Source organism: Schistocerca cancellata, chromosome 5, assembly GCF_023864275.1.
Source record: "Schistocerca cancellata isolate TAMUIC-IGC-003103 chromosome 5, iqSchCanc2.1, whole genome shotgun sequence".
NCBI classification, from domain to species: domain Eukaryota; kingdom Metazoa; phylum Arthropoda; class Insecta; order Orthoptera; family Acrididae; genus Schistocerca; species Schistocerca cancellata.
In genome coordinates this window covers 190,072,172-190,144,260 of record NC_064630.1, presented here as the reverse complement: position 1 = coordinate 190,144,260, position 72,089 = coordinate 190,072,172, and the positions used below count along the sequence as shown (strand labels likewise).

Here is a 72,089-nt window from a genome sequence, read left to right as displayed (position 1 = left end):
CCTGTCCTTTTTTCCCCCTCCCAGGATTGGAATGACTCCTTACATCCTTTCGTCTTTCCCTCTCCTTCCCTCTTTCCTGATGAAGCAACCTTGGGTTGTGAAAGCTTGAAAATTGTGTGTGCATTTGTGTGTTTTTCATTGTGTCTATCAACATACCATACCATCGCTTTCTCGTTTGGTAAGTTAACAGCACCTTTGTAATTAAAATACAAACTGTTTTAACATAGTAATGTAGTGAAAACATACAATTTTATTTAAGATTATATAGCAATTTTGAATGTTCATTCTTTATGTAAAATGTTAAATTTCACAATTACAGATTCAATGTTTAACTTTCTTATCTAAAACTTGATATTTCAACATCTAGAACTTCAGTTTCTTCTTTTGCTTTTTCAGTAATCATTCTTTTCTTGTTTTTATGCTCTTTTATTTCTTGAGCTATTCTTCTTTTACGATTGGCCACTTCATTTTCATCAGATTTCTTCTTTTTTAAGACTTCTACTCCTTCTGATGCAGCATCCTTCACAGCTAGTATCACTGTTTTTGTGATGTGCACATTCAGTAATTTCTCACTGTTAAGTAAACCACCTAAGGATTGTATTGCACTGTAGACAATTCTTTCTGCAACAATTGTATCTTCCTCTAAGTTTAAAAAAAAACTATATCGTGAAAAGGAAAGTTGCTACTCACTAGACAGGCACAACAAAAAGACTGTCACAAATAAAGCTTTTGGCCAGTAAGGCCTTCCTCAAAAATAGATCACACACACACACACACACACACATATTCATGTAAAGGCAACTCACACACATGATCGCAGTCTCAGGCAACTGAAGCCAAACTGCTAGCAGCAGCAACAGTGCATGATGGGAGTGGTGACTGGGTGGGGTAAGGAAGAGGCTGTGGTGGGAAGGGGGAGACATAGTAGAGTAGGGATGGCGAACATTGAAGTGCTGCGGGTTAGAAGGAGGGCAGGCAAGAGCTGGGTAGCAGGTGGTGGTAGCAGAAAAGGAGAGAAGTAAAAAGACTGGGTGTGATGGTGGAATGAAGGCTGTGTAGTTCTGGAATGGGGACAGGAAGAGGGCTCGATGGGTGAGGACAATGACCAACGAAGGTTGAGGCCAGGAGGGTTGCGGGAACACAGGATATATTGCAGGGAAAGTTCCCACTTGCACAATTCAGAAACCCTGCTTTTTGTGAGAAGGATCCATTTGGCACAGGTTGTGAAGCAGTCATTGAAATGACAGATGTCATGTTTGGCAGTATGCTCAGCAACAAGGTGGTCCACTTGTTACTTGGCCACAGTTTGTCGTTGGCCTTTTATGCAGGCAGACAGCACAGTGGTTGCAGCTTAGCTCATAGATCACATGACATCCCACTAACCTGTCTGGCATCTGCTTTTCCTACAATTTGTTTTATGTAGTCATGTATCACAAAAGCTACAAATTTTCATGATAATCGAGCGTAAATACGAAAACCACTGAATACAGCATGGCTGCTTCGTTACGTCCTGTTCTCTTCTCTTTGCTCCCATGTAAATTCTTATTATTTTCGTTTAAAGTATCTCGCTGATATAGACGTTGGCTTTTATTCCTTTTAAGGTAACATCTGTAATTTGTTGTATGTGGGTGACTCTAAACTTGTAACAGTGAGAAGTTCGCCATTAAGAAGTAAGAAAATAAAGATTCTTTTACACCAGTATCGGTTAATTTTAATTGTGTGATCGACCAGGAATCGAAAACCGTTGTTGGTGAAGTACAGTCACAATCCAAAAAGTTTCGAGAATGTATTAACAAAAAATACAGAAACATTAATATAGTGGTTCTAATACTACAGGTATTTCAAATAGTCTCCTTTCCCACTCCCATCCCAGTCACCTTGAGTACAACGCACTTATCGTTCCTTCTTGGTTCTTATACGTTGTGTGCCCTTCTTTCCCTACAGCTTAGACCTACTTTTTTGGGATTTTCGAACATTTTGCCCTATTTTACATTGTCGAACGCGTTTTCTAGGTCGTAAAAACTTATGAGGGCATATTGATTTTTTCCTGTCTTGCTTCATTTATCAACCGCAACGACACAGCTGCCTCTATGGCGTTAACTTTCCTAAAGCCATAGTGATCGTCACCTAAGATATCTTTAGTTTTGTTTTCCACTCTTCTGTATGTTACGTTCTCTGCAACTTGGTTGGATTAGCTGTTAATCTGATTATGCAGTAATTTTCGCACTTACCGACACTTTTTATCTTCGGAATTGTGGGAATGACACTTTTTCAAAAGTTCGATGGTATGTCTTCAGTATCATAGATTGTACACACCACCTTGAGACATCATTCGATTGCGATTACCCAAGTAATTTTAGAAATTCCGAAAGAATGTTATCTATGCCTTCTCTTTTATTTGATCATAAATCTTTCAAAGCTCTCTTAAACTCTGAGTGAAATGTTGGATTCCCCATGTCTTCCAGTTCGATTTCCATTTTTCTCTAATCCTGTCAGCGGACAGTTTCTCTCCCTCATAGAAACTTCCGGTGTATTCTTCCAACGTACCTGCTCACTCCTCTGTGTTTAACAGCGGAATTCCTCCTTCAATATACACTACTGGACATTAAAATTGCTACACCAAGAAGAAATGCAAATGATAAACGGCTATGCATTGGACAAATATATTATACTAGAACTGACATGTGATTACATTTTTACGCAATTTGGATGCATAGATCCTGAGAAATCAATACCCAGAACAACCACCTCTGGCCGTAATAACGGCCTTGATGCACCTGGGCATTGAGTCAAACAGAGCTTGGATGGCGTGTACAGGTACAGCTGCCCATGCAGCTTCAACACGATACCACAGTTCATCAAGAGTAGTGACTGGCGTATTGTGACGAGCCAGTTGCTCGGCCACCATTGACCAGACGTTTTCAATTGGAGAGAGATCTGGAGAACGTGCTGGTCAGGGCGGCAGTCGAACATTTCCTGTATCCAGAAAGGCCCGTACAGGACCTGCAACATGCGGTCGTGCATTATCCTGCTGATATGCAGGGTTTCGAAGGGATCGAATGAAGGGTAGAGCCACGGGTCGTAACACATCTGAAATGTAACGTCCACTGTTCAATGTGTCTTCAATGCGAACAAGAGGTGACCGTGACGTGTAACCAATGGCACCCCATACCATCACGCCGGGTGATACGCCAGTATGGCGGTGACGAATACACGCCTCCAATGTGCGTTCACCGCGATGTCGCCAAACACGGATGCGACCATCATGATGCTGTAAACAGAACGTGGATTCATCCGAAAAAATGACGTTTTGCCATTCGTGCACCCAGGTTCGTCGTTGAGTACACCATCGCAGGCGCTCCTGTCTGTGATGCAGCGTCAAGGGTAACCGCAGTCATGGTATCCAAGCTGATAGTCCATACTGCTGCAAACGTCGTCGAACTGTTCGTGCAGATGGTTGTTGTCTTGCAAACGTCCCCATCTGTTGACTCAGGGATCGAGACGTGGCTGCACGATCCGTTACATCTATGCGGATAAGATTCCTGTCATCTCGACTGTAGTGATACGAGGCCGTTGGGATCCAGCACGTCGTTCCATATTACCCTTCTGAATCCACCGATTCCATATACTGCTAACAGTCATTGTATCTCGACCAACGCGAGCAGCAATCGCGTTAGGCTACAATCCGACCTTGATCAAAGTCGGAAACGTGATGGTACGCATTTCTCCTCCTTACACGATGCATCACAAGTACTTTTCACCAGGCAACGCCGGTCAACTGCTGTTTGTGAATGAGAAATCGGTTGGAAACTTTCCACATGTCAGCACGTTGTAGCTGTCGCCACCGGCGCCAGCCTTGTGTGAATGCTCTGCAAAGCTAATAATTTCCATATCACAGTATCTTCTTCCTGTAGGTTAAATTTCGCGTCAGTAGCACGTCATCTTCATGGTGTAGCAATTTTAATGGTCAGTAGTGTAATATTGACACCATAGCTTTTCATTTCATCGAAGATTGCTTTAACTTTTATATATGCTGAATTAGTTCTTCCGAAAATCATTTCTTTCCAGATTTCTTCACATTTTTCCTGTAGTCATTTCGTCTTAGCCTCCCTGCACGTCCTACGGCAGTAGGGACTCTCGCTGTGCCCCGTCAGGCATTATCTTGGTGAAACGTAAGCCCAGGAGGGTTTGCCGTCAAGGGCAACAAAACAGAGCGTACAATATCGTCGACGTACCGCTGTACTGTTAGGCTGCCATGGGTGACAATAAAGGAGTCCTGCTATGAAAAGATACGGCACCCCAAACCATCTCTCCTGGCTGTCGGGCGGTATGGTGAGCGACAGTCAGGTGTCTGTTCCACCGCTGTCTGGGGCGTCTCCAGACATGTCGTCGCTGGTCAGCGGAACATGACTCATCACTTAAGACAATTCTACTCCAGTCAATGAGATTCCAGCTCGAAGACCTGTCTGGAGATGCCCCGGAGAACGGGGGGATACCAATCTGACTCGCCCACCACAAATCCCGACAGTCGGGAGTGACGGTCTAGGGTGCCATTTCATTTCGTAGCAGGACTCTTGGGTTATCATCTGCGACACCCTTACATCACTGCGGCACGTCGACGATATTCTATGCCCTGTTTTGTTGCCCTTCTTGGCAACCGATTCTGGGCTTACATTTCAGCAAGATAATGTTCGCCCGCAGAGGACGATAGTTTCTACTGCTTGTCTTCGTGCTCGCCAAATCCTTCCTTGACCAGCAAGGTCGCCGGATCTCTCTCCAATTGAGAACGTTTGGAGCATTACGGGCAGGGACCTCCAACCAACTCATGGTTTTGCCAATATAACGAACCAATGGGACAGAATTTGTCATGGTATGTCTCAGGAGAATGTTTAACAACCATGTCAATCAATACCAAGCCGAATGAGTGCTTGCATAAGCATCAGAGATGGACCAACGTGTTATTGACTTCCTCAATTTGTGAAGCTGTTTCTCTTGAATAAACCATCCAATTTTTCCGAAATTGTAATCATATGTCTGTAAATGTGCGTCACATCTACTGATATCCGCCACATTCGGATAATTCCTTTGTGCCTCGTTTTTTTTCTTGTGCTAGGGTGTAGAGGGTTCTTCGCAGTTACCTTCCTTTTACCTACATTTGCCTGTGCAACTTCTGCGTCTGCCCTTTTGAGAGATGTCCAGTCCTGTTCAATTCAAATGCCTATTGTAGTATTCATTATCTCAGTATCTACAGCGTATGAGAAATTTCAAACGCTTATCATCATTCCTCAGTACTCCAATATCCCACTGCGTCCCAAGTTGTTTCATTCAGATGGTTGTCTTAAACTTCACCCTGTTCTTCAGCGTTACTAAACTGTGGTCTGAGTCTATATCCTCTCCCGTATCTGCCTTACAGTCCAATACCTTATTGCAGAATCTCTGACTTACCACGATGTAATATCTAGCTGACATCTTGCCGTGTCTCTAGGCGTTCTCCAAGTATCCTTCCTCCTCTTCTGATTTTTGAACAATATACTCGCTGTAGTAACTGAAATTTATTATAGAACTCAGTCTTTCTCGTCTCCCATTCCTGCAACAGAGCCCATGTTCTCCCATAACTCTTTCTTCTATTCCCTACTACAACGTCCTTTATGATTACTAGATTATCATCTCCCTTAAGATTACTAGATTATCATCTCCCTTTACATACTGAGTTGCCTTTTCAATGCTCTCATATACTCCCTTTATGCCTTTACCTTCTGCTTGTGACGTCGATATGTATACTAGAATTATTATTGTTGACGTTAGTTTTCTGTCGATTCTGATGAGTTTAATCTTGTCACTAAATCGTTGAAAGTAGCTCACTTTCTGACCTATCTTCTCACTCCTAACGAATCCTACTCCTGTTATACGATTTTATGATGCTATTGATATCTATATACATTATCAAAAGAATGTACATATATACTGGGTGATCAAAAAGTCAGTATAAATTTGAAAACGTAATAAACCATGAAATAATGTAGACAGAGAGGTAAAAATATACACACATGCTTGGAATGACATGAGGTTTTATTAGAACAAAAAAAAAAAAAAAACAAAGGTCACAAAATGTCCGACAGATGGCGCTGGACAGCAAAACTGCTACCGTGACGGGTGAGAGGTACGCCGATATGTTACAGAATCGCATCATCCCGAGCCTGGCTGACAAACACCTGCTGGAACGTACGATGTTTATGAAGGATGGTGCTCCACCCCACATTGCTAGACGCGTGAAAGATCTTTTGCGCGCGTCGTTTGGTGATGATCGTGTGCTCAGCCGCCACTTTCGTCACGCTTGGCCTCCCAGGTCCCCAGACCTCAGTTCGTGCGATTGTTGGCTTTGGGGTTACCTGAAGTCGCAAGTGTATCGTGATTGACCGAAATCTCTAGGGATGCTAAAAGACAACATCCGACGCCAATGCCTCACCATAACTCCGGACATGCTTTACAGTGCTGTTCACAACATTATTCCTCGACTACAGTTATTGTTGAGGAATGATGGTGGACATATTGAGCATTTCCTGTAAAGAACATCAACTTTGCTTTGTCTTACTTTGTTATGCTAATTATTGCTATTCTGATCAGATGAAGCGCCATCTGTCGGACATTTTTTGAACTTTTGTATTTTTTTGGTTCTAATAAAACCCCATGTCATTCCAAGGATGTGTGTCAATTTGTACCTCTCTATCTACATTATTCCGTGATTTATTCAGTTTTCAAATTTATACTGACTTTTTGATCACTCGGTATATCTATATATGTTCGTTCCGTATCTCCTCCTAAATCACGTTATCGATTTCACTCTAAATGGGGACATATATAACTTATTGTCACTAAAGAAGCACTGTAGGGGTAAGAGTCACCTGCCTCTCATTGTGGTGGGTATGAGGGTAAAAACGGGATAACACGGGGGATGGACAGATAGAGGGGGAAGGAGGGGATGGACAGATAAAGGGGGGAGAAGGAGAAGTAGAAGGACAGAGAAAGGGTGAGGAGAAGACGGACAGGGATGGGGGGGAGGAGATGGACGGCGAGATGTGAGAAGAAGTAGGGCATAGAGAGGGGAAGAAGAGACAAGTAGAGTAAGAGGGAAGAGAAAATGAAATGAAATGATTGTGTGGTATTTTTGGCTGGGAGGCCCCATACGGGGAAGTTCGGTTGCCGGAAGCAAGTCTTGTTTCAGGTCACGCCACACTGGACAAACTGTGCGTCGGTGATGACGAGATGATGATGAGGGCAACACAACACCCAGTTCACGAGTGGAGAAAATTCTGAACCCAGCTGGGAATCGAACCCGGGCCCACTGCAAGGTAGGCAAGTACGCCACCACTCAGCTAAACAGGCAGACGGGGAGGAACAGTTGGACAGAGAGAGAGGAGTTGGAGGAGAGGGACAGACAGAGAGGAGGAAGGAGGAGATGGACAGAGAGAAGGTGGAGGGGACGGAGGAGGTGTAGAAGGTGTAGAAGGTAGGTGGAAGATGTGTAGTGGGCAGATGAAAGGGAAGAGGGCGTGAGGAGGCAGGTGGAAGGCAGTCAGTGTGTGATGAAGCATCTGGAAGAAGCAAGAGAGAAATAGGAGGAGGAATGTAGGTTAAGAGCAAGATTTAAAATTTTCCTGAGTATCTCGATGAAACGATTTCAACAAAATTTGGGATATACGTAATTTGCGTAAAGATAGTGTGGGTACTTCTAGGGTCAGGAAAGGGTATGAGCACGGGGCAACATGTAAAAATATTCTAAAGCAGTTTGTTGGTATTTCTTTCCTATACTTAGCTGACTTGGGATACTCCAAAAGCACTAAGTGAAATTTCCCTCTTATCTGTTAGTTCCTACATGTTTTGATGATGCTGATTCCGCACCTGTTGTTCAGTTAATGACAAGCCGCTCCAGTTGCTTGATTAGGACTGTATTAAGTCCACATGAAGGGTTTCGGTCTTTATATTAGGCCACTGTCAAACGTATCTGAACGGCCAAATGTTAATACATAAAATAATGGGCTTACAGGTATAGATATTTTTTTATCATAGGAAATGAGCGACAGTGCTTATATATGTACAGTAAAAGTGCATAAAGAATATTCAACTTACATTATGCTGTAGAGAAGCAGCCTCAGATGATAAGAACAGTGGACGCTCCTACTCTGCAGCGTAAAGTAAGTTGTGAGTTCTCTCTGCACTTGTACTGTACATATAAAGCATTGACTCCCATCTCCTACGGCAAAAAATACCTGTATACCCATCATATTACGTTAGGCAGTTTCAGATAACTTGATAACGGCATAGTATAAAGGGCGAAACCGTTCGTGCGGATTTAAAGAGAATCTAATTAAGCATCTGGAGCGTCTTTTCATTAATTCTATCTGTATTGAACAGTGTGTCAACCATGTATAGAGAATGAGCACTATAGCGAGCCAATATTTTGTCAACATGTTTCGGAACGAAAGATCATGCCAGGAGGCGGAATACCACATACAAACGAATAACATTGCTATGGGCGGAACTTGTGTAGTACGCATTTCTACCGCTACGCGTGTATAGCGCAATTCATTGCCAGTTTAGTGCCGCCTGTGTTGTCGACCTGGCTTGTTCTGTTCAACTGCAGTAATAGTTTTTGACAGCGATGTTTTTTTCTTGTTTCGTTTCTTATGATGGCAAGTCTAAGTGAACAACTTGTAGCTGTGACATTTTGCTGCCGAAACTGTTTGTGTTGAAAACAGCTTACCAAGACGAAGCTGTGGGAAAAACTCAAGTGTTCTGGTGGTTTGCTCGATTTTGAAGTGGCGACATGTCGATTGATGACAAACCTCGGTCTGGACGTCCATCAACTTCCCGAATCGAGGAAATCATTGAAAAATTCGAGAGTTTGTGCTCACAGACAGTCAACAGACAATTGATCAACTGTCAGAGATCAGTGGATTACCTTGGAGCTCGATCAGCGAATTTGAACGGGAGCTTTGGGAGTGAAAAGGGCTGCTGCCAAGTTTGTTCACCGGCTTCTGACTGACAATCAAAAGGAATGTCGAGTTGAAACATGTTCTGCTTTGAAATAACAGCTTGAAACTGATTCGGATTTTCTATCAAAGGTCATGGTCCAATGGTTTCGACCTGGAAACAAAGCAACAGTCAAACCAATGGAATATGTCATCGTCACCACTGTCAAAAAAATTGTCCTCAAGTCAAATCAAACATCAAAACAATGCTAATTTACCTTTCTGATGCCAAAGGAGTGGTTCGTTCAGAGTTTGTTTCCCCAGGTCAGACCGTCAATCAGACCTTTTATTTGGAGGTTTTAAGAGGATTAAAAAAGATCTGAGGCAGACAGGAGACTGGTTCTTCCACCATGACAACGCACCTTCATACACATCGTCTCTGTTAGACAGTATTTGGCTAAAAATGGCACGGTTCCGGTTGCCCTCGAATGTTACTCGCCTGACCTCGGTCCGTGCGACTATTTTTTTTTTCCCACGAGTGAAACCGGGTATGACTGCACACCGATTTAGCAACACTGAAGAAGTCAAGAAAAAAGCCGGGGAGGAGCTGTCAGCCATTTCTAAAGATGACTACAAATGTGTTTCGAACAGTGGAAGCACCAGTGGGACAAGCGCATTATGGGGAGTATTTTGAAGGGGACTGTAAACAATCTGAAAATATATAGTTGTTAAAAAATAGTTCCTGTTATTTTTGGGTACCCCTCGTATATGTACAATATACACTGAAGCGCCAAAAAACTGGTGTAGGCATGCATATTCAAATACAGGTACATGTAAACAGGCAGAATACGGCGCTGCGGTCGGCAACGCCTATGTCAGACAAGAAGTGTCTGGCGCAGTTGTTAGATCGGTTATTGCTGCTAGAATGGTTGGTTCTCAAGATTTAAGTGAATTTGAACGTGCTATTACAGTCGGCGCTCGAGCGATGGGTCACAGCATCTCCGAGGTAGTGATGAAGTGGGGATGTTCCCGTACGACCATTTAACGAGGGTACTATGAATATCAGGAATCCGATAAAATACCAAGTCTCCGACATCTCTGCAGCCGAGAAAAGGTCCTGCAAGAACTGGACCAACGACGGCTGAAAAGAATCGTTCAATGTGACAGAAGTGCAACCCTTCGACAGATTTCAATGTTGGGCCATCAACAAGTGTCAGCGTGTGATCCATTGAATGAAACGTCATCGATATAGGCTTACAGAGCCGAAGTCCACTCGTGTACCCTTAATGACTGCACGACACATAGCTTTACGCCTCGCCCGGGCCTGTCAACAAAGACATTGGAATGTTGATGACTCGAAACATGTTGTCTGGTCTGACGAGTCTCGTTTCAAAATGTATCGAGCGGATGAATACGTATAGGTATGGAGACAACCTCAAGAAGAATCCATGGACCCTGCATGTCAGCAGGGGATTGTTCAAACTGGTGAAGGCTCTGTAATGGTGTGTGATGTGTGCAGTTGGAGTGATATGGGAATCCTGATACGTCAACATACAACTCTGACAGGTGACACGTACGTAAGCATTCTGTCTGATCACCTGCATTCATTTACGTTCATTGGGCATTCCGACGGACTTGGGCAATTCCAGCAGGACAATGCGACACGCCACACGTCCAGAATTGCTGCAGAATGGCTCCAGGAACACTCTTCTCAGTTTAAACACGTCCACTGGCCACCAAACTCTCCAGACATGAACATTATTGAGCATATCTGGTATGCCTTGCAACATGCTGTTCAGAAGAGATCTCCACCCCTTCGTATTCTTACGGATTTATGGACAGCCCTGCAAGATTCATCGTGTCAGTTCCCTCCAGCACTACTTCAGACATTAGTCGAGTCCATACTATGTAGTGTTGTGGCACTTCTCCGTGCTCGCATGGGCCCTACACGATATTAGACAGGTGTACCAGTTTCTTTGACTCTTTAGTGTTTATGGCTTATCTGCATGGAAGCGAATCTGAGGGTAAAAAGCTAGTTATCCTATATTCATCTGACCGGAAATTTTCATTTCACTTCATTGACCCGCTGGTCAAATGGCTCTGAGTACTATGGGACTTAACATCTGAGGTCATCAGTACCCTAGAACTTAGAACTACTTAAACCTAACTAACCTAAGGACATCACACACATCCATGCCCGAGACAGGATTCGAACCTGCGACCGTAGCGGGCACGCGGTTTCAGACTGGAGCGCCTAGAACCACTCGGCCACACCGGCCGGCATTGACCCGCTGTATGTAGACTATAACTTTGCATTTCAATTTTCAGATTTTCTAATTTCTCTGCCACATTCAGATTTCCTGCATTCCACACTTCAACTCTAGTGAGTTACCTTTTCATTGATCATTCAGTCTTTCTTTTGTGCTTATCTTCCCACTGGCATCCACCTCTCGGAGATCTGAATGGAGGCTAATATGGATTCTATTCCCGGAAAGGAGATCCTCATGACACTTTTTCAGTTACAGGCTACATGTCGTGTGTATACATATCTAGTGTTTTTAATAAATTGGTTTCCATTTCATTCCGCATCCTCATGCCGTTGATCAGTTCTGATCCCTCCGCCTGTATGGAACCTCTGTCAGTCCTCCACCCTCTTTGGCGGAAGTCTTCGGCTGCCGTTGCTAATGATTATAATTAAAAGTCTGAGCAATGACTGGGATCGAACAATGACGCAGAAAGTTTTGATGACTAATCTAAGAACTTACTCCTAGACTACGGTGACATGTTTAATATGCACCTGGAAATCCGCGAAAGAGAATAATTTCACTGAAATCGTTACAACTATGTAATCTGTGAATCTTCATGCCAAAGTTTAATATCAAAAGTCTTTTTTTAAGTCAACAGTCTTCTGACACGTCTGCTGCAGTTCTTCCTCTTATCCTACCTCGTGGTAATTTTTTCATCTCGACATAGTTCTTGAGCTAAACATTCTCCACAACTTTTTTGCACGTTTTAGTCTGTACTATTTTTCCCTTCACCTATTTCTTCCTTTGTTAGGTTAACTACTTCCCGATGCCGTAACAGATGTATCAGTGTCGTGTCCCTTGTTATTCATAGTGTCTTCTACATAACTCTATCGTCGCCTATTCTTTTTAGCATTTCATTTAAGTCCCTGACAGCTTAATTCTAACATTGTGAAATAACTATCCGTTTCAAACGCTTCCAGTTTCTTTTTCTTCAGATGTACGATGGTCCACGTTTCACTTACATGGATTGCTATGCTCCATATATACAGGCTAAGGAATTTATTCCTTAGCTCCACATCAATATCTGATATCAATGGAGCTCTTTCACTGAAGAAAACTTTCTTCGCCTGTGCCACTCTACATATGGTATCTTCCTTAGTTCGATCACATTTCTAATTTTATTTCTTAGACAGGAGAATTCTTTCACTCCTTCTGTTTAGAAGTTCTCTGTTAAATAATCGCTTTCAGTGTTTAATTTTGCGACTTCTTTATTTTTATTACTTCGCGAAATAGTTGTCACAGTGTTGCTGCCAAGATGATTCTTCAGTCAGCATCGGCTAGCAACACTAATATCTTTGGAGGTTTAGTCTACGAGAGTTGAAGGAAGCATTCTTTGAGGCATCTTCGGTGGTACGGACCAATCAGATGAGTTACAGTTCGTGGTCCACGCTTTTTCTTGGTCTCAGTTTTTTTTCGTTTTGGTACTGTGCTGTTGGCTGGTCTGGTGTGGACGGAAGCAAGGTAGGAGGTTTTGGTGTCGATTCTGGTTTGTTACAGGGTTGTTGTTTGGTGAAATGTTTTATGTTACGGGGTTATCCGTAGGGATTACCTATCTGAAAATTTATTTCGTTAATCATTTGCTATAAATTGTGAGCTGCTCGCATTCCACGGTTAATTTTTCACTGATTCGCGTTGGGAAATTGCTGTGAATCCTGGGAGTGGACTTACGTTCCATGTTCCGCTGTTAATCCATTGTATCTTGTGAAGTCAAAAGCCACGAAACTTCGTACAGAATCCGACTTTAGTCGCTTATTCGGAAGTGGTGGAGTCAATTCGGTCACTCTTCCTTTCAGTTTAGCTTATTAAATGCTTTGCATCCTATACGGAAACTTCGTTCAGATGATGGGAATGTACTTACATTTAAGTAACACGTGTTGTTTGTGGACTCGGAGGACCGTTATTATTCTGCTCATTTCATTTAACAATTCACTTGTATGCAGTCATACATAAAATTTATCTCTTTATTTTGCCTTACCTGGTCATTTATTTATTGCTTAACTGCGTTAATGAGACTGATTCTTTGCGGCCTTTACACGATCGCACAATGCAATATGTATCCTTTGATATACTGATTGATTCGTTCAACGGTTATCACATGGTACTTTCACATCAAAGAAAGCATTCTCTGTTCTGAACATTACGTATGCATTTACTGTAAATAAAGTGAATGTGATGCTGGAAAAAATCTGCAGACGCGCTGTGCGTGATTTTTCAAGTGCGTGTATTCAAAATTTCACATTTGACTGCTGTAATCACAGATCAGAATTACATCACTACTGGACAGTGACCAACTACAAGTCGATTGCTAAAGGACATTCAGTACTGCTGGAATTTTAGAGATAATTTTTCATGTTCGCTTGTGTTCAGTTATCTATTGCTATGTGTACTAACTCCTGATGCGCTATTAAAATAAGCGTGAACTGCTCACATAACTTTCATTTCTCATGCTGTAGTCAGATTACGTTCATTAATCCATATCGAAGAGTGTTAGGAGTTATTTTAATAGTAATCCAGCTCTAAACAGAGCAGTCATTATACACACTACTTCATCGTTCCTAAATCTGCTGTTGAGCAAGTTACTATTCTCCTTTCTACTACTCTTTATTTCTGCTTTGTTTGTTCTTAACCATATTCTGTGCTACTTACACTGTACTTTTCTTTCAAGAAGTATTCTGAGTCTTTAGATCCTGCGAGAAGGGCTGTGTTGCCAGTGAATCTTGGCACTAATATCTGTTCCTCTTGAAATTTCATTCACTTCTGAAATTTTCTATCACTTCCGTTATTACATAGTCGTCCTACAGGTCGAACAATAATGGCAATAATGGGCATTTCTGCCTTACAGCCTTCTCAACATTATTTTCTTTGTTGACCTTCCTCTTCTTATTATTCCCTCTTGTGGCTTTGAAGATGACGTAGATTATTCGTCTGTCTCTCTAGATCCAGTCTTCCACGGGTTGTGAACGCCTTAGCCCGCCTCAAGTTATCGAAGCCTAAGTTGGGTCCACAAATTCCAGGAAGATATCCTGATGTATCCTGATATTTTTTGAATTCACTTTCCTGTCGGAATTGCTTCTCTGGTAGCCTTCTCTGTTTAAAAATGAATAATATACTAGGAACTGAATAGATGTTGGGACAGCAATTGTGAGTTAAGCTGCACGTACCTTGTCGTACACAGCAAAGCTTGTTTTTGTGTAGTCTGTTTAATCTGAATAGGAAATGTCGTTTATCGACTAATAAAGTTATAAGAAGATCAAAACAAATTAGAAAACGATTTAGAAAAGATATCTGAATGGTGCTTAAATTCTTAGTTCACCCTAAATAACGAAAGACGTGAGGTCATCCACATGAGTGCTAAAAGGAATTCGTTAAAAATCGGTGACACGATAAATTAGTCTAGTCTAAAGGCCGTAAATTAATCTAAATACCTACAGTTACGAACAACTTAAATTGGAAGGAACACATCGAAAATGTTGTGTGGAAGACTAACCAAAGACTGCGTTTTATTGGCTGGACACTTAGAAAATGTAATAGATCTACTGAGGATACTGCCTACACTACGATTGTCCGTCCTCTTTTAGAATACTGCTGTGCGGTGTGGGATCCTTACCAGACAGGATTGACGGAGTACATCGAAAAAGTTCAAAGAAGGGCAGCACTTTTTGTATTATCGCGAAATATGGAAGAGAGTGTCACTGAAATGATACAGGTTTTGGGCTGGACATCATTAAAAGAAAGACGTTTTTCGTTGTGACGGAATCTTCTCACGAAATTGCAATCACCAACTTTCCCCTCCGAATGCGAAAATATTTTGTTGACACCGACCTACATAGGGAGAAACGATCACCACGATAAAATAAGGGAAATCAGAGCTCGTACGGAAAGTTATGGGTGTTCGTTCTTTCCGCGCGTTACACGACTTTGGAATAATAGAGAATTGCGAAGGTGGTTTTATGAGCCCTCTGTCAGGCACTTGAATGTGATTTGCAGAGTATCAGTGTAGATGTACGTAGATATTTTAATTACAATTCTGTCATTTAATAGGACCAACTATTTCTACTATAGACAAGGTATTTTTATGGCGTCTCATTGATGCGTTATCGCGTATAATGAGGGTGTCCGGATTACGCCATGCGATATGCAAAGGTTAACCACAAGCGTTTCTTCGCCCACACTGATGGAATAAAAAAAGATGCTTCAGCAGCATGCAGTACCTGTATATGACTGCCATTCTTACACAAAATTTCAGGAAATCGCAGGAACATTGAGTGATTACTGATTACTGACAAAAGATGCGTATATTGTTTGTTTATGACAATATACATAGAAATACAAATGTTATTGTAATTTCTCAACATAAATTTTTACAGAACAAATGTAGATCCTTGTAGATTATGCACTTTTTGCTTTGTTTTATTGACGATCGCTGTTGAATTTTTATAAATGAATAAAAGCGTGATTAAACTTACTTAACATATTCAGATGTATCACTTTCTACAACAGTCACATACAAAGCAGTGTTTTCCTGCAGCTAAAGTTTATGCACTAGTCTCTTATGTGAAAAGAAAAAAATGAGATTACGCTGGTCCTTCGAACCGAGTCGTTGAAGATTCAGATCACGTTTGAGATATGTCTGCATGAGAACAGGATGCATAAAAAGTATGTCTTTGACAAACGTTCGTACTCTGCGCTGACTCGTGCTCGACTTCTAACCTAAACTTTTATACATGTCGAGGTACTTGTTGATAGAGGAAAGAATACATGGAAAATACACTGGCTGCAAATAGAGGAGATGGGTCTGTAAATGATTTTCCGGATGCCTTTCTTAGCTTTCTGAAGTTTGAGGTGAATTTGAGCACGTTGTCTGCGACCATTATGTTGACGAAGCAGGCCACCTTATCTGATAACTTACTCTTATCACTATGCTCCTATTGTAACATGTTGTGGAACACGTATCTATAAGTTCATTTATAGCACCTGAAGTCGTGATGTCGTTTTGATGACCATGGAGTATATAAACCATTACTTGACACTGAACTTTTTAGTTGAGGCAGTCCTTGTCTCTAAAGTCGTACAGCCACCAGAATGAAGACAAGGGCAGCGAACAAGAGCGAGCCTGCAACACAAGAAAAGTGTTTCAGTTTCAAAAATATTATTGGCCTCAGTGTGTCAAGATGAGCTACAAACAAGATGAGAACCCTTGCGACAGATTGGAGAAGCACATCATGAGAAATGTGAGTCGTTTAGACATTCGCCCTGGTGTTATCTTTGTCCTAATGCTCAGGTTATTTGCTTTGTTTTATCTATTGATCTTTAGCTTACGCCAGACCGCTACCTAATTCGTACAGCTAATACAGAAATTTGACTATTTATAAAGTACTACTGTTATAGTGTGTTTTTTTTTTCACGTAGCTAATCCCAATATTATAGGGAAAGGACTTAACAGCGCTTTCCAATACTATATTGTGAAAGTGGAAGAAGGTCATATGTGCGGTCATTCAGTTTTAGTTGATTTTCATTTCAAGTTATACATCATCTTGTTCTATGTGCAGCTACCAGTTTCGACAAATATAAGAGCACAAAAATACTTATGACTTAACAAAAAAAAAGGGCTGTGTTAACCAGGGAAGTCTAACTTTCCATGTTTATTTGCACTTTCTACATACGCATTGCAAATTACAGGTTTCGATGAGTGTCCTAAACTATCTTCAGCTACTGTAAGAGACTGTAAAAAAGCAAAGAAGTTCTACTAATTACTAATGAAGGAATTAAAGCAACAAAAATGTAGTATTTCCTAAATGAAGAAGCGGAATGACCAGATAAGCCCTTAGTAATAAATGTAGTTTATTAAACAGTTATCATGCCAAAGAACCACAAAAGAAAATTGGTAAATACACTCCTGGAAATGGAAAAAAGAACACATTGACACCGGTGTGTCAGACCCACCATACTTGCTCCGGACACTGCGAGAGGGCTGTACAAGCAATGATCACACGCACGGCACAGCGGACACACCAGGAACCGCGGTGTTGGCCGTCGAATGGCGCTAGCTGCGCAGCATTTGTGCACCGCCGCCGTCAGTGTCAGCCAGTTTGCCGTGGCATACGGAGCTCCATCGCAGTCTTTAACACTGGTAGCATGCCGCGACAGCGTGGACGTGAACCGTATGTGCAGTTGACGGACTTTGAGCGAGGGCGTATAGTGGGCATGCGGGAGGCCGGGTGGACGTACCGCCGAATTGCTCAACACGTGGGGCGTGAGGTCTCCACAGTACATCGATGTTGTCGCCAGTGGTCGGCGGAAGGTGCACGTGCCCGTCGACCTGGGACCGGACCGCAGCGACGCACGGATGCACGCCAAGACCGTAGGATCCTACGCAGTGCCGTAGGGGACCGCACCGCCACTTCCCAGCAAATTAGGGACACCGTTGCTCCTGGGGTATCGGCGAGGACCATTCGCAACCGTCTCCATGAAGCTGGGCTACGGTCCCGCACACCGTTAGGCCGTCTTCCGCTCACGCCCCAACATCGTGCAGCCCGCCTCCAGTGGTGTCGCGACAGGCGTGAATGGAGGGACGAATGGAGACGTGTCGTCTTCAGCGATGAGAGTCGCTTCTGCCTTGGTGCCAATGATGGTCGTATGCGTGTTTGGCGCCGTACAGCTGAGCGCCACAATCGGGACTGCATACGACCGAGGCACACAGGGCCAACACCCGGCATCATGGTGTGGGGAGCGATCTCCTACACTGGCCGTACACCACTGGTAATCGTCGAGGGGACACTGAATAGTGCACGGTACATCCAAACCGTCATCGAACTCATCGTTCTACCATTCCTAGACCGGCAAGGGAACTTGCTGTTCCAACAGGACAATGCACGTCCGCATGTATCCCGTGCCACCCAACGTGCTCTAGAAGGTGTAAGTCAACTACCCTGGCCAGCAAGATCTCCGGATCTGTCCCCCATTGAGCATGTTTGGGACTGGATGAAGCGTCGTCTCACGCGGTCTGCACGTCCAGCACGAACGCTGGTCCAACTGAGGCGCCAGGTGGAAATGGCATGGCAAGCCGTTCCACAGGACTACATCCAGCATCTCTACGATCGTCTCCATGGGAGAATAGCAGCCTGCATTGCTGCGAAAGGTGGATATACACTGTACTAGTGCCGACATTGTGCATGCTCTGTTGCCTGTGTCTATGTGCCTGTGGTTCTGTCAGTGTGATCATGTGATGTATCTGACCCCAGGAATGTGTCAATAAAGTTTCCCCTTCCTGGGACAATGAATTCACGGTGTTCTTATTTCAATTTCCAGGAGTGTATTTTGAGATATGTACGAATGTTGTGAATCTTGAGAAGTTACAATGAGAGACTAATAATAACGTTTGACGCCACGGTAGTTATTCTGAACAGTAGTCAACCAAATCACACAAATAGTTGGAATTAAGTATGGCTTGGAATATGAAATGGAACGATAACATTGACTCAGTGAAGTCGTGGAATTCTTTTGAGGTTAGAGTAGGCCTACATGATAACGGACTGCGTTTTGCCTGCAGCAGCACACGGCAGCCTGGGGAGTAATCGTGCAGCGTACATTTTGCAAATCATCTAACCTATTTATCTCACATCGTACTTTTACAACTATAATAAGCACAAATACCTAAATCTTTCAGCGTGTGCTACGTTAGTGATTGCCTTCTTCTAGCTTGTTTCTTGCTTTATTATTTTCGGTTTTTCAGCCCAGAATGCTCAACTTCAGTAGTCTTCATTCTTTATGGGCTTACCTAATCATATTGATGTTGTGTGGGACTGTAGGGGGTATTTGATCGTTGTTGACAAAACAGCTGCAAGGTGCTTTGGCTGTTTCTGATAGGCTGCAAGCTATATCTCTGGGTCGCAGCCTTGGCGAGGCATCACGGCATGTGCGACGGCGTCACATGGGATCATTTGTGCCGTGGCATCTGCAACTGATGGCTCTCTTGCCCTGCTCCATGGACAGTCAACGGGCTGTTCATGTTATGTGTCCCTGGGCGGAAGGGATTGGCCATATTACACACCCTGTATGTCCCAATTTAAATAGGAGCCATAGCCTGTTGCCGAAAAGACAGTTGGAGCTGTCTTATCTGTTGACAATGGTTATGTTCTTAGAAGATTGGGCGGTCCACCACGAGACCAGTTATAAAGCCACTCAGAATGCTGTCACCTCCAAGGTTTGGTTTTCAGCAACCGCTGCTTGACTCGCTGCGGCTCACTTCTTTACTGTCGCTCGCGCACGCCAACGCCACTAGCCCAACGCCCTGGCTGGACGGAAAGGGAAGCAGATTGCAGCCGCACTGGAAATTTTCATCCATGCGATGGGGAACAACAGCGGCCGCCAACGGCAGCCAAAGCGCAAGCGCACTCAGCAGAACAGCAAGATTCTGCAGTGCTACAAGTGCCAGCAGCTGGGACATACTGCGCGTGATTGCAAGAACGTCGTCGCGTGCTTGAAGTGCGCGGTGGCACACGACACCCGGAGTTGCGCGAAGCCACGTGGGGCGGCCAGCAGCTGCGCGAACTGCGGCGGGCCAAACGCCGCCAACTCGCGTAGCTGCAGCTACCTCAGGGAGTCACGCCGTCAGCCCGCCGCACCACGCCCTGCGGCGGTGTCAAGGCCGCCCTGTCCCCCCGCTCCGGCGAGGGGTGCGAGCTGCGCCGACACGAAGCAGAAGCCGCCACTGACGACGCCACGGCCGGCCTCCAAGCCGCCTTTGCGGCAGAACGGGCCGAGCTCAAAGAAGAACTCGCCGCAGTTCATCGTCAGCTCCAGCAGCTGCGTTAGGAGCTGCGAGTTCTGAACAAGAAGATGGTGCCCGCCCCCGCGCCCGCCACCCCTGCGGTGCGCCCGATTGAGGTGGACGCCGTCACGCAGACGGACCTACCGTCGCAGAAGGACGTGGCCACTCAAACGGACGTCGCCCCGGAACCTGTAGCGATACAGGAGACCGGGGAGACGCCCGTGGACGTGGCACGGTCCTCCCCGTCCCCAACTCCAGGCGGGAAGGCAACACAGAAGGGGAAGCAAGAAGAGGGTGGCAAACTTTGCACGGACATCATACCCTTCCCGGACGGCACGAACATGCCAAACGCGCTGAAGAAGATTGCCACCATGTTATGGGATGGGCACTACAACGCCCAAACGAACCCGTACCTCTTCGCCCAGGTGGAAGGTGAACGGAAGCCGTCGCTCCCACACAGGCCGTTCGGGCTACGTGGCGGGCATCGGGCAATTCTGCTCGAGTTCGTTACCGAGAAAGACCTCAACACCATCAACGCGAACCCGGTCTTCACTTCACGCCGCGCGACTGGGAATACATCCTAGAGGACGCAGTCGTGCGGCTGAGGAACGAGGTTCGTGGCGGTGCGAGGAAGCTGTCCGCAGACCTGCAGACAGCACTGCAGAACGTCTCGCGCGATACAAAGAAGAACCAAAACACCAAAGTCCACTAGTATGCCTGCATGCTAGTAGCCAGGACAGACACCGGACAACGAGAGGACACACCATACAGTGAGGCCACGTCATCATCGCTTCGTCAGGAACAGGAGGAAAGACTGTAATAAGTCAAAACTCCTACACCTCGTGCCAAGGCCTCTGTAGAGCGTCAGCGTCAGCGAGCGTCAGAAAATAACTGGACGAGAAGGTTTTTGAGGTGCACTTTATCCAGCTCACCGATGTGAATTTGACTTGATTTATTGATATCCGGTATGTAATATCGATAGGAGAAGAAGACACATAGGAAAATTATTAACTTCAAAGTATATAGATTGCTAGAAATTTACTCTAAGTGAAAGACTCTCTGGGACACTGTTCTAAAGTCTCATATGAAGAAAGACCAAGTCTAGAGTCAGAGACAGTGGCAGTCTACAACTGTTCCATTCACTCAGATTATAACGTTTTCCGACCAAAAGAAATAGTACCAAAAACGGCCAAGCCTCAGAGACGCTGGCTCCTCGTCTGGAACACGACGAGAACTACCTTGTGTCTATTCTCTCCTCCAGTTTCAATGTCATACCCCCCTCCTCCCCTCCCCACCCCCTCCGGGGTGAAGGATTACTTCGACTGGCGTTTGATGACCTCTTGACACATCCCTATCCCAGCATCTTGTTTTCTATTACATCTTGTGATCTCGATTCCCTGAGTAGTGCTGGTTCACTATCTCGAGTGTCTGGTTTATACTCTGGATTCCAGGCAGTGTAAGCAATTACTCAACATTTACTTGGATAGTCCCCAAAACACTGTAAGAATTTCTTTATTTTACGGTTCCAGCAGCTGATCTCCAGGTATCAACTGTCAATACAGAGCATGTATGCCAATTATTGAATGTGTGTATTTTTCTTATGTTCGACTATTACCCCTCAACTAACAGAACGCAGCGTACACGCGTGCACTATTTCAGAGTTTGTGCCTTATGCCTGGACGCTTCGTTAAGGCACGCTGGAGCCTCTTCAAGTGTCCACGCTTCTGTATATTATTCAAAGTATTGGTTTCCTTTCGATAGTATGTTATTACTAACTGTGACTGGTGTTGGCTCTCGTCTGAGGAACTAGGCGGCAGCTGAAGCTGCTGTGTGCATGTGGCTACAAGTCATGACTTACTTCAACACCAATGTAAAGATGTGCTGTGTTTTCTGAAATATCTATATAACAACAAACAGACGATACGCTCGTTTGATTGAAATATCAGACAAGTCGAAATTGAAGGCTTCAATGCAGCCATACCCAATGAAAGTAGAACAGATGATAAAATAGATTTTTTTAAACATTAGATGGTCCATACGAAGACCTTTTCATTCAGTGACTATCCGTCTTAAAAAACCGTACATCGTTAATTGACTGCAATCGAAGCTACTCGATAAAAGACAGATCATAGGACTTGATGGATAAATTTTAGATGCAATATCGGTTGCACAAAAGCGTAGATCCCTTTTTCTCTTGTCGTAGATCTCTTCTGCGTGACTGGGTAATCAGCTAGCTATTCCAGGCTTTGAGGATGGATGTGGGCTAAATTCACGTTAGTACTGATTACATCACTGAAAGTCAGTGAATTACAAGTTTACGAAATACGTTTGGGTTCGCAGATGATTGGTTTTTTTAAATTATTTTTGGCGCTACCGAAGGAATTACACCAATAAATTAGACACTAAATTAGTAGATGAGATTTGTTATTTGAGCAGGAGAATAAGAGACGATAGTCAAAGCAGAGAGGGCACAAAATGTAGACCGCCAACAGCATTTCTCGAAAAAGAAATTTTTTAACATCCTGACTATCTCCCGCAATATGGCCAAGATCTGTTGTGCTATTTGTTTTTACAGCAGGACATCTTCGATTGTCACCCGCGGCACGCCGACAGCACAGAGGTACGTTGACGACGTTCTACGCCCCGTTTTGTTGGCCTTTATGGCAAGCCATCCTGGGCTTACATTTCCGCAAGATAAAGCCCGCTCGTACACTGCAAGAGTTTCTATTGCTTGTCTTCGTGCTTGCCAAACCGTACCTTGGCCAGCAAAGTCAAAAGATCACTACCCAACTGAGCACGTTTGAAGCGTTATGGACAGGGACCTCGCATCAGCTCATGATTTTGATGATCTAATGCGCCAGCTGGACAGAATAATTTCGCATGCTATCCCTCAGAAGTTCATCCAACAACTCTTTCAGTCAGTGCCAAGCAGAATAACTGCTTGCAAAAGTGCCTGAGGTGGAGCAACGAATTATTGATTTGCTCAATTTGTGAAACTCTTCCTCCTGAATAAATTATCCAATTTTTTTCAAATTGTAATCATTTGTTTATCTGTACATGTACATCACATCTACCGACATCCGTCCCATTCGGTTAATTCCTTTATGGGGCGTCGTTTTTCTTGTCTTAGAGTGTATGTTAATTCGTCCCTCCATGAAACTGCGTAAACGTATAATGAATAAAATAAATATATACACGTCTCCTCCGTTAGCTGAGTGCTCAGTGCGTCTGACTGCCGTATAGCAAGCCCGAGTTCAATTCCCGGCCGGATCGGAGGTTTTCTCCGGTTGGGGACTCAGTCCTCTATTGCCTCCCTCATTATTTCTTCATCACTGACGCGCAGGTCGCCCATCGTGCCGTCAACTGAAAAGACTTACAACTCGGTGGCCGAACTTCCTCAGATGGGGACTCCAGGGCATCAATACCAGACGGTCATTTCATTTTTTCCGGGAATATACAAGGAAAAACAAATTATTACTGTAATAACATATTAATTTCTGTTTTGTTATTCTTTGTGAATTAATACATGTAATTAAAATCAACGTAATGATGATTGGTCACAGACTTTTTCTAAAGGGGCAAGAAACTTTGTGTATCTTTCTCTCTAAAACAAACGAATTGTTGTACATCATTTATTCTCGCCATACTTAGATGTCTTTTATCGTCTGTCTGTTGTAACGTAAGCATCCATGTTTCTGAATACTGCAATTTTGTATTAAATAGAGCGTTCTGTTATGACTGTATGTGTGGCATTCATTTAAAATATTAGACCTGGTTATGTCGCATGTGATTAACCATAATTTTGCAAGAATTTTTGGATTTTCTCGGAGACCGTAGAGAAAAAATTGATGACGAGTTGTTCGAGGGTATAACGACCGAACCCATTACTTGTTTCTTCGTTATTTACAAGGTGGGGCGCTTAAATCCGGACAAATTTGAATTTCTCGCCATATCGTAGTTCCGCTGTAGGTCGCTTTTGGCGTTCTTGAAAGCCATTAGTATCTAGTAAACAGTCAGAAGCCCAAAATGGCCGAGATGTTACGGACAAGTGCGGAGCACAACCGAAGAGCCGCGATTATGAAAGGTCTTCGCACTGGGCGTTCGCCCACTGAAATAGTTCGATTCTTCGATTACCCGATGTTAACTGTTTACGATATTGTGACCAAGTACAATGCGTCGGAGAAGTCTGGGGAAGGTTCCAGTAACCCGGCGAGGAAACCTCTTTCAAGGAAACTCGTGTCACGAACTGCAGTAGTCATCGAAAACGCTCAGACGCTCATTTCGGAGAACCCGGGGCAATAGCAGAGGAAACTGGCATCAGTATTGAATGTCAGCAAGCGCACATTGCGTCGGACGGCAGAGGAGGACCTCATACGAGCCATTTAGTTCAAAACTGGCTCTCGAATAAAGGTTACATGTTCTGGTCAAAGGAATTCTGGCCCCCAAATAGCCCGGACCTGAAACCCCTTGACGATCGTAGTCGAAAGAGTTATCAACGAAACGAGGCAACCTAACGTCGCATCTCTACGCGCCGCTGTCTGAGCAACATTCACAAATATGGACAGCGATGTTGAGTGCGTGCGATCGCTTCAGGACAAGATCGGAGGCGGTCATTGCGGCTGAACGGGGTTACATTTAGTAATTTACTCTTGAAAGATACCACTACTTATATGTAAAACGATTTTCTTTTCATTTGTACTTTGTTTTAATAAATTTGCTTTATTGAAAAAAAGTTTCATTTGTCCGGATTTAAGCGCCGCACCCTGTACAGTGCATCACTAAAGAGAACTCCCCCGAGATTAATTTCCTGATCATTTCTTTGAGTTCTTTGCGCATATTTTACACGTAAGAATCTTTTTTAGGTTGATCGGTTAGTTGCAGTCTCTTCACTGGCTTGATGTGTCGTGCCTAAACAAAATCAACAGTTGACAACCTGAAATATTACGTGAATGCGTAAGTATCATTTTTAACAGCAGTCATGGATTCTATTTAACTAGAATTTGGATCAGCTTTGAAGTACTTGGACGTTTCTTTCGCTAGTCACGGTGTTACATTGTAAGCAATATTTTAATAATCATATTGTATAATTTCCGTGACATACTGGAAAAAAATTATCGTTTAAAATATCGCAGGCAGTTCTGTAGTAAATTCAAGAGTGGAACGCTTCAGGTGCTACAGGAGAATGTTGAAGAGTTGATGGGTAGATTAGGTAACTAACGAGGAGGTACTGAATGAAAGAGGGGAAAAAAGAAACTTATGGCACAACTAGACTAAAAGAAGGGACCGACTGACAGGACACATCCTGAGCCATCAAGTAGTCTCCGATTTGGTAATGAATAGAATTTTGGGGGTAAAAATTATTGAGGGAAATTAAGGGTTCATTACGTCAAGCCGTTTCAGTTGCATATAGGCTGCAGTAGTTACACGGAGATGAAGAGGCTTGCACTGGATAGAGTAACGTGGAGAGCTGTATCAACCCATTCTTCAGGTTGAAGACCGAAAAACAATAACGACTTATGACAATCACAGACTGTGTTTCAACTGATAAATGCTATCGGAAGCTTTCTCTGCAGTGTTTGATGCCACACCAATTGGAACAGGCTCCCGAATTCCGCCAGCCACTTCGAGGTTCTGCATTGTTACTTATTATACTGCCTGATCCATATGCATACCCAAAACCCTTTAGACATATGATAACGGGTCGCTTCGTCTCACCGACGTAAACAAGATTGCAGTATCGGCTAACCTCAACCTCGTGTGCTATGCAGCTTGTCGATCACAGGAGCAGTAGTTTGAAAGTTACGGCTTCCTTGCATTTCTCGGAAATGGAGGTGACTGCTCTACTAATTCAGCTACTGCTTCAAAAAGTGCCATCCATAAGCGTTGCAAAAGGTATCGGGTCAGATATCTGCTGTGCTAGTACCATTTACCCGCGTTTTTAGTACATTCATATTATCCCTAAAGAACGTTTGCCTTTATACTCACATATTTTATCTAATTTTGCCAACACGTTTCTTATGAAATATATACACTCCTGGAAATGGAAAAAAGAACACATTGACACCGGTGTGTCAGACCCACCATACTTGCTCCGGACACTGCGAGAGGGCTGTACAAGCAATGATCACACGCACGGCACAGCGGACACACCAGGAACCGCGGTGTTGGCCGTCGAATGGCGCTAGCTGCGCAGCATTTGTGCACCGCCGCCGTCAGTGTCAGCCAGTTTGCCGTGGCATACGGAGCTCCATCGCAGTCTTTAACACTGGTAGCATGCCGCGACAGCGTGGACGTGAACCGTATGTGCAGTTGACGGACTTTGAGCGAGGGCGTATAGTGGGCATGCGGGAGGCCGGGTGGACGTACCGCCGAATTGCTCAACACGTGGGGCGTGAGGTCTCCACAGTACATCGATGTTGTCGCCAGTGGTCGGCGGAAGGTGCACGTGCCCGTCGACCTGGGACCGGACCGCAGCGGCGCACGGATGCACGCCAAGACCGTAGGATCCTACGCAGTGCCGTAGGGGACCGCACCGCCACTTCCCAGCAAATTAGGGACACTGTTGCTCCTGGGGTATCGGCGAGGACCATTCGCAACCGTCTCCATGAAGCTGGGCTACGGTCCCGCACACCGTTAGGCCGTCTTCCGCTCACGCCCCAACATCGTGCAGCCCGCCTCCAGTGGTGTCGCGACAGGCGTGAATGGAGGGACGAATGGAGACGTGTCGTCTTCAGCGATGAGAGTCGCTTCTGCCTTGGTGGCAATGATGGTCGTATGCGTGTTTGGCGCCGTGCAGGCGAGTGCCACAATCAGGACTGCATACGACTGAGGCACACAGGGCCAACACCCGGCATCATGGTGTGGGGAGCGATCTCCTACACTGGCCGTACACCACTGGTGATCGTCGAGGGGACACTGAATAGTGCACGGTACATCCAAACCGTCATCGAACCCATCGTTCTACCATTCCTAGACCGGCAAGGGAACGTGCTGTTCCAACAGGACAATGCACGTCCGCATGTATCCCGTGCCACCCAACGTGCTCTAGAAGGTGTAAGTCAACTACCCTGGCCAGCAAGATCTCCGGATCTGTCCCCCATTGAGCATGTTTGGGACTGGATGAAGCGTCGTCTCACGCGGTCTGCACGTCCAGCACGAACGCTGGTCCAACTGAGGCGCCAGGTGGAAATGGCATGGCAAGCCGTTCCACAGGACTACATCCAGCATATCTACGATCGTCTCCATGGGAGAATAGCAGCCTGCAGTGCTGCGAAAGGTGGGTATACACTGTACTAGTGCCGACATTGTGCATGCTCTGTTGCCTGTGTCTATGTGCCTGTGGTTCTGTCAGTGTGATCATGTGATGTATCTGACCCCAGGAATGTGTCAATAAAGTTTCCCCTTCCTGGGACAATGAATTCACGGTGTTCTTATTTCAATTTCCAGGAGTGTATATGTAAGGAATACTAACACGGTCTTTGCCTCATTCCAGTGGCGGAGCGCACGGGTAGGATACCCAAAGCACTAGTTTCATAGGTGATATCTATCTTTGGCAGAAAAATTATTGTTTGGTAACTTCAAAGTTAAGACTGCAAACCTATTCTGAAGTCTCCATCGTATATTCGCGGGTGGGCGTTAAGGGGAACAAAAGAAAGATTAGTCAAAAAATGGAAGCGTAGTGTTTCCGCGATCCATTCGCGAACAGAAAAGGAAAACAGTTGCTCGTTCCTCTCTTTTAAAAGACAACCCTGTATCACTTCGTCAAATACGCCAGAGATGTCAGACCGGCTGTTTCGCGTACCTTGTTGATGTTTTAGTTTTTAGTTCGGAGACTGGTTTGATGCTGCTCTCTTCCCTCCACTACGAAACCGACGATTCCTTAATGTATCAGGATATGTGTTATGAACAATATGTTCTTTAAGACAAGCTGTGTCATAAATTTCTTTAGTAACCATTTCGGTTCACTGCTTCCACTTTCGATCAACCTGTCTGATTTTCAGTGTTATTCTGCAGCATCACATTTTAAAAGCTTCTTGTCTGGACTGCTAGTCGTTCAGGTTTCGCTGCATATAGACGGCCATAAGGGTCAGCGTAAGCCGTTAAACAAGTTTTTGTGTGGGGAAGGAAATCTTGGAGAGTCAATCGAAGGATATATCTCATTTTCTGGGATTGATGGCGGGCGGTGTATGACCCTTACCTTTAAATTGACCATTGTTAATGACACCAAGCGCCGACGAATTGTCGACGACTTCCGTTTCTTCGGGCCAGTCGTCCTTGATGAAATCTGCCGCCCTCTCGGCCAACATGACGATGGACGAGATGGGGTTGGAGTTGGGTATGTACGGGAAGACGGAAGCGTCGACGACGCGCAGCCCAGCCACGCCGTGCACCCGGAAGCGCGGGTCTACGACGGCGGAGTCGTCGGTGGCGGGCCCCATCTTGCAGGTGCCTCCCTGGTGGTTCTCGGCGCCGGTGCTGTAGCGCACCACGCACGCCCAGTACTCGTCTGACGCGAACTCGTAGTCCTCGCAGCCGGCCGTCACCGTCGTGTCCAGCTCGAAGCCCCAGCGTTGCATCGCCTCCGTCCGTGTCATGTTGATCACCAACTTGATGCCCTCGACCAGTATGTCCACATCGATCTGCTCAGAGAGGTAGTTGGGTCGGAAAATCGGGTAGTCGAGAGGGTCGGTGCTGCGTAGTTTCATATAACCTTTACTGCGTGGCATGATGTTAGTAGGTCGCGCATCGATGTAACGGCGACCGCAGTCGACGCCCACGTCACCGCTGGAGCATTCTTCTGGCAGACCCGATCGGGAGCAAGCTGCGTTGAAGCCGTCAAAGAAGATCTGCAAGTCGGGCACGCCGTCGGTGGCGTACTTTGAAAGCATGAAGCCTGTCGTCTGTGTCAGACCTGTACCTGTCATCGGACCAGTGCGGTTGCTAATGAAGTATTGCAGCACCTCTGTGGTCAGTGTTTGGTAGGATGTATCATTTATGAAAAAGGCCACGAAACCAGATACGTGATTGTGCAGATTCTGGCCGACAGACAAGTTCTTCAGCACTGTGATGCCCAAGTCCTCGAGGTCCGCCTGTGGCCCGACACCAGAAAGCATGAGTATCTGTGGAGATCCGATGGCTCCTGCGCTTAGGATGACTTCCTTATTGGCCATTACTGTATATAGGTTGTTCTCACTATCCAGAAATTCTACGCCAGTCGCTGTCAAAGTTTCAGGGTCGATAAGAACTCTGGTCACATGCGCGTTTATACCAGTGTAAAGTTTGGGATTATTGGCAGCAGCGGGCCTGAGATACAGTCTGGGTGTACTTCCTCGGAGATTGTCTTTCACCATCATCTGTGCTATGCCGACGCCCGTCTGGTTGCTGCCACAGAGGTCTCCCGTGCGGTAGCCGAGCTCTATTCCCGCCTCCACGATGGTCTCAGAGAGCAGCGGATGGCTGGCGAAGCGCTGCACCACGAGTGGTCCGTCTGTGCCGTGGTACCCTTCCTCCAATTGGTCGGCCTCCAGGTTGTTCTCCGCTTTAATAAAGTACGGCAGCACGTCATCGTAGCCCCAGCCTTCATTGCCAGCTGCTTCCCACCCGTCGTAGATGCTGCGGTGTGCCCGGGTGTACATCATGCCTTGCATGCTGCCAGTTCCAGAGACCATCTTGCCCCGCGGCCAGCTGCAGACGCCGCCTGTACCGAGGCAGGCCTGCTCCTGCACGTCGGTCGTGTAGTTCCAGTCAAGCACCGTGTTCTCCGCTGCGACTGCGAATGCCTGCACAAAATAAAAGGTGATGCAGTTTGTTTAGTACGCTTCGCTCTAACGTAAAGCCGACCAGGGTGGCCGAGCGGTTCTAGGCGCTACAGTCTGGAACCGCGCTACCGATACGGTCGCAGGTTCGAATCCTGCTTCGGGCATGGATGTGTGTGATGTCCTTAGGTTAGTTCGGTTTAAGTAGTTCTAAGTTCTAGGGGACTGATGACCTCAGAAGTTAAGTCCCATAGTGCTCAGAGCCATTTGAACCATTTTATAACGCAAAACTCCACAAAAAGTCGTTATTTTAAAAATCTGTATGGACTTATTAAGCTGAACACGTAGAAAACGACACACACTCTCTCTCTACATACTACATTCTGAAGATTCGACAGAAAGCGGCCAGGTAGATTTCGGTTCCCTTGACTCCTAAAAGATTTTCTAACTTGTACTAAATGTCAACTGATAGCAAAGACACGATCGTAAATGAGCAATATTAAATACTGTACTGGTTCGCAGGATTCTTGACCGATGTAGGACAAGCCGTACTTCTGATGGACTGGTGCTTATCAAGAAGAAAGCTAACTTCAGGTAAGAGATAAGCATGAGTGTTAGAGCCGCTCATGTATTCAGTACATCGGGCTGTTAACTTAAAGGGGGCACCCTTAACGTTTCATAAACAAGATCAAGAAACAAGGCTTTCCAGAAGTGTTACTATTTCATTATGAAGTTGACATAAATTTCTGTCTACAGATACATTGAAGCAACTGTAAATAAAACAATGCGCTTCTTTTAAAATCATTTGTGAACTTTGAAAATCAACAGCATAATGATGTGATACTTGCTCAAGTCTGTTGGGGGAATTTATACGAAAAGAAAATGATGACGCCCCCCCCCCCCCAACCATTGTTTGCAGGTGCAGCTTTTTTTGCTTCCATTGCCATATAAACATTGGTTAATACGGCAGAATATGCGCAGTGCCGTTTGACTTAGGATTTTCCACATTTCTCCTCTTTTTTGTGAAAATTTCTACGACAAACCTGCAAGTTACGAGTTTTAATAATATATTCGCCTCTCCGGTTATTTCCACTTGAAGAAAAACTTGCATCTGTACCTTCACCTGTTCATGAAACCTAAACGGCGTCATATTTTTTGTTCACCTTGCAAATTAGGCGAAATTCCAAAAGTTGAGAATGATATACAAATGGAGGAAAAGTAGAGAGAGAGAAAAGACGATCAAAATGACCGTCAACTTTTCTCCACAAAGATGAGGTGCATGTTCATAAGGAAGGACTACTCTGTCTTCGAATTGTGACGCGATTCAAAGGTTGAAGTGCATTAGAAACGTAACATATCAGCCCTACAGGATAACTTCTTCATGAATGTTGCAAAGTAATGCAACACACATGCCAGTGGCTCCCTCTTTTACAAGGTACAAGTCGCAGACACCTTGAAGCAAGTCAGTCTCAGCTGTGATGAATGAATCACTAAATTTCGTGTCATGTATTTGTAGGCGGCTTCGAGACGGAGGGAAAGTTCTCTCTATATAAACCAGGAGTAACCACTCCACAGTGTGACCGATTTTCGGCCTCAGAAGCACGGCGAATTCCAGTGGTATCTGCAGGACTGGTCTACAGAAAATAGAGCTGGCTCTGATATTGCAGTGTGCGATAAACTGTAAATGTTGCTCAGAGAAGCAAGCTCATATGCTTCTCAGTCGGTAATATATTTCCAGCTTACAAAGGTGGACCTGCATATTATGAAACCAAAAACATGAAGCTATTACCGGGAATAACTGGAGGAATTTTCTCTCCACAAATGAATCCAGCTAGACTTTTCGGAATAAATCTAGTCACAAGTTTGTAAGGAGTGAAAGTGGTGACGTGACAAAAGAGGAAGTGTAGGATTTAAGATTAGTATGGGATTCGAGAAGGATGGCGAATAAGTTCGGCCTTACTATCTTTAGAGGAACCTTCCAAGTATTTATTGGAAACAGTTTAGGAAAAGCATCAAAGACAAAACTGGATGTCCGGACGGTGTTTGATGCCCAATCCTCCCGAATGCGGATCAATGTGTTCAAAAAATGTTCAAATGTGTGTAAAATATTATGAGACTTAACTAAGGTCATCAGTCCCTAAGCTTACACACTACTTAACCTAAATTATCTTAAGGACTAACACACACACCCATGCCCGAAGAAGGACTCGAACCTCCGCCGGAACCAGCCGCACAGTCCATGACTGCAGCGCCTTAGACCGCTTTTAATATCATTTTGTTCGCTTTTGTTCGTTGCGTCTACTCTGGGCGGACGTGGTAAGACATCCGTTTCAAGTTCGTTGTTTATCGATTAACTCAGTTTTTTTATTACAGAGGTCAGCTAACCGTCTGACCGAACACACTGACCGCTCGGCTAATCGCGGGCGGCTGGATCAGTGTGTTAAACACTATACCACCTGAGTAGCGGGTACAATTACAGGAAAATAGTAGAAAGAGATCAACTACTGTGTGGAAGAGATCTAATGTAGGTAGACTTCGTGGGGCAAGGATGTAGAGATCCACCTTACAAGAGATGTAGAGGCGAGCAACTGCAACTAAACGCGTGGCTTTTCAAACTTGCTTGGTCCACATTTCCGCTTTATAAAAGCTAATGTCCGTCTGCATCCAACTGTTCTGGAGGTTGAATGTTGTACAGAAGAAGAACATTGTTCTCGGAGGTCTCCGACTCTAAATCTTTCAGAGTACGCCTGGGACACGTTGGGAAGAAGAATTGCACGCACCAGCCGCCAGCCGTTTTTCAGCCCTCTGTGATGGTTTTCTTAAGGATGCTTTGGCTGCCAGTACAGCTTTTTAATCACTTCATAACCAGCCGTCCACGTATCTGTCACGCATGTCTGGCAATTAGAGGTAACCATTGCAAATATTGAGTGTTTCGCTGTTGCGCAAAAGATTTTCTACTTCTATTACTTTAAAAATAAACTGTGTCTTCGGTGTCAAAACTGTGCATTCAGCGCTGAGACTGAAGTGCTTCAAGATGTGACGTTATTGCTTGTAAATCGGGATCCAGTAGCATATCTGTGGCATTACATTGCAGTATTTATGAAGAAGCTACTCTTTACTCAGCCGAAGCGCCACTGCTTACCTTTCTGATGTGCGGTATTCTTTATCTTTGGATCACGTTCTTAATGCGAAGATACCGTATTCTTCCCTATGCATATGCACGATGTCAAGTTTTGAATAAATGTCTCTATTTTCCATATCATAGTTAACTTTTGTACACTACTTATTGTGCAGCGTGAACACAAATATGCTACCATTAAAGTTTCATAAAAGAGTTAAGATATCGAAGCAAGGTTTCCTTCGAGTAGAAACGCGTAGAGGGGCAAATAATTTCCTGTGTGGTTAATTATGGTAACTGGCAGGTTTTCAGAGAAAACTTTCGCAGAAAACGAGAAATGTGCAAAATGTGAAGGCTACGGCAGGCAGCGTAGAGCAGTTTCTGCACCAGTGTACAACGTTTATGTGACAATGGAAGTAAAGATGCACTGAGGCAGTAGATATTGTCTTTTCTAATTGTTCCGTTTAAAGACATTTTAGTTGCTTCAAACTTATGTGAATCAACCACATAGTGAAATATCATCATTTGTCGAAAACTTTGTTCCCTGATGTTTATACGTTATTAGGGATGTCCTCGTGTAACGACGAGCATTATCCCGGGTGGTTATAATTAAACTTTCCCTAATAAATGAAAAGCACTAGTTTGATTTTGTTGTACAGTATTACTTTTATTGTGTTAACCGGTTTTCGGCTTACAAGGCCATCTTCAGACATTCACTAAGTATTGTCACCAAAAAAAGTTACAATGTTTGTAGACAACATTAGAAGAGAAGTTACACATCTACATTGAAGCAGGAACATAACAGTAAGTAACATCTTTGACAGTGTGGTGGTAATGCAATGTAAAAAGTAAAAAACTGAACAGTAAATAAATAAAAAATAAAAACGGAGTAGACAGGAAAGAACTTTAACACAAAATAGAAACAGCATGCCTAGATAAAAATTTTTGTTTATAAACAAAACTAATAAAATAAAATAAAATTAGTTCTTGACAAGGCTACTCCAGGAGGTACAAAACATGTTGTTCTACCAAGAGCCGACGGAAGATCCAGTTAGCATGATAAACTTTCCATATTTAACACGTTATAAAGCGTTAACTAATTACCGTACGAGTATCAAACTTGGTAGCATTAACGTCAAGGACACGGGGAAGAGAAGTAATGCAGAATCAATTTAATTGAAACACTTTTAATTTGCTGCTGCGGTACATCATACCATTACATACCAGTACCATTACTACTACAAAAGGGGTTCAATATGGTGCCCGTCAGTGTCCAGAAGAGTCTGAAAGCGCAGGATTGCTTTCGAAGGATGCCCGTGTGTATACTGGCTACCTCTATTGCTAATTCGATCGTTTCGAAATGTGTTTCGGAGAAGCAGGTGAACTTCACGAGCGATGTGCGGTGAGGTCTCATCTTGCATGAAATCTGTTGAATTCAATGCGTCTGTCTCCTGTGGGGCGGATATGACACGCTGGCGAAGCATATCGCAATAACGCTGGCCTGTCACACTGCACGTCTTTGGTCCTTGGGTTCCAGCATGTTCAAAAAAGAATGGGCCGATGATGAACGTAGCCTGTGAAGCCACACCAAACGGTGACGCGTTCACCATACAGAGGAACTTCATCACAGTGACTGGAGGTGAAGATCCCCACACTAGGCAATTCTGTGTGTTCACGTCACCCGTCAGAGAAAAATGAACTTCGTCTGTCCATAGAATGGTCCAGGGCCAGCCCTCGTCAATTTCAATCCTTGCGAGAAAGTGGAGAGCGAAGTCAACACGTCGTTGTGCATCCTGTGGTGCAAAATGCTGTTGATGCCATTTGAGAACGGTTCGAAGGATCTTCTGTACAGTGGACCACGGGATGTTCAACAGTCGTGACACAGCACGCGCATAGCCTGACCATCGGGAATTGCGCGCAGCGTTGTCTGCCATAGCAACAGCGATTTCATCAACCACCCGTGGTGCAACCGGTCGTCGGCCTCTTCCCGGAGGGACGTCCAGTTCTCCAGGTGACTCGAACTTCTTCATCATGCTCCGCACGTGAGGTACAGAAAGAGGAGCCTTCCGTAATCCTTTCAGCCGGCGGTATTCTCCAAGAGCAGCTGCAGCACTACTGTTATTTTGATAATAGAGCTTCATCAATAACGCCCTGCTCCTTTTGTCCAAGCTCATGCTGACACGTCAACAAGTGATCTACGCCTGGTCAGGTATGTTAGACTATGAATCACGATGACAGATCAAGCACCTGATGGCCCGTTGGAACTGGACTATGACGCTGTGGCACATGGAAATCATGCACACCATGCTATGGACATTAATGCTACCAAGTTTGGTACTCGATCGGTAACTAGTTTCCGTGTTATATCGTCTTAAATAGGGAAAGTTTTATTATAACCGCACGGTACATAGAATTCATTAGTGCCCATGTCAAATATGCTTGTGGCAGACCGAACGTTAGCCTTCTTCTTGATAAATAGGTAACCGCTGATCGAACTGCGTGTTGGCTTTTGTTCCTGAACACTTTTGCGAAACAGTCGCATGCTTACAACTACACCGTGTCTGTCGGCCGGAGTGGTCGAGCGGTTCTAGGCGCTACTGTCTGGAACCACCCGACGTCGCAGGTTCGAATCCTGCCTCGGGCATGGATGTGTGTGATGTCCTTAGGTTAGTTAGGTTTAAGTAGTTCTAAGTTCTAGGGGACTGATGACCTCAGATGTTAAGTCCCATAGTGCTCAGAGCCATTTGAACCTACACCGTGTCTCTGTTCCGAACTGAAGAAAAGCCACCTTTTAAGAATCAAGGACAACGAAATTTGCCTGAAAGTCTTATTTCAATTGCATCTTTACGATACTTGTATACCAAATATCTTGTAATTACTCTTTTCCTCGTTTTGAAGTTCTACCGATAACTTGTTTAAGATATAAGCTTGTAGTGCCTGGTTATTCTTAAAATTGCGACACTAGTGCACAAAAGACTTAACAGGAGGTGTGAGCAACAATCTTAGATTGTTGAGCGGCGACGCTGTGCTCGACAGCAAAGTCATCAACAGATTTGTAAGTAACTTCGAGTGAACTCCACGGAACCGTGTAGGGTCCCTTGCTATTCTTGTTGTAAATTAACGATCTTGCGAACATTATTAATAGTAACGACAAACGTTTCGAAGATGCACATGTCTATATGAAATACAGTATGAATGAAACTGTAGAAATGGTCAGTCAGACCTTGATAAGATTTCAAAATGGTGTATGACAGGCAGCTTGCTTTAAACGTTCAAAAATTTAAAATTGTGCACTTCACAGAATACCATAGGATCCTATAAAATAATATTAGTGAGACACAGCTGGAATCTGTAAACTAATTCTAATACTTGGACGTAGGACTTAATAGGAACATGAAGTGGAACGTTCACATAGGCTTAGTCGCGGTTTCTTGGTAGAATACTGGGGAAATGGAATCAGTCTAAAAAGGACATTGCTCATAAATTAGTCATCCTACCCATCCTGGAATACTGGTCAAGTGTGTAGGACCCATACCAGATAGGACTAGCAGGTGATTTTGAACGTATACAGAGAAGGGCAGCACGAATGGTCACAGGTTTGTTTGACCCGTGGGAGGGCGTCACTGATATGTTGACAGAACTGAACTGGAAGACTCTTCAAGCCTGACGTAAACTACCCCGGGAAGATCTACTAATAAAATTTGAAGAACCAGCTTTAAATGATGACTCTAGGAACACACTATATATCGCTCTCGTAGGATCTTAAGGATCAGAGTACATTAATTACAGCACACACAGAGGCATTTAAACAATCATTCTTCCCACGCTCCATACTTGACTGGATAGGTAAGGAGCTCTAATAACCGGTACGGTGGGATGTACTCCCAGCCGTGCACTTCACAATAGTTCGCGGATTATTGAATTAGGGGTAGATGTAGATTTTCGCTGGGTAAACGGGCACTGAGTTAAATAAGTTCTCGGTTGATGTAGCGAATCGCCTTAGATGTGGATGAAGAAGAGCAAAAATAGAACTACATTTTTTTAGAGTATTAATGGTTACCTTCTGCTTCATCCAATTTATAAAATTACATACATACTCCACGTGCCACCGTAGGTTACATGGTGGAGGGTACCGCGTACCACTATTAGTAACTTCGTTTCTTGCTCCACTCGTTAACAGAGCGAGGGAAAATAGACTGTATAAAAGCCTCCTTACGAGACCTAATTCTTCACGTCTTGTCTTCGTGACCCTTCCGCAAATGTCCGTTCTCGGAAGTAGGATGATCATACAGTCAGCCTCAAATGCCAGTTCTCTAAATTTCCCCAATACTGTATCGCCATAAGAGCTTCATCTTCCCTCCACGGATTTCCATTTGAGTTCACGAAGCATCTCCGTAATACTTGAGTATTGAAGGAACCTAACAGTAACAAATCTGGAAGCACGCCACTGAATTGCTTCGATGTCTTCCTGTACTCCGACCTAGTGGGGCGTGGAATGTCAGAAGCTTGAGCGTGGTAGGGAAGACAGAACATCTGGAAAGGGAAATGCAAAGGCTCAGTCTACATATAGTGGGGGTCAGTGAAGTGAAACGGGAAGAAGACAAGGATTTCTGGTCAGATGAGTATAGAGTACTATCAACAACAGCAGAAAATGATATAACGGTAGGACTCGTTACGAATAGGAAGGTAAGGCAGAGAGTGTGTTACTGTCAACAGTTTAGTGATAGGGTTGTTCTTATCAGAATCGACAGCCAGATACGGGAAGATTTAACTTAGATTACGTCACGGTCAGACAGAGATTCCGAAATCAGATAGTAGATTGTAAGGTGTACCTAGGAGCAGATATAGACTGAGATCACAATGTAATAATGATGTAGGGATGGCTGAAATTTAAGAGATTAATCACGAAGAATCAGTACGCAAAGAAGTGGGTTACAGAAGTGCTAAGGAATGACGAGAAACGCTTGTAGTTCTCTAAGGCTATAGATACAGCAATAAGGAATATCTCATTAGGCAGTACAGTTGAAGAGGAATGGTTATCTCTTAAGGGTAACAATAGAAATTGGAAATAAAAACCTACATACAAAGAAGTTAACTGCGAAGAAACGATGGGTAACAGAAGAAATACTTCAGTAAATCGATGAAAAAAGGAAGTACAAAAATGTTGAGGGAAATTCAGAAGCACAGAAATACAAATCACTGAGGAATGAAATAAATAGGAAGTGCAGGGAAGCTAAGACGAAATGGCCGCATGAAAAATGTAAAGAAATGAAAAAAGAAATGATTGACTCAACATATAGGAAAGCCAAAATAACCTTTGGTGAAATTAAAAGCAAATGTGGTAACACCAAGAATGTAATGGGAATTCCAATGTTAAATTCAGAGGAGAGAGTGGATAGGTGGAAAGAGTACATTGAAGGCCTTTGTGAGGGGGAAGATCTGTCTGCTATGATAGAAGAAGCAACAGGAGTCGATAAAGAAGAGACGGTGTATCCAGTATGAGAACCAGAATTTAAGAGAGTTTTGGAGGGCTTAAGATCAAATAAGGAAGAAGGGATAGACAACATTCCATCAGAATTTCTAAAATCTTTAGGGGAAGTGGAAACAAAAGACTATTCACGTTGGTGCGTAGAATGTATGAGTCTGGTGACATACCATCTGACTTTCGGGAAAGTATCATCCATACTATTCTGAAGACCGCAAAAGCTGACAAGTTCGAGAATTATCGCACAATCATCTTAACAGCCCATGCATCCAAGTTTCTTACAAGAATAATTTACTGAAGAATTGAAAAGAAAATTGTGTTAGATGACGATCAGTTTGGTTTTAGGAAAGGTAAAGGCAACAGAGAGCAATTTTCAAGTTGCGGTTGATAATGGAAGCAGGACTAAAGAAAAATCAAGACACGTCCACAGGATTTGTCGACATGGAAAAAGCTTTCGATAATGTAAAATGGTGGAAGATGTTCGAAATTATGAAAAAATACGGGTAAGCTATAGGAAGACACGGACAATGTACAATATGCACAAGAGTCAAGAGGGATTAATAAGAGAGGACGACAAAGAACGAAGTGCTCGGTTTATAATGGGTGTATGACGGGGATGTAGTCTCTCGCCCCTAATGTTCAATCTGTACATCGAAGAAACAGTGATGGAAGTAAAAGAAAGGTTCAGGAGTGGAATTAAAATTCAAGGTGAAAGGGTATCAACGAAACTATTCGCTGATGACATTGTTATACTCAGTGAAGTGAAGGAGAATTTCATGATCTTATGAATGGAATGAACGGTCTAATGAGTACAGAATACGTATTGAGAATAAACTGAAGGAAGATGAAAGTAATGAGAAGTAGCAGAAATGAGAACAGCGAGGAACTTAACGTAAGGAATGATGGTCACGAAGTAGATGAAGTTAAGGAATTCTACTACCTAGGCAGGAAAATAGCTAACGACGGATGGAGCAGGGAGGACATCAAAAGCAGACTAGCACTGGCAAAGAGAGATCCACTAGTATCAAACATAGGCCTTAATTCAAGGAAGAAATTTCTGAGAATGTAGGTTTGGAGCACAGCATTGTATGGTAATGAAACGTGGACTGCGGGAAAACCGGAACATAAGAGAATCGAGGCATTTGAGATGTGGTGCTACAGACGAATGTTGAAAATTAGGTCGACTGATAAGGTAAGGAATGAGGATTTTCTGCGCAGAATCGGAGAGGAAAGGAGTATATGGAAAACACTGACAAGTAGAAGGGACAGGAGGATAGGACATCTGTTAAGACGTGAGATAATGACTTCCATGGTACTAGGAGGGCTGTAGAGGGCAAAAACTTTCGAGGAAGACAGATAATCGAATACATCCAGCAAATAACTGAGGGCATAGGTTGCAAGTGCTACTCTGAGATGAAGAGGTTGGCGCAGGAGAAGAATTTGTGGCGGGCCGCATCTAACCAGTCAGAAGACTGATGACTCAAAAAAAGTAAATAAATAAAGAAAAAAATGGTGAATCCAAACACCAAACACTCGAACAGTACTGTCCACAGCTCGTGGTCTAGTGGTTCTGCCCTCCGTAATAAAAAAACTTAATTAACCGATCAACAACGAAGTTAAACGGGTGTCTTATGACGTCCGCCCCGAGCAGATGCAACGAACGAAAGCGAACAAAATGAGATTTTTAAAAAAGTGGTTAGCGTTGCTGCCCCTGGATCATGGGGTCCCGGTTCGATTCCCGGCCAGCTTGAGGATTTTCTATGCCCGGGGACTGGGTGTTTGTGTTGTCCTCATTATTTCATTATCATCATCATTCATGATAGTGGCTAGACTGGACTGCGTAAAAAATTGGAGTGTGAAAAAATTGGGACTTTGTACAGGCGCTGATGACCGGTACTTGAGCGTCCCACAAACCAAACTTCATCATCATCATCGAACAGTACACAAAAATGGGTCGCACTAATGTTCTATAATCCCCTATCCTCTGTATATGAGCTACACTTTCTCAAAATGCTCCCACTAAAAGGATGCCGAGCATTCGTCTTCCCTACCACCAACCTGGCATGTTCATTCCTTTTCATATCGTTTTGCAAACGCTACGCCTAGATATTTATTAGAAGTGACTGTGCAAAATAGCACCCTACTAATGCTGTGCCGTACTTTGCAGGAATGTTTTTCCTGCTCATCCGCATTAACTTATATTCTTCTACATTTAGAGCAAGCCGCCGTTCATTACACCAAGTAGAAATTCTGTCTAAATCATCTCGTACACTCCCACAGTAGCTCAACGACGACACCTTCCCGTTTTCCACAGTCTCATCAGCAAACAGCTCCCAAAACCAGACAATCTGATGGCCAGAACTTACATCTGACCACTTCTGTTTCCTTCATAAGGTTTTTGTATCACGTAGGTTATATTGACTGTTAGAATGAATGAGGCGCTGTACTGCGGATGAGCGTTTTGTTTTCAGTTTTTGATAATCCAGAAGTAAACTATACGCCCTACTGAAAGGTGATTCCCTAGGAGAAAGTCACAGATACCTACAGAACCCGTTGCTACAAATATCTAACGAAAATTATGACGAGTCCTAGCAGACGTGGTGAAAGACAGTTGTTGTATGTGGCGTAACAGATTCCGTATAAATTTTCACGTTTCTGATAAGTCTTCGTTGGGGGCAAACCCTACAACGTCTTCGTATTCGCAGTTACCGATTTGAAGTACTACGACAGTTTTAAGAGCCCTTTCTGATGACCCTTGATTACCATTGATCTCGTTTTAACATCTTGATTTTGTTGTTGTTCCTACGGCTTTCAGTCAGAAAGCTGATTTAATGGAGCTCTCCATGCCATACAGTAGAGCTGCATGTCCACGGGAAGTATAATGACTGTTGTTTCCCTTTACTTTCATCAGTCTGCAGTAACAACTTAGCAAGGCTGTGGTGAATGTTGCTACAAGAATAGATCAGTCAATTCTATAGACTGTTGCCGCTGTACGTACTGAAAAGATTGCTGTCCCTCTTTATGAAACATGTCAACCTTGTCTCTCCGCAGAAACCACCTGGATGTGATTGCACCTACTGCATAGCTATCTGTATCACTGAAGCACGCCAATTACCACACTATGGCACGGTCCATGAACATACTAAACCAAACGTTGACTGATCTCAACATCACAAGTTTTCCGAGACGAGAAATTTTCTCCTGTAGGACGATTTTGTAACATTCAGCAGTAACTTGGCGTCAGACGGATAAAAAGGAAGATTTGGGGGAGGGGTTAACGTCTTGTTGATAATGAGATCAGTTGAGATGGAAGATACATTCGGATAGAAAAAAGCTGTGGATGGAAATCGACCTTTATCTTCTCAGAGGAATTATCTCAGCCTTCGCCTTTATCTATGTAGGGAAGTCATGGAAAAATAGACATAGTTGGGCAGACAGAGACTTGAATCTTACTCCTTCCAGCTGCGAGTCCAATGTGTTACCCCCTACGCCTCCTTGCTCTGTTGTCACTGGAAGGAACAAAATAAGAAAATTCCGAAAACGAGTGAAGGTTAGAATTTGTAAAAGTGATTAAAGCAGATTTTGGAATTTGCGGTGAAATGATGAATGCAAGAAAGAAAGATACTGAGGATAGTATCACACAGATTGATGACAAAAGAAAGAAAGAAGAACGGGAGGCGCATTGTGATTTTCCACATCTTGTATGATTCTTCAATTTCTCTGGTGAATTACCCACTGCTTTGAAGCTTCATATTAAAACTGTGCCGGATCAGTATTGGGACCTTGTAGTTTGTCTTCTGCAGACAATGCTGTTATCAAATGAGCTATCCATATGCGGACTCTGTTTCTGCCATTCCGTTTTGCTACGATACGTATTGTTTGAGAAGTACTAGTACAATAAGGTACGCAAATTAAGAAAGGAAATAAAAATATAAAAGGCAGGAAGATTAATGTTAAATGGCCTGTCGAGAACGAGGTCATTAGAGATGGAGCACAAGTTCGGATCAGGGAAGGATGGGGAAGAACATCTGCTGTGCCCTTTCAAAGGAATCGTCCCTCAGTCTTAGAGACATCACGGAAAATCTAAATCTGGATGACAGACGGGGATAAGAAACACCGTTCTCCGAAATGAGAGTCCAGTGTCCTAACCACAGCGCTACACCGCTCGGTAATAAGATATGCAGAAGACCTTCTGCGAAATTTGGATAAAGGGAGGAGACAGGTACTCTAAAAATTGAAGGTATAAGGGCTGGTGTGGCTGAACAGCAAAGACAGTTAGAATACTGAAAGGGGAGGTTGTGGGTCCCAGTCTTTATCTGGCAGCTAGCTGTGATCAGATTAGAAATTTTGGAATTTTAGCAATTTAACTCTATAGGAGAATGTTGCACATGGAGGACAGTGTACCTAGGAACACGATTCTATAATTACGTGAAATAATGAGCACTATAAATCGCCAAAACCAGTTTCTATCATTTTTTTCTCGCGAGACATGAGGCTGTGTTTTATGCAGCGTTTGTAAACATTACGAGTTCCACATATTAAACTCTAGTGTAATATATTAAAGCTATTTGTAGGATACTGTTGATTCTTCAGTTACAGAGTAATTTGGTGAGAAAATTCTGTACATGTGATTTGAGGTTTTCCCGGCATAGAGAAATCTTGGAAATTTCTCGGGTATTCAGCCGACGACGCTACCCGACTGAATACCCGAGAAATTTTCAAAAAATTCTGTATATTTTTATAAGTAATTAAATGACGTGTGGGTGGTCAAGGCGTACTATGTTTGTTGTGGCCTTCTTGTACCGTAAAAGTAAAGTAAATGTGTGAAATCTTATGGGACGTAACTGCTAAGGTCATGAGTCCCGAAGGTTACACAGTACTTAACCTAAATTATCCTAAGGACAAACACACACACCCATGCCCGAGGGAGGCCTCGAACCTCCGCCGGGACCAGCCGCACAGTGCATGACTGCGGCGCCACAGACCGCTCGGCTAATCCCGCGAGGCTCTTGTACCGTGACATGGAAGAAGGGCCATGGAAAGTACGATATATAGCCGCGCGGCTACGCCGCGTGGTCTTGGGCGTCTTGTCACGGTACGCGCGGGTCCCCCCGTCGGAGGTTCGAGTCCTCCCTCGGGTATGGGAGTGTGTGTTGTCCTTAGCGTAGTTAGTTTAAGTTAGATTAAGTAGTGCATAAGCTTAGAGACCGATGACCTCAACAATTTCGTCCTATTAGACCTTACCTGAAATTTCCAAATGTCTTCCACGATATATGCAAATTAACTAATAATTTTACCTGTCTTGAAACTGGAAATATTTCTTGGTTTCGAATAGCTTCTATTTCAAAATTGTTTAACTTGTAACTGGCTTTTGATACTACCTCTTTTTAATTTGATTTCACGTACCGATTTTTGGAGTGTCGTAGAGTAATAATGTAACACAAAGACTCTTAAGCAAAATAATGACAAGATTTTCTTGACTGTAACACTTTTAAATTTGAATGGAATATTTTTTCCTAGGTAAATGACCACGTTAGAGCTTGGAAAAGTTTTCCACATTTGGAAAAACCGTACTTTCAGAGAAAGACTTCAGCACGCTTAAAATGAATACTACCATTTGAAAATGAAATAAGAAAATTTATTAAGCTTTTATTACAGAGAAGCGAAAAATTCAAAAATTGTCTTCCTAGGCGCAAGACCCTCTCTTGCTCATTGTAATGTACGGTTTGTTTGACAAGGAAAACCATCTCTGTATACTTCGTCGTTGTTCTGAAGTTTTAGTAGAAATTCTGAATCCTCTTGAACTACAAAGAACGACATATAATTCTGTTAATGCACTCTGTCATTTAGTAGTAATTCTATGTAGATATGCAAATGTTTTTACACTACTGGCCATTAAAATTGCTACACTACGAAGGTGACGTGCTACAGACGCGAAATTTAACCGACAGCAATAAGATGCTCTGATGTGCAAATGATTAGCTTTTCAGAGCATTCACACAAGGTTCGCGCCGGTGGTGACACCTACAACGTTCTGACATGAGGAAAGTTTCCAACCGATTTCTCATACACAAACAGCAGTTGACCGGCGTTGCCTGGTGAAACGTTGTTGTGATGCCTCGTGTAAGGAGAAGAAATGCGTACCATCACGTTTCCGACTTTGATAAAGGCTGGATTGTAGCCTATCGCGATTGCGGTTTACCGTATCGCGACATTGCTGCTCGCGTTGGTGGAGATCCAATGACTGTTAGCAGAATATGGAATCGGTGGGTTCAGGAGAGTAATACGGAACACCGTGCTGGATCCCAACGGCCTCGTATCACTAGCAGTCGATATGACAGGCATCTTATCCGCATGGCTGTAACGGATCGTGCAGCTACGTCTCGATCCCTGAGTCAACAGATGGGGACGTTTGCAAGACAACAACCATCTGCACGAACAGTTCGACGACGTTTCCAGCAGCACGGACTATCAGCTCGGAGACCATGGCTGCGGTTACCCTTGACGCTGCGATGGTGTAGTCAACGTCGAACCTGGGTGCACGAATGGCAAAACGTCATTTTTTCGGGTGAATCCAGGTTCTGTTTACAGCATCATGATGGTCGCATCCGTGTTTGGCGACATCGCAGTGAACGCACATTGGAGGCGTGTATTCGTCGTCGCCATACTGGTGTGTCACCCCGCGTGTTGGTATGGGGTGGTATTGGTTACACCTCTCGGTCACCTCTTGTTCGCATTGACGGCACTTTGAACAGTGGACGTTACATTTCAGATGTGTTACGACCCGCGGCTCTACCCTTCATTCGATCCCTGCGAAACCCTACATTTCAGCATGATAATGCACGACCGCATATTGCAGGTCCTATACGGGCCATTCTGGATATAGGAAACATTCGACTGCTGGCCTGACCAGCACATTCTCCAGATCTCTCACCAACTGAAAACGTTTGGTCAATGGTGCCCGAGTAACTGGCTCGTCACAATACGCCAGTCACTACTCTTGATGAACTGTGGAATCGTGTTGAACCTGCATGGGCAACTGTACCTGTTCACGCCATCCAATTTCTGTTTGATTCTATGCCAGGCGTATTAAGGCCATTATCACAGCCAGAGGTGGTTGTTCTGGGTACTGATTTTTCAGGAATTACGCACCCTAATTTCGTGAAAATGTACTCACATGTCAGTTCTAGTATAATATATTTGTCCAATGAGTACCCGTTTATCGTCTGCATTTCTTCTTGGTGTAGCAATTTTAATGGCCAGTAGTGTGGATGGAGATGAGTGGTCTAAGCGCGAGAGCTGGCGCACTGACCGGTATCTGCGTGGCGGTGGGCTCCTCGGGCCCCGCCTCCAGCAGCAGGACGGTCCAGTTCTGCCTCTCCGAGAGGCGGGCGGCGAGCGCGGGCCCCGCGACGCCGGCGCCGACGACGATGAAGTCGACGGCGGGCGGCTCTCCCAGCCGCGGCAGCAGCAGCGGCGCGTCGCGGCCCGCGCGCCCGCACGGGTCGGCCAAGTCGCAGCGCGTGCGCAGCACGTACTCCACCATCGACATGAAGAGCGCGAAGCCCGCGCCACAAGTCCCCGCCAGGAAGGCCGTGTCCTCGAACGCGCACTGGCAGCAGCTCAAGTCCATCGTCCCGGTGCTCTTTACAGCTCTCCTTTAAAGAATCCAGAAATACAGTTACTGAACCCTTGTTTTGTTTTAGAACGTAGTTTCGTTTCACGCTTACAAAAGCTTCAACCCTCTTCAAGCGCAGTGTCTTTTGCACTACTAATTACTCTTCTCAATACGTCTTTCCTCAGCTTTTATTTTATTGGTCAATGAATCACACGTAATACATGTAACAGACCCTGGATATCCGGTATGTATCTTAAAAGTTTATACACTGTCCAGTAGCCTTTGTAACGAAGAATGATGCAGCACATGTGTAGAATTTCGCCGCGCGGGGATAGCCGAGCGGACCCGGGCGCTGCAGTCATGGACTGTACGGCTGGTCCCGGCGGAGGTTCGAGTCTTCCCTCGGGCATGAGTGTGTGTGTTTGTCCTTAGGATAATTTAGGTTAAGTAGTGTGTAAGCTTAGGGACTGATGATCTTAGCAGTTAAGTCCCACAAGATTTCACACACATTTGAACATTTTTTTGTAGAATTTCAAGATGCGTATCGATTATTGTCAAATCGTCAGGCAGGTGTTTTCGATTTGGACTATTCCGCATGGACTACTGTGATTACCTTGCTTTAAAGGGCTTTATATGGTAGTCAACTGAACAATCGGCTCGGGTATCTTTTTTGGTCTCTTTCTGTGAACCTCTTCCGAAGACTGTCCACATATTACAATACTTATCTGGATGCTGTACACTCTCGTTGGTTGTTCCATGAAAGCTAAGGAATGCTGCTTTACAAATTAGAATATCCCTACCTACAATTCTCAACTTGTAGGAAAACGCACCTGCGTGATTACGGTGTCCTTCTTCTTCTTCTGCAATCCTGGGACGCTTCCTCTGAATGTGGCGCATGGTAAACAGCCTAGCAAGAAGACACTGGGAAACCTACGAATCCTGTCCAACTTTTCTAGAAATAACAAGGGACTTGTCTGCTTTTTGCAGATTTTCAAATGGATGTTTCTTTCGACCTGTACTGCTTTTGCCAGCCGGAGTGCCCGAGCGGTTCTAGGCGCTACAGTCTGGAAACGCGCGACCACTACGGCCCCAGGTTCGAATCCTGCCTCGGGCATGGATGTGTATGATGTCCTTAGGTTAGTTAGGTTAAGTAGTTCTAAGTTCTAGGGGACTGATAACCTCAGAAGTTAACTCCCATAGTGCTTAGATCCATTTGAACCATTTTGTATTGCTTTTGCCAAAACAAAATCGCCATGATATATCCGATGACGGGGAAGAGCAAGGCAGCATTAACTCAAAAAGTCGGATTTACACTTTTCCAGTTTTTGTAGTAAGCTTCTCATATATGAGACGAATCACTGCAGACGTTACGGAAATGGAAAATGTGCAGTCTTCACTGAATGGATTAGAAGTCAGGGGCTCGTATTATTAGTCAATCAACAGATTCTAATAATACTTAAAAAGTTTTTTTTTTCTGCAAGCATACACTTTTTAACTGAAACAATACTTATTGACATTAACAGACGAAAAGTAGAGTAGAGTGTTTGTTGCAAGATTCTAGTACGAGTCGTTTACGTGACATCATATTTTGAAAAATTCCCACAGCGATACTTAATACCTGTGGTAGTACACACTAAAGAACAACATAAGTGAATACACGAGTTATGTGGATTCTGACCAATAACAAGGCAATTGACCATCACAGGTTGTGTTCAAAATGACCGTCGACAGAGGCAACATACGCTTCCAATCCGGTATGGAACGACTACTGCACACGTGTTAGCATTTCAGCAGAGATGTCCGAATAGGCTGCAGTAATACGTCGTTGATATCGTCAGATGTAGTTGATGTATCCTTGTAGACAGCATCTTTCAGCTCTCCCCACAGAAAAAAACGTCCACAGGCGTTAAATTCGGGGAACAGGTCAGCTGAGGTACTTGTCCTCTGCGTCCAATCCAACGTTTCGGAAGCAGTTCGTAAAGACATGTTGTAGTATTTCGTGCACTATGAGCTGAACATTCATCATGTTGGTACCACAGGTTCCTCCTGCTGTACAGAGAAATGCGTACGCGCAAGATGGACTGTTAAGAGGCTGTGATACTTGTGCATGTTCAGTGTTCTGTTTAAGGAAAACAGGCATATGAGCTGATGGCTCACTATCCCACACCACACTTTTACACTCCATGGGCGCTGACGTTCCACCTGACGCAGCCAACAGGGATTGTCAACAGACTGATAGCGCAAAAAAATATGCGATTTCCCTGGCCATGATTGGTAAATGTGGTTTCATCACCAAACAAGATGGATGATACATCTGGAGTATCCTGTCTTAATGCCCAGGTACAAAAGTTAACACGATCCTCATAATCGTTTTCATGCAGCTCTTGATGGAGAGATGTAATAGAGATGGAACCTATGTCGATGGAGAATGTGTAAGACACTTGCGTGACTCATGCCACTTCCTCGTGCGATTGCGAGGGATCTAACTTGCAGATCAACTGCAAAAGCAACAAGAAAATTAATTTCCCGTTCTCCTCTCATCACTTGTTTCGTTCTGTTACGTTGTGTGGCTGTTATACTACCACTTTCACATAACGGTAGAGGTTAATAAATAACTACCGAGCTGGTTGATGCTTGTTGAGGTATCTTGCCGCTTACGTCGTACAAGAACGAACTGCATTCTTTCTACACTTTCCACACTCCATGAGCATGTCGGCTTTTTCTACATTGGTAAATCTCATCGTCCACTCACAACCTACTGCGTGAAATGTCACACACTAACTGATGACCAGCAAATCGCAATGTACTCAGGGAACACACAAGAACACTATAATCAAGCACAACAATACCGTACCTAATAACCACGCAGGCTGAGTGGCACAAACATGTATGGAAACTTTTAAAAATACGATACTTCGTAAACGATTTACACTAGAATCCTGCAACAAGCAAGGCAAGGTGAAATGTTCTGCCTGTACTAGTGTTTTAGTTTCACACTCAAGAGGGCTGTGAGCTGGAGCACCATCATATATGGTACCCATATTACCCCTTGTATCACCAAAGGAAATCTTCCAGCAGAGGAGGCAGAGTCAACCACAGGAGGTAGAGATATGTCTTGCATGTGAAGCGTTGTGGGAAGATGAGTACCATGAAGTCGTCATCAAAAATTTCCGCTCACACATTGCCGCTGGAGCAGTGCTGATGGTTCACTGCCACATATTGTATTACAGGGATTCTCCATAGCCCACAGCTGGGTGTTATGAAGGTTGGTGATATCATCTTCCATAAACATAGCGTTATCTGTGAAGGCAATGGATCACAGAAGTCCCAGTATTACTGTGGCCATGTGACGAGCCAGCGACAAAAGCGTCGCCGCGGAGGCAAGTCCATAGGCAACAAGGCTTGCCGGCATTGTGATATGGATAGTTGTTGTTCTCATGGAGAACGTTCCACATGGCTGCTTGGTGATGATATTGGGATCACTGTCAGAGATCTCTTATCTCCACTTCCAAGTGGGTGCACCTTCTTTGGTAAGCATTTACAAACCTGTCTTGCTCCTTATCCACTCAGGGGTCGTTCTCTGCAGTTTTTCCCTATTTGTCAAATCTCTCTCTCTATATATACATATGTAACAGCTGTATCTGCCTGATATTTTGTTAGATTCAGTATTGTTGATCTATACAAATCGTCACCTAAATTTTTTTGTATTGAAAATATTTGCATAGTGAATTGGGCCTAACAGCAAAGAATTAAGAATCCAAGTAATGATTATTACCAAAATTGAAATATAAAATTCAAAATACAGGTTAAGACATTAATTTATATACCACCAGTAACTGCAAGACAATACTGCTCAGAAAGAAAAGACCATGTTGTAATTAAGAACAAACTGAATACGGGAGCAAATTGCTTTATACAGGGTGAGTCACCTAACGTTACCGCTGGAAATATTTCGTAAACCACATCAAATACTGACGAACCGATTCCACAGACCGAACGTGAGGAGAGGGGCTAGTGTAATTGTTTAATACAAACCATACAAAAATGCACGGAAGTACGTTTTTTAACACAAACCTACGTTTTTTTAAATGGAACCCCGTTAGTTTTGTTAGCACACCTGAACATATAAACAAATACGTAATCAGTGCCGTTTGTTGCATTGTAAAATGTTAATTACATCCGGAGATATTGTAACCTAAAGTTGACGCTTGAAACCTCCGACGTTCAGTTGCGTGTTGTAACAAACACGGGCCACGGTCGGCGAGCAGCATCTGCAGAGACATGTTTACGATGACGACCGTGTTTACGAGTGTGGCTGTAGTGCACTGTTGTGGTTTGGTCTAGCTGTCGCAGTGTCCGCATGTAGCGCTTGCTGCTATTGTTATTCTGCATTCGTCTCCGCACGCAGACCAACTGTAGTACACCGTGTTACCAGACGTCTGTGATAGTGTAGTGTTGTAGGAACTGTGACCATGGTGTATTCGAACTCTGAAAAGGCGGAGATGATACTCATCTATGGCGAGTGTCGACGAAATGCAACTGAAGCCTGCAGGGTGTATGCAGAACGGTACCCGGACAGAGAGCATCCAACGTGCCGCACAGTGCAAAATATCTACCGCCAACTGTATGCAACAGGTATGGTCGTAGCAGGCAAACGGGTCCGTAACAGGCCCGTCACAGGAGAAGCGGGTGCAGTTGGTGTGTTAGCTGCTGTTGCCATGAACCCACACATGAGTACACGGGACATTGCGAGAGCCGGTGGACTGAGTCAAAGTAGTGTCATGCGCATACTGCATCGTCACCGCTTTCACCCGTTTCATGTGTCGCTACATCAGCAATTACATGGTGATGGCTATAATCATCGAGTGCGAATGCGCTGCAGTTCTACCTGTTTACCGATGAAGCGGGTTTCACAAACCACGGGGCAGTGAATCTACGGAACATGCGTTACTGGTCCGTGGACAATCCTCGCTGGCTCAGACAGGTAGAGCGACAGCGACCGTGGACTGTAAATGTATGGTGCGGAATCATTGGCGACCACCTCATTGGTCCTCACTTCATTGCAGGGGCCCAAACAGCTGCAACATACATCGTGTTTCTACAGAATGATCTGCCAACGTTGCTCGAAAATGTCCCACTGGAAACGCGTCGACGTATGTGGTATCAGCATGATGGTGCACCTGCACATTCCGCAATTAACACTAGGCTGACCCTTTACAGGGTGTTTGACGGGCGTTTTATAGGACGTGGAGAATGCATAAATTGGCCAGCCCGTTCTCCTGATCTTACACCTCTGGACTTCTTTCTGTGGGGTACGTTAAAGGAGAACGTGTACCGTGATGTGCCTACAACCCCAGAGGATATGAAACAACGTATTGTACCAGATGTACTGCGGCGTGTACGGCATTCATTACGCCAGAGATTGCAATTGTGTGCAGCAAATGATGGCCACCATATTGAACATCTATTGGCCTGACATGTCGGGACACACTCTATTCCACTCCGTAATTGAAAACGGAAACCACGTGTGTACGTGTACCTTACCCCTCATGGTAAGGTACATGTGCGTCAGTGAAAAAGACTAATAAAAAGGTGTTATCATGTGGACGTAATGTGCTGTTCCAGTCTCTTCTGTAACTAAGGTCCATTACCGTTCCCTTTGGATCCCTACGTAATTCGGTGCTCTCCGATACACACGATAGAACAGTGGAGGAGTGGTACTCAAGCGTCAACTTTAGGTTACAATATCTCCGGATGTAATTAACATTTTACAATGCAACAAACGGCACTGATTACGTATTTTTTTATATGTTCAGATGTACTAACAAAACTAACGGGGTTCCATTTAAAAAAACATAAGTTTGTGTTAAAAACATACTTCCGTGCATTTTTGTATGGTTTGTATTAACCAATTACACTAGCCCCTCTCCTCACGTTCGGTCTGTGCAATCGATTCTTCAGTATTTGATGTGGTTTACGAAATATATCCAGCGGTAATGTTAGGTGACTCACCCTGTATACTTTCAGGACGTACGGTTTACAAAGGCTCTACATTTCGATCCACGTCAAAGAATACGGAAACGGAAAGTTTGAAGGACCTGAGCCTGTACGAGAGATTGTAAAACTTAAAATGAGGCTCTTGAAGAAGATGAAAAGGACGAAAAAACTGGAGTGCAGCGAGATGAGCTACAAAATTGCACTGCTTTTGTGTTCTTTCATCTAATAGTAATTTAATAAAACAACACTTGATAGTTGCAGCTGAACATCTGTGTCCACTTCAGGTAGAACAGTTTTGCATGGTGCCGTTACATGCTTTCCAAACAAAAATGGCTCTGAGCACTATGGGACTTAACTTCTGAGGTCATCAGTCTCCTAGAACTTAGAACTACTTAAACCTAACTAACCTAAGGACATCACAAGCATCCATGCCCGAGGCAGGATTCGAACCTGCGACCGGAGCCGTCGCGCGGTTCCAGACTGAAGTGCCTAGAATCGCTCGGCCACACCGGCTGGCGCTTTCCAAACACTTGCAAAATTTTTGTAACGACTGTCATAAGTTCTTTAGCGCTTTATGAAAGTGTAATATCACAGGCACACAGTTAGCGTGACATTCTTAGCAGTGTTGTCGAAAGTGTAGAAAATACCTACAGATTAGCCAAGCAATTTATGAGTTTATGTCTCTACAGACCGAGCGCCCGTCAGGTTGGGAAATAAATCAAGATTCGTAACACAAGTGAATGCAACTTGAAGTAACTGATCTGCAGGACGACAGAGAACATGAAGATATAAAGATTTCTCCAAGCATTTCCGTCAGGATCGATCTCCTCACTTACACGTATCTCCACACAGATCCCCATTCCATTACAAGTACAATAATCGTTGTCCGCAGGCCTGCGCTCATCAACCACTCAAGGAAAAAGTTTACTGTGACTTCCTGACAGCTTCCATACCTCAGAATCCGCTGTAGCATCTTTCTACGCCATTGATACTAGAGTGCTGCAACGCTCAGTGCTTGACCGGTCAGGGCTCGCCTGTTGACGGGGGGACCGAGTCGCTCGTGTCCGGCCCCACACGACTCGGCTCGGTGACGTACTCACCCCATGTCCGATGTCCGGATTCCGGACACGCGGATAACCGAGTATGACCGGTCACCGCTGACGTCTCACCTCGCCTCGCCACGGCTCGCTGCACTGTACTTCACTGTACAAATACAACGCCTCTCTCTCTATCTCTCTCTCTATCTCTCTCTCTCTCTTTTAATACAAAAGTAACATTTACAAGAACGGGTACGTGACACAGCTAAATTCATAAAGCACCTAGAAAGTAAAATGATATTTCAATACAATCGCGGATAGAAGACGAGTCTCATTTCCAAACAAAAGAGATATTTTTCCTTTCATTTATAGGAAACATTAAATAAGTGCTTTCCCTGTAGTCTAGAAGACAACCATCTTCATAAAGAAAGCATACAAAGAACATTAAACATTTACAGACGTAACTTGTCATACGTTTCAATTGTTTGCAACATAAAGAAAATTATAGTTATTGTCGATCAGCAGGAAATCACTAACGCGTTCCGGATTTAATTGGCTGCGGCAATTTGTTATTAACATGCCGGCTTTACTAAAGCACCTTTCACTAGGTGCGCTTGTTGCTGGGATACATAAAATACGTCTTGCAACTGCAGCCAAACCTGGCAGATCTGTTTCATGTCTGCTCCACCACTTTAAGATGTCATCATCATCTCCGGGGTGCATTAAAATGTACAGATCTACTTCATCTGCTGCGGATGATCTGTTGTTCCTCCATTCCTTGAAACGAGCTCTCTTTCTGGGTGGTGATGACAGTACTTGAAGGATCTATGATAATAAACAAAAGAGACAAGTAATACAGAACTGATATGGAAATCATCGAAACATTCCCGTAAGAGACCGATGACCTCGTTGTTTGGTCTCTCCCCCCAAACAACCCGACCCCTCGTTCCCATAAAAACGAGATGTTTTACGTTAATGAAATATTATACGAGTCACAACATTCCCGTTTCTCTATAATACACTTTCCACTAACTATGCAAAAACTATTCTGTTAATGATTGAATGTTGTACCTGCGTACGTAGCACACATTTGTCGCACATTGTTAAGAATTTCCTGCTTTTCACTTATTTCAAGCATATTAAGATAACGGAATGACGGCCAAAGAAACGATCTTTGTGAGGTTTCTTGCAACTGTGTTTCTTTAAATGAGTGGTTGCCGACTGGAAAAACAATAAAGTGGAGCAGTTTATGCACGATACGGACCCAGTAGACGCAATGTTTTATCTACAATCAACAGAAATGTACTCCATACTTGGCTTCTTAGACCTTCCCGTTTCTTTAATGTGTAAACATTGGTTTCAATCTTACGTCTTACTGCACTGGTTTCCTCGCACTGCATGATTGCAGAGAGAGAGAGAGAGACACACCACAAATAAGAAGCCCGTACTGGCTGCAGTCTCACACGGATAATGACACGTGTAATGTGTTTGAAGTTGCGTGCTACATATTCGGTCACGGCTTCTATGCTCGGTCACAAGAACTAGTGCGGGTAGCCTATCCAGTTAGGGTGTGCTCGCCCCACCTCGTATTTTGTGCTCGCTTACTCGGTCATGCAGGACTCTAATTGATACATTAATGAGGGCATACCCATCGAGGAGTAACTGACTAGTAGCAAGTGCACCCAGTGTCCTTTCTCTTGGAGTTCAATCCTTTTTCGCGACTGGCCGCTATTCTCGTTGCAACTGAAAATGTCAAATGGCTCTGGGTTCTAGAAGCCTACAGCAATGTTGTATCTTCAATTCGTGATTTTTTTTCTCGTTTTACCAGTGTCAAGCAGGAATATATATATAGAAAGTGTTCACAAGTATCTGAACGATACCTTCCTGAGAGCAAGATAACACAAGGTGTATAAAAAAGAATCATTCAATTTAAAAAAAAGTCACCACTATTATGTTATTTGAGATTTGTGTGTGAACAACACACTTCTGGAAAGAGCAAACTCTGGAGTTTTACATAGTTCCGCTAGGTAGCAGCAGAGTGCGCCCACTTCAGTTCTAGCGGGTTGTTTGTGTAAAGGCAAATCGCCGGGCCGTCCCCGAGTGTCTGACACAGAACGCATCCGCCATTTTTACAGATAGCATATATCTCGATATGTTTGAGAGATTTATTTTCTCACAATTGGAGACTGATTCGAACGTCTCCGTTTACCAACAGGATGGAGCAACGCCAAGCCTTACATTAGTGGCCTCCAAAGTCGCCGGACCTACTGTATGTGATTATTTCTTGTGGGGGTTTTAAAAGACTGTTTATGTGCCTTCGTTACCAACAACAGTGAATGAACTGTGACATCGCATAACAGCAGCTATGGGAGCTGTAACTCAAGTCACGCTCGCTGAAGTGTGGGAACAATTTGAATATCACATTGGATCTGAAGGGGGCATATCAAACACCTATGAAAAGCTGTGACAAAAACTTCTTGAGTATCCCGTTCATCAAAAATTAAAATTAATTGTACATGGTCATTAGTTTCAAAAATATAGACGTGACAGATCGGATGATTCTTTCTGATATACCCTGTATACACACATCCATACAAACGTTACTCGGATAAAAGTACATCGTAGGTGGTAGTCCTGAGTGGGAATGAGCTTGAAAAGACGTATGTTAGACGTATAGGCAACCTTGCAATGTGTGTAATCAGAGTGGGGAATAAAATTTCGTCACAGCCTTTCAGAATTACAAATGGATTGCACAGGGATGCTGCTTGGCTCCTACAGTGTTAAAATTATAAATCCAGATAGCCTTAGACTTGTGAGGTAGGAAATGCGTAGGAATTGGTATTCAGGTAAGAGAGGGTCATCAGTATTTGTACACCTTGTTCTTCGCAGATGATCATGTAGTGGTACCAGCGAATAGAGTGATACACTGTCCAGTCATATTAATGCCATCTCCTATAAAAAGCCAAAAAACCACTTTTTGCATCGCAATAATTGCAGAAAGAGGTTCAGGAAGTGTACGACAGGACTGTGACCCGCTGAACTAGGTTTCTCGGTTTGAGACCCACGGCGCTAACAGTGTGATTGAGGTGACCTCACAGATTCTCAATTGGGTTTAAATCTGGGGAGTTTGGCTGCCAGGGGAGTGTGGTACACGCATCTTCGTGCTCTTCGAATCACGAACGTACACTGTAAGCTGGAGGTACATTGCATTGTTCTCTTGGTAGATACCGTCATGCTAAGAAAAAAACTAATTGCATGTAAGGGTGGACATGGTCCCCAAGGAAAGATGCATACTTGTGTTGATCCGTTGCGCCTTTCAGAATGACGAGATCACACAGGGGATGCCACGAAACCATTCCCCAGACCATAAAGCTCCCTCGTAATTGTAGGGGTTTGCTTTTAGACTTTTCACGCAGTACGCGCCAACGATCATCTGTCCGATGGAGCATAAAACGTGATTCGTCTGAAAAGACACCTATCGCCACTCAGTGGACGTGAGTTGTGGTATTGGGTTGCAAATTCCAGCCTCCGTCACCGACGAACAGTATTTAAAATGGTTGCATGAACCAAGTGGCTGCAGCGGATGCGCATGCGCAGCAACGTTCGCTGAACGGTCGTCGAGGAGACGCTGTTGGTAGCCCCTTAGCTCATCTGGGCTGTCAGCTGCTGAACAGTTGCACGTCTATTCTCTCGTACATCTCTCAGCAACTGCCGTTCACCCCAGTCATCTATGGCTCGTGGTGCACCACAATAGCCTCGGTGCTGGTTTTGGATGTGGCCATTTTGATATGCACGGGATACTTTAACCACGAAGGCTGTCAAACGTTTTAAGGACTTAGCCGTGTCGGATACGCTTCATCCTTCTCCCGGAAGCCTGTGATTATGATCTTTTGGATATCAGATAAATCACTCTGTTTCCCCATTACGATACCGATTGCTCTGTTTACCGCCCCCCTCCCTGCCCCCATACACTTTATATACCCTCCACTGCTAATGCTGCCAACTGCTGTCTGTGAGTGGTTATTGCACGTTGAAGACCAACATAGGCGGGGATCACATTAATGTGACGGCCTGTATATAGGCCTTATGCAAAAAAAAAAAAAAAAAAAAAAAAAAAAAAAAAAAAAAAAAAAAAAAAAAAAAACAGGTCGCCGCGCGGGATTAGCCGAGCGGTCTAAGGGCGCTGCAGTCATGGATTGTGCGGCTGATCCCGGCGGAGGTTCGAGTCCTCCCTCGGGCATGGGAGTGTGTCTTTGTCCTTAGGATAATTTAGATTAAGTAGTGTGTAAGCTTAGGGACTGATGACCTTAGCAGTTAAGTCCCATAAGATTTCACACACATTTGAACATAGAAAAATTATTTGAAGAATGTGATAAGAGGGGACTGAAACCATATTTTCAAAAAGCTGAAAACCTATGCAGTGAAGAAAACAAAAGAAACATAATAGTAGAGGACCAGCACATCAAGGGATGTACGAAATTTAAATATCTGCGCGGCATTCACTGGGAAGACGGAGCAAGTAATTGGGAAATACAGCAAAGAGTAGCCCATGGGAAAGTAGCAATCCAGAAATGGCTCTGAACACTATGGGACAGCAATCCAAAAGCTAAACCCTTTGTTATGATGCTCTAAGATACGGTTGAAAGTAAAGATGATGCTCTATACAAGCACTGCAGAGCCTGTAACGATTGGTGGATGCGAGTGCTGGGAACTTAGTGGAAAAAAATGAAAACAAAGTGAGAGTTGCAGGCATGCATTATCCCACAAGATCGTGTAGAATATCTCAGCGAAACCACGAAAGAAATACAACGATCAGAGAAATGACCCACACTCAAGAAAACATCACAAATAGACAAAAGAACAGCAGCTCGCCTGGTATGGACAAACAATACGAATGACAGATGGCCAAAAAAGATCTTGATGTGCCTTCCCCAGGCAAGAAGAAGAGGGACCGAAAAATGCTTCTTATTCGGGGTAAAGGATGCCATGAAAAAAAAATAGAAGTAGAAGAAGATAAGGAAGCATGAGAAGATAGAAAATGATGGTGACAGATGTGAGGGATGCAGTGACAGCTGTAGAAAATGCACAGGAGAGACAGAGAGAGAGAGAGAGAGAGACAGTGATGGCAGGTAGTATCGGCAGGCTTGGTGGTTAATAGATAGTTTTTCAATAGTGTTGTATACTATTTTGTAAAATAAAGGGTGGCCAGTTTCCTCCACCCCTTCCTTTTCCACGAATATAGCATCAGTTGCCCCCATCATCCTTACTGCTGTCCTGGATACACACTCTCGTCCATCCATATTGACCAACTACCCCATTGACAATTCTTCCTAGCAAATGCTGTATGTAAACTGCTCCCTACACTGAGTTACACAATTTGCAGTCTGTGTGTTCATTACTAACAATGTTTAGTGTTGTCCATTTGCACATTATACACAAATTATAAGTTTACATTATCAGTTAACAGTATAAAATCTGTTAAACAATTGTAGAAATATTGACAGTGAAGAGAAACATTTTTAATTGCAATTTCAAGTAAGACATTTTACATCGAAGACTAACTACTATGCTTCTTTTTCCCAAAGATAGAATTTGTATCGCCACGATCAGTGGCATACTACGACTTGACTGTCAGTGGTACGAACGCAGTACACTGCGCTGTAAGGCTCATAGCAAGGAAGCAATGTATGTTTACTTGCTATGAGCGACTAGATACCTTAAGCTCTTGAGTAACAAAAGCCACAGGCGACTTTCCCCATGATCGGAACGGCACAGGAGTAAGTTCAGGGGGAAGAGACATGTACTTATTAATTTGCAAAGTATGGAGAGAGTGGAGTGCTTAGACATGTGAGCAACAAGCATGTAAGTCAGGCTCACACGAAGTTTCCCATTGTGAGTTCATTGGATTTTATATGAAAAAGTCGCAGAGGCGGAGACATGAGTACATGTTGTAGCATTGGTATATAAAGCTAAAGCTTCTGCTAAAGCTCCGCCAGTGTCGAGCGACAGCCGTGTCGTCCGCTGCTGATGGCGTCATTCGGATGTGGTATGGAGGACGTAGGGGTCAGCACAGTGCCCTCCCAGCTTTTATCATCTACCTAGAGCTCGGATCTGCTACTTCTCACTTAAGTAACTCCTTGACTAGCATCACGAGGCTGAGATCATCCCGTTCCAGTCGACCCACCAAGGAAAAACTCCGTGGCAGTATCTACATTTACATCTACATTTATACTCTGCAAGCCACCCAACGGTGTGTGGTAGAGGTCACTTTACGTGCCATTGTCATTACCTCCCTTTCCTGTTCCAGTCGCGTATGGTTCGCGGGAAGAACGACTGCCTGAAAGCCTCCGAGCGCGCTCGAATCTCTCTAATTTTACATTCGTGGTCTTCTCAGGAGGTATAAGTAGGGGGAAGCAATATATTCGATACATCATCCAGTAACGCACCCTCTCGAAACCTGGACAGCAAGCTGTAGCGCGATGCAGAGCGCCTCTCTTGCAGAATCTGCCACTTGAGTTTGCTAAACATCTCCGTAACGCTATCACGCTTACCGAATAACCCTGTGTCGAAACGCGCCCCTCTTCTTTGGATCTTCTCTATCTCCTCTGTCAACCCGACCTGGTACGGATCCCACACTGATGAGCAATACTCAAGTATAGGTCGAACGAGTGTTTTGCAAGCCACCTCCTTTGTTGATGGACTACATTTTCTAAGGACTCTCCCAATTAATCTCAACCTGGCACCCGCCTTACCAACAATTAATTTTATGTGATCATTCCACTTCAAATCGTTCCGCACGCATACTCCCAGATATTTTACAGAAGTAACTGCTACCAGTGTTTGTTTCGCTATCATATAATCATACAATAAGGAATCCTTATTTCTATGTATTCGCAATACATTACAGTTGTCTATGTTAAGGGTCAGTTGCCACTCCCTGCACCAAGTGCCTATCCGCTGCAGATCTTCTTGCATTTCTCTGCGATTTTCTAATACTGCAACTTCTCTGTATACTACAGCATCATCCGCGAAAAGCCGCAACGAACTTCCGACACTATCTTCTAGGTCATTTATATATATTGTGAAAAGCAATGGTCCCATAACACTCCCCTGTGGCACGCCAGAGGTTACTTTAACGTCTGTAGACGTCTCTCCATGGAGAACAACATGCTGTGTTCTGTTTGCTAAAAACTCTTCAATCCAGCCACACAGCTGGTCTGATATTCCGTAGGCTCTTACTTTGTTTATCAAGCGACAGTGCCTCACAGAAAATCAGTTTGAGAAAACCATAGACCATGAAAAAACGTGTTCTGTATGCTACAGATATCATGATTCCCTCTACGTAGTTCAACAAGGCATTTCACTTGTCCTTACCTTCTTTTATTTTATTTTATGTTTACGAGATTTTGTCTACTATAATCGCTAGACTGAAGTCGCAATTAAAGGCACTGAGGTTTCGCAAATTGTACACACTACTTGCTTAATTTAAAAAAAAAAAGAAATTGTTCTGGATGATTCACTACACTTTTCTTAATTAGATTACCACTGTTAAGTGAGTAGCCTTTACTTGTGTGTGTGTGTTATCGTAAACACAAACATGGGAATGTGAAGTGACAACCTAAATACGCTTCTGAGCTCAAAGCCGCATCACTTACATGAAATTGAAAAAAATCCTGTGAGTGTGTGTGTGTGTGTGTGTGTGTGTGTGTGTGAGTGAGTGAGAGAGAGAGAGAGAGAGAGAGAAAACCGATTTCATTCATGCGCACATAAATGAGCAAGCCAGTAATTTCACGCTCAGTAGATTTGGTCAGTGCGAACTGTTTGAGAAAAGCGTAACTGTATTAAAAAAACAAAACGAACTGTAATTTCGACCTTTATAAGAATGTAACCTGAACCACACGAAAATTTCTGCACTGACACATGACCCTGGTAAAATAAAGAAACTGACAGAACCTACATTGCGCAAAGGAAGCGAAACAGTCACTTATTACGAATCTCATATGCAAAATGAAGTACACGCAGAAACAGCAACACAGCAAGACTCGGCAACAGCGGAAGAAATATTGCTAAAAACTAACTACAGTTGGTCCAGGAAAACTGCGTTCATATTCTTGACACAGAATGTCAATGAAACACATGACTCAACTTCAAGTTCCGTAATTTCAGTTAGGAAGGAACTTATACAAAATAGTTATAGACTCTACTATGTAAATTCATTTAATGTAACAACTTCCATGGTACAGTAAATTAAGTCAGAAGAGCAAACAAACAATAGAATAATTATCAAAAACTCTGTTGTGACGAGGGTGAAGTAGACCAACAATACATGTCTACAAAAATAAATCCTTTACCGCGGTCCCACCCTCTCGGGCATGGGCGTGTGTGTTGTTATTAGCATAAGTTAGTATAAGTAAGTATAAGTAGTGTGTAAGTCTAGGGACCGATGACCTCAGCAATTTGGTCCCTTAGGAATTCACACACATTTGAACATTTGAACACACGCTTTACCTCATCATATAATACCTTGTTCTTCACTTCAAAACTTTTTTTACGTCTGAATTCTATCCAACCATTGTTCTGAGTCATCAATTCTCCTCGTAATAAATCTACAACTCACATAGGTCCAAAAGTGCGTCAATACATTGCACTGTACGTTCAACGAAACCCCGCCTGCTGCACACCGCGTCTTTCCACTACTGACTGTCAAAGACTCCACGGTGCTGCTATCGCAGACACAAGTACTGCTGTCTAGCAATTGTTTCACTGACCACAGCTCTTCAAATATATCATTTTTCTTCATAAATATTAACACATTCAATAAAATCATCAAAAAGTAGTTATCTTACACCACTTTCTTCAGCTCTACAGCTAGTGGTGCAAAGTCCTTTCTACAGAAGAATAAGGATGGATCTTAACGCTTTTGGATATACTACGCGTTGCTGCACTACTTTTGGATCTTCAGGTCATCTGTAGGCCATACCAAAAACGGCAATCTAATAAAAAAATGTAGTGATTGACTATCGCATCTCTTTCTCTGCTTATTCACTATTCGTGTAAAAGGACTCAACAAAATGTGTGACCAACTTTAAATTTTCATGGCTACGTTGGTGTCCAGTAGACGGCCACACATCCACCGCAGTGTCCGATTACTGTTCTGTTAAATTCCTGCTAATTGACTAAATTATAAGCCGAATATGGTTGGTGAAATAAAAACGTCCTTCATACAGCGTGGTCACTGTTTAATAAATAAAAATTTTTATTTCACTCATGCTTAATGCTGTGAATGCGACGACAGATCGATCCACGGGGTCAATCAAGAATTCCCTGCATAAGCTCTGCTGAACACCGTGCAGCTGTTAAGAGGTGAAGTCCACAAAAACCAGCGAGAAACTTTTCTAAGTCCACAAAATCGTACAGAAATTTTAAAAGTTCGTAGAAATGTTGCATGAAATATGTCACGTTTGGTCACGACTGGCACGCCGTGCCTGACCGAGGCCAATATGTGTACCATCTGTAAGTAGCCTTCCAACTGTCGTTGCGAAACGAACAAACGGCATTTACTAAACATAATACTGTTAAAATCATACATGTAAACATTTTACATAACTTCGTTTGCGCACTGATACTTTTGACGTGGTAGAGCATGACATCTGGAGTGCCTTTTGTAGATAAATCTTGCACAATGTCTCTCGCCAGTCATACGCGGATATTTGACCGAAAAAACTATATTAAACTTATAGCCACCAAAAATTTTATTCATCAACTAGACAAGAGTATTACCAGACTTTACGTGGTGGTATTGGCTTTTTGCTGTAGTTCTTAGTTTGTGAGTTATTTGCGTCTCATTATAATGAATCATTACTGCCTTAATAAATTTTCACAGTTCGCGCTTAAGCTGACAGTCTCGCAGAGCGACCCAGTGGTTTGTTCATCCCATCGAGATCTGTACACGGCTACTCTGACTCTTGCGGACAAACCGCGGGAGAAGTTCGTTAAGAGGACAAGGAACAAATAAAATGCAATAGGTACGTAGAACGTGGAGTAAACGACCGTACTCTGCTCGTGTAATTGTGTGATGACTAAAGAAAAAGATCTTTTCTGCTCGATCACCCCCTGCTACTCACTTGTGGTTGCGGTGTAGATAGCCCTTGGCTCATACTGTTAGTAAAGAAATTTGGTTTCTGTGCGTCGCAGTGGGTGAATGTGGTGAGCAAAAATCCGTGAAATATGGAGCAATAAATACTCTTAGGAAAAGCTATACGCTCTGTCACTTACGAACTTTATCGTACATATGAAAATGCGTCTGTTGTATCATTCGTCTGATATAGTACGATGCTTGTGCGGTTTCGTCACTCAGACTTTAATAAAGATGTGTAACATCAAAGAGGTCAGTTTTTAATCTCGCAGTACGTTTTTGTGAATGACACTTCACCGACGATCGACAGAGACACAAAGAAGAATCTAGATACACTCAAAGATAAAAATACTCGTAACTAACAAATGAATAATCGAACAGTAAACTACAGTGATTTTGGATAAACATTTCGCTTATTCTTCGTGGGTATAATCCTTTTCATAATTTAGTGCGTTTTCGTGAATCACTTTGCTTATTCTTCTGTTGCATATTGACCACGTCCTAATATTACTAAAGTATCACTAGCCCCTTGATGTTACCACCGGTAAAATATGTCTGCGTAACGTAATGTTAATGCCAGTATGAATGGAACAGGGTGAGGATTGTTTAGGCGAGTATATTCACTAATACCGTAAAGTGCAAAAGTCATAGAGAATATAGCTTTTTCCAAAAGAACTAAGTGTTGCACATCTCGCATTATACTGATATATCTGCCAACCACAATCACACTTGCACCCAGGCTAGGCGGCTTTGCGGGTAGCAGGGGTGTGTGGCGTGAAATGGACGGTTTTTTTAGTTTAGAGGGTCTCGTCGAAATTCAGAGAGGGCTTCAGTCTCAAAGGTGCAGCTCGAACATTGAAAGAACGTTGATCTGTGATCCATCGGTATCTGTAAATTGTCGTAGCTGTGTTGGCAAAGTATCAGAGCGCCAAACGCTATTAGAAACCACTGATGCTCAAATCTTTATAGGCGCTGAAGCTGAAGATAAGTTCAGCCGAAATTTTTATGAAGGACCTAACGGTGTTTAGAAAGGATAGGCTAAACACAGTTGGTGGTGGCATATCTGTTGCTATAAACAGTAGTTTATATTGTAACGAAACTGAAGTAATAGTATGCCGAAAGGTCATTCTTGGCAACCGGCATAAAATAATAATTGCATACTTTAACTGACCTTCCAACTCAGATGATACAATTGCTGAAAGATTCAAAGAAAACTTGAATCTAATTTCAAAAACGTAAATTTAAGGTATAGTTGGTGGTGACTTCAATTTACCCACGATACGTAGGCGAAAAATACATGTTTGAATCCGGAGGAAAGTATAAGACGTAATCCGAAATCGTACTAAAGGCATTTTATGAAAATTATTTCGAGCAGTTGGCTCATGAACCCACTCGAATAGTAAACGATTGTGCAAACACACTTGACCTCTTGGTAACAAATAATCATGAGCTAATAACGAGCATCAAAACAGATACAGGGATTAGTGAACACAGGGCTGTCGTAGTGAGAGTGAATACTGTAAATCTCAAATCCTGCAAAAATAAACGAAAAATAAACCTATTCAAAAAAGTGGATAAAAATTCGCTTTATGCCATCCTGAGAGACAATCTGCACTCCTTCCAAATTAATTATGTAAGTATATACCAGATGTGGCTTGAAATCAAAGAAATAGTACCGAAATCAATTGAGAGATTTGTACCAAATAAATTAACAAACGACAGTATACAAAACGGATCAGAACACTATTGCAGAAACAACGAAAAAAGCATGCCAAATTTAAACGAATGCAAAATCCCCAAGACTGGCGATCTTTCACAGAAGCACGAAACCTAGCATGAATTTTCATCCGAGATGCTTATAATAGGTTATACAACGAAAATTTGTCTCGGAACCTGGCAGAAAATCCAAAGAGACTCTGATCGTATGTAAAGTATGCTAGCGGCAAGACACAATCAATGCCTTCCCTGCGCGATAGCAGTGGAAATACTACCGATGACAGTGCTCGAAAGCAGAGTTACTAAACACAGCTTTCCGAAATTCCTTCATCAAAGAAGACGAGGTAGATATTCCTGAATTCGAATCAAGAACAGCTGCCAAATGAGTAACTTAGAAGTAGATAACCTCGGAGTAGTGAAACAACTTGTTGTTGTTGTTGTGGTCTTCAGCCCCGAGACTGGTTTGATGCAGCTCTCCATGCTACTCTATCCTGTGCAAGCTTCTACATCTCCCAGTACCTACTGCAACCAACATCCTTCTGAATCTGCTTAGTGTATTCATCTCTTGGTCTCCCCCTACGATTTTTACCCTCCACGCTGCCCTCCAATACTAAATTGGTGATCCCTTGATGCCTCAGAACATGTCCTACCAACCGATCCCTTCTTCTGGTCAAGTTGTGCCACAAACTTCTCTTCTCCCCAATCCTATTCAATACTTCCTCATTAGTTATGTGATCTACCCATCTAATCTTCAGCATTCTTCTGTAGCACCACATTTCGAAAGCTTCTAGTCTCTTCTTGTCCAAACTATTAACCGTCCATGTTTCACTTCCATACATGGCTACACTCCTTACAAATACTTTCAGAAATGACTTCCTGACATTTAAATTTATACTCGATGTTAACAAATTTCTCTTCTTCAGAAATGCTTTCCTTGCCATTGCCAGTCTACATTTTATATCCTCTCTACTTCCACCATCATCAGTTATTTTGCTCCCCAAATAGCAAAACTCCTTTACTACTTTAAGTGTCTCATTTCCTAATCTAATTCCCTCAGCATCACCCGACTTAATTCGACTACATTCCATTATCCTCGTTTTGCTTTTGTTGATGGTCATCTTATATCCTCCCTTCAAGACACCATCCATTCCGTTCAACTGCTCTTCCAAGTCCTTTGCTGTCTCTTAAGTCACTTAATTAAAGCAAGTCTTCCAGTCTAGAGGGTACACCAATTAGCTTCATTTCAGATATCGATATGCAGCAGGATTCTGGAACGTACGAGGGTCGTTCAATAAGTACTGCCCCACATTTGTTTTCTCAGAACATATTTATTGTTAAGAGTCAGAATTTGGTGATAATATACATCACCCTGTCTAATTTTTCTACGTAGTCTCCATCACGTTCTATGGCCGTACGCCAACATTGTGGAAGGGCATGTCTTCCCTGCTGGTAAAAGCTCTTGTCCTGTGGGCGTAGCCATGTTTTCACCGCTTTACTGACACTCTCGTCATCTTCAAAGTGTGCTCCCCGTAGAGAATCTTTAAGTAGCCCAAAGAGATGGAAGTCCGAGGGTGCCAGGTCTGGACTGTAGGGTGGATGAGGCCTTTCTTTGAATCTGTGGTCCGCTGTGAACATTCGTGGAACCTATCATGAGCACCTCTTTGAATATCCGGGAGTCTCGATCATTGCAGACCACTTCCAATGCCGATCGACAACTGTAGAGCCAATTGTCGAGTTGTGACCCGCCGGTCGGTACGAATAATGGCATCCGCAAGATTCAACATGTCTGGAGCAGTGGCTGTGACAGGGCGTCCCGAGCGTGGCTGATCGTAGAGCTCTATCCCGTCTCCGGCCATCCTGATTTAGGTTTTCCGTGATTTCCCTAAATCGTTTCAGGCAAATGCCGGGATGGTTCCTTTGAAAGGGCACGGCCGATTTCCTTCCCAATCCTTCCCTCACCCGAGCTTGCGCTCCGTCTCTAATGACCTCGTTGTCGACGGGACGTTAAACACTAACCACCACCACCATCGTAGAGCTCTATTTTTGCATTATCTGAGGCTGCAACTTTCTTTACCCAACGCCCAGCTATACTCCTATCAACTGCAGCACCGTCATACACTACACACAAACGTTTATGGATGTTCACTACGGTTTCTTTTTCTGCACACAAGAATTCAATAACAGGACACTTCTTGTAACGTGAGTCGTATGTAGACGCCATTTTCACGCTGTACTACGGCTCAGCCATCTGCCAGAACGGCTCGAAACTTCACAGGCGCACAGAAAAAACATTAAATGTGAAGCACCAACAAGGACGTCTGTCTACGTATATTAATGGATTTTTTAAAAAAAAGTCGGGCATATTACTTATTGAACGATCCTCGTATACAATGTTCGAGTATTATGAATTATCCCGAAGAGAACGGTCTATTGACACGCAGTCCACATGGATTTAGAAAACATCGTTCTTGTGAAACACAATTAACTCTTTACTCACACGAAGTGTTGAGTGCTATTGACAAGGGTTTTCAAAATGATTCCGTATTTATAGATTTACAGAAGGCTTTTGACACCGTACTTCACAAGCGGCTTGTAATCAAATTGCATGCTTATGGAATATCGTCTCAGTTACGCGACTGGAGTCTTGATTTCCTGTCGAAGAAGTCGCAGTTGGTAGTAACTGACGGAAATTCGTCGAGTGAAACAGAAGTGATTTCTGGTGTTCTCCAAGGTAGTGTTACAGGTGCTCTGCGGTTCCTTATCCATATACACGATTTAAGAGACGATTGCCGGCTGTGTTGGAGATTTTCTCCGCTCAAGGACTGGGCGTTGTCTTCATCATCATGTCATCCCCATCGACATGTAAGTCGCAGAAGTGCGTCAACTAAAAAGACTTGCACCAGGCAATCGGTCTACCCGCGAGAGGCCCTAGTCACACGACAGTTCACTTTTACCCATCAAAATGTGGAAGAAACACGTTGAGCACTCTATCACCATTATACTGCATCGTGAATGAAACAATAGGAACATTTTCATGCATACTGTGAAGTTCGTAAGTCATATATTATTAACTTTGCCTAAGAGCATTCCCGGATTTTTCTCACCACACTCACTTACTGCCATGCACTGCGACAAAACTACCTTAGTAACAGGATAACTGCATTCATAATATACTTAATGAGATATATGTCTGTGTGCATCTCATATCTAGAATGGTACTCGTGCCTTCTCCCATGACATATAATCTGACCCGGGCAACGCAGGGTTTCTCAGCTACTATTAAAAATAAAAATGAAAATTGTGCGTACAAATAAATACGACGTAGTGGCATGGACATTTAACCTTCAGATTTAACTCGTTCTCAGTTTCATTTCGGTCATACTTCGCTGAAGAACATCACAGTCGATTCGTTTTCCTACTACTGTACATATGATGGTAGCGTTCCGTGTACAATGACATCGACGTACACACGACACTGAAGGCTGAGATTCCTTGCTTTTTTGAAATTATGCACTTGTTGCTTTTTAATAGCTCGCTGCCGTTGAATTTGGTATGTGTACATGTCTGCAACAAGTAAATAAATGCGATTCATTGGACGAAATGGACTTCTTTGTGTCTGTATGGTTGCATGACGTACAAGTAGCACAACGAGTTAGGAACCGAGCTACAGACGGTGATGAAATGCTTGGTGAGAAATTAACGAAACCATTTAGTTTATAACCAGATCGTAGTGGGAGAACCAATCACACAGCTGAAAACTTTTGACTAGCTAGACAGTCTACCAGAGTGATGAGTTACGACTTTATATGATAGAAGCAAATGGCCAGTATGGCGGCCACTCTGTGTGCGCCCGAACTTTTGCCCGGACCGCGCGTTAGCACACCATATGATGCTTGACAGCTCTCGAATGTATCAATACAGGCACGGAATATGTACTAATTTGCTTCAAGATTGATTTCCAGGCGATGGTGTCAAGTATCTGTTAATAAACAGAGAGTGTGGAACAGCGTGTTTCATTAACCCGCAAGTGCTAACATGCACCCAAACAACGACGTCATATTAACACAAGACTCTAAATACCATGCAGATATTATAACCGCATAGTCCAATTCAAATATTCACTTCTCCAGAACTTCACTTCTACTCTTCTGAAGTCCACAGAAGGTCTTCTGGTGGGAAAGTTATGGCTTAGGGACAGCATAGGCGCTCCAGTAGGAAACTTTCGTTCTGCCATGAGGTGTAAGTTATGATGAAACAGTTCAAACAACTTACGGGAATGCGGTCGAGTGACGTCTTCGATAATCTACGACATTTGGACAAATGAACATCCCGTCATTTTGAAGGTAGAAGTGCCACGAGCAGCGACGAGACGTTTTAATACTTTGTTTTTTACCTTTAATCTTTTTGTATGAGTTTAAATCTGCTACCCACGAATGGGTTAATTACTTGTAGCAGATTTCGTGCCACCTGTTGCTGCTAACTAAATAGCGTTTTTTTAAATATGTTGTTTCATTTATTTATTTATTTAAATAAGACATAAAATTAGGCCCGAAGGAAATATGGCCATCGTAAAGTCAGCCGGTACTCGCCTTTGTTGGCCAGGTTTCTGAAATGTAGACTACTACTGCAGCAGTGTGTTGGTAGGACATCTTTACAGTTTCTCGATATCGTTCCTTCAGTCGCGGTACGTTATCCAGCAGGTGCAACTCTCGCGATGGGTAGTCCCAAGGAAGGTGTAGAGCCAGTCGTAGAGCCCTATCCGGAATGCGATGCAGTCTTCTGATGTGGAAGTGGGTAGCGTTGCTCCATGCAAATGCTGCGTACTCGAGGAGAGGTTACAGACAAGAAAACCGGCGTGGCTGGACATCGTAGAGTGTTTGTTAAGCATTGAGTATACGTCCCTGAGTTGTCCATGGGCCCTACAACGTTCTGCTTTTGTGCATTGATGCCACGTTAGGCATCTCTCCAGTGCAACGCAAAGGTATCGACAGAAAATGCCCAGTTTACGGCTCTCTTCTTAATGAAGATGTCCTTTGTTTTGCATGGATGGAAACCTAGCCGCTATTTCCAATCGCCGAGTGGATTTATCACTATCTGTGCATTAAGGCTGTTGGTGTACGAGGCCGAGTCATCAGAGTGTAAGTCTAGCTTCACCCATGGTGTTGTGAGGATGTCTGCTATATGCAACGTATGTAGGACCGGGCCAAGAACCGACCTATGTGGTACACCGGCGAGCAGCGAGAAAAAACTTGCAAGGAAATTTAAAATAATTGATTAGTGAAAGCAGTTAGGATCTCAGAATATCTCATTTATTAAAATGACCGGTTTCGGCAAATTTAATTGACCGCCATCAGATTATGAGCAAAAATGGTTCAAATGGCTCTCAGCACTATGGGACTTAACATCTATGGTCATCAGTCCCCTAGAACTTAGAACTACTTAAACCTAACTAACCTAAGGACAGCACACAACACCCAGTCATCACGAGGCAGAGAAAATCTCTGACCCCGCCGGGAATCGAACCCGGGGATTATGAGCAGGTGGCGAAGTGGTGAACAGCTGTAAGTGGCCACAAAAGTAACTGTAGCGGTGACCACACGCAGCTGTTCATCACGCCGCCAGCTGCATCCAAATGATGCTCTTAGTATGATGATGGCCGATTAAACATACCAAAACCGTTCAGTTTAATAACTGAGATATTCTGCGATCTTGACTGTTTTTACTAAGTGATCATTAAGAACAGAGCGCTGGTACCTTCTTAGCATGTAGGTTAAAATTATGAAATTTATACCGTCGGTAGATGGGCTCCGGCGACCAAGAACATATATATCGTAAACAGCTAGCACTTAATAACACTACCCCAGTAGCTGGAAGTGTACGTCAGAATATCTGGGTTGTTACACTCTGTAAGATGACCGGTACTGAAGCAATGTTTTGCAATAGCACATTTGCTCGTCTGTTATAAGTGCGTGTGACGCTTATGCTCTATACACCGCTTGCCCAGTGACCCAATGGTCTGACCAGTGTGTGACATGCGACTGCTTGGGATGTTGTAGACACCCATCCTAAGCAAGCCAAGATGATCGTTGCAGTTACTAAAAGGACCCTAATCTTAAATAGTAGTTAAAAAACACACTTCCACTATGAATTGATCCATTTCCTCGTCCGTAGTGATGCGAATATACGGGTGGATTGAATCAGATGTTCTAAAAAACTCTTCAAATTCTACATCTACATCTACATCCATACTCCGCTAGCCACCTGACGGTGTGTGGCGGAGGGTACCTTGAGTACCTCTATGGGTTCTCCGTTCTATTCCAGTCTCGTATTGTTCGTGGATTGAAAGATTGCCGGTATGCCCCTGTGTGGACTCTAATCTCTCTGATTTTATCCTCATGGTCTCTTCGCGAGATATACGTAGGAGGGGGCAATATACGGCTTGACTCCTCGGTGAAGATATGCTCTCGAAAATTCAACAAAAGCCCGTACCGAGCTACTGAGTGTCTCTCTTGCAGAGTCTTCCACTGGAGTTTATCCATAATCTCCGTAACGATTTCGCGATTTCTAAATGATCCTGTAATGAAGCGCGCTGCTCTCCGTTGGATCTTCTCTATCTCTTCTGTCAACCCTATCTGGTACGGATCCCACACCGGTGAGCAGTATTCAAGCAGTGGGCGAACAGTTGTACTGTAACCACTTCCTTTGTTTTCGGATTGCATTTCCTTAGGACTCTTCCAATGAATCTCATTCTGGCATCTGCTTTACCGACGATTAATTTTGTATGGTCATTCCATTTTAAATCACTCCTAATGCCTACTCCCAGATAATTTATGGAATTAACTGCTTCCAGTTTCTGACCTGCTATACTGTAGCTAAATGATAAAGGATCTTTCTTTCTATGTGATCGCAGCACATTACACTTGTCTACATTGAGATTCAATTGCCATTCCCTACACCATGCGTCAATTCGTTGCAGATCCTCCCGCATTTCAGTACAATTTTCCATTGTTACAATCTCTCGATATGCTACAGCACCATCCGCAAAAAGCCTCAGTGAACTTCCGATGTTATCCACAAGGTCACTTACATATATTGTAAATAGCAACGGTCCTACGACAGTCCCCTGCGGCATACCTGAAATCACTCTTACTTCGGAAGACTTCTCTCCGTTGAGAATGACATG

The 72,089-nt window shown here is 43.7% G+C and overlaps 1 protein-coding gene across 1 annotated transcript; it reads right to left on the bottom strand.

Annotated features, from left to right (window-relative positions):
• Positions 1-15,582: 15,582 nt before the first annotated feature.
• Positions 15,583-46,036, bottom strand: LOC126188430 (glucose dehydrogenase [FAD, quinone]-like). Its single transcript, XM_049930033.1, has 3 exons — positions 45,716-46,036; positions 28,243-29,824; positions 15,583-16,388 (listed from the first exon to the last, which is right to left on the bottom strand). The coding sequence occupies exons 1-3, from the start codon at positions 46,034-46,036 to the stop codon at positions 16,336-16,338; spliced, it is 1,956 nt and encodes a 651-aa protein (XP_049785990.1). The 3' UTR covers positions 15,583-16,335.
• Positions 46,037-72,089: the final 26,053 nt, after the last annotated feature.

What these genes read in the sequence shown, in the direction of transcription:
- LOC126188430 (XM_049930033.1), bottom strand. Translation starts at nt 46,036, where the DNA reads ATGGACTTGAGCTGCTGCCAGTGCGCGTTCGAGGACACGGCCTTCCTG. An exon ending in CCACCGCCACGCAGATACCG is followed by an intron (nt 29,825 to 45,715) that starts GTCAGTGCGCCA and finishes TATTTTGTGCAG; the next exon opens with GCATTCGCAGTCGCAGCGGA. An exon ending in TAACAATGGTCAATTTAAAG is followed by an intron (nt 16,389 to 28,242) that starts GTAAGGGTCATA and finishes CTTGTGTTGCAG; the next exon opens with GCTCGCTCTTGTTCGCTGCC.